The following is a 71,650-nucleotide window of genomic DNA, read 5'->3' as shown; positions in this document are numbered from 1 at the left end:
TATTCTACGATTAGGTGGTAAGCTATTTTCGGGACATTTTGTACAATTATTGTCTGCGCAGATCAATGCTTTGACCAAAAACAAACGTGGAAGGAGATATGATTCCGATTTCAAGCAATTTGCATTATCATTATTTTTTTCAAGTCCGCGTACTTATAGAGAATTGCTGAAAAGTTTCGCTTTGCCTTCTGTTCGTTCTCTTCAATTATTTACACAATCTTGGAATATAGTACCTGGAATAAATGATAAAATTTTTGAAGTATTAAGTATAATAATGCAATCATTATCACCAATGGAAAGACATTGTGTATTGTGCGTTGATGAGATGAGTTTGAAAGCTCACTTATTTTGTAATATATCGCAGGATGATATAATTGGCTTTCAAGATACAGGTATTGAAAAATCACATCAGCCTGCGAAAGATGCTTTAGTCATAATGGCACGAAGCATTGCTGGAAATTGGAAATTTCCCGTTTGTTTTTGTTTTGTAGAAACATCATGTCAAAGTGTCGTTTTAAAAAATATTATATTTAATATTATTATTAAGTTGCGAAATTGTGGTGCTGTTGTGCATGCATTAATAACAGATATGGGATCTAATTTTATACAGTTATCCCGTGAATTAGGAATTTCGAGAGAAAATTCAACTTTTTTAGTTAATGAGGAGGAAGTAATTTATATTTTTGATACTCCTCATTTAATAAAAGCTACCCGTAATAATTTATTAAAATATAACTTTCAATTTGATAATAAAATTGCTTCATGGAGTCATGTAGTTGATTTTTATAACAAAGATTGTAAACAATGGATAAAAATGGCTCCTAATTTAACTAAATGTCATCTTGAACCGAATTCCTTTCAACGAATGAAAGTTAAATATGCTGTTCAAGTATTTAGTAATCGGGTAGCTGCAGGAATGTGCACGCAAATGTCTTATGGTTTTCTTTCAAATGAAGCACTTGGCACAATAGATTTTATTGAAAAATTAGATAAATTATTTGATATATTAAATTCATCTGCATTAAATAATCCAAAAGAATATGGAAAAGTTTTCACGGGTAGCGAAAAACAAATTAGATTCCTAAAAGAAATGTTAAATTTGTTTAAGCATATAAATATTATTAATACTAACGGTTCACATGCAACTGTAAAAATTAAATGTTTTGAATGCTGGCAGATTACACAATTTCAAGTATAATTCAATTATGGAATACATTAAAACATTTAAATTTTCCTTATCTTCAAACACGAAGAATTAATCAAGATTGTGTCGAAAATTTCTTTGGTACTATTAGGCAACAAGGTGGTAATTCTTTGAATCCAACTCCAATTCAATTTGTACGTGCCTTTAAAAAATTACTTAGTATGAAATTTTTACAGCACTCAGAAAATCAAAATTGTGCTCAAGATAATGACCAAATGTTAACTTTCATTAAAAAAGCAAGTTGTGCTAATCATACTCCAAATTTTACTACATCTTTGCCATGTAAAATTTTAGATATCCCAAGTCATGATTATTACTCCATGGATCTGCCAGAAAAAAATGCATTTACATATGTATGTGGATTTTTAATTAAAAGATGTACAGAAATTCATTCATGTAATGCATGTATGGTATATGTAAATGAAAATAAGACTGTCTTAGGCGATACTGCTCTATATTGTTCTTTTCGAGCTTATTCTAGCGATGAAAATAATTTATACGGAAATTTACACATGCCAAGTAATAATTTCTGTTTTTATATACATCAATTAGAAGAATCATTTGTAAAAAATTTTGAAAATAATTGTTTTAAGAGAAATATTGGCAATTATCTTTTTCAGTTGGCACAGAATATAGTTTTTGAACCGCCATGCCCAGATTTTCCTACAATTTTTTTGATAAAATTATTTTTACGCATGCGTATTTATTTTACACTATCTCAACATAATAAAGCATGCAAAAGTATTAGTAGAAAGAATAGGAAACTTTTAAATGTTTCACATTTATAAATTTGTTATATTTAACTATATTCGAATCTATACAGTCTTATTTTTATGGTTAAAATTTATGTTGCTTGCGTTTTATATATTTATTTTGCTTATTAATTGCGTTTTATTATAATGTTAAGTTTGTTCATTAACATTCATTGTGTGTGATTTTAACTTTCAGCTTTTTTTAACATTGCATTAATATTGCATTTCAGAATTTTACATATTACATGTGCAGTTTCATATATATTTATGTACTTACATTTTTATAACTTCATGCCGTGATTTTTTCTGTCATTCTATCTTCTATTACATTAACTCTGTTATATTCTATTATTATATATATTATATATTATATATTCTATATATTACATATTTTATATATTCTATTATTGTATATATTATATTATATATTTTATTCTATTATTTGCATGAGCGTGATTTGCATGAGCGTGATTTGCATGAGCGTGATTTTATTGCATGTTACTTATTTAATTTATTCTTTATATGAACATGCTATTTGCATGTGTGTGTTTTATATTTTTTTGTATGTTTGCGTTATATTTCATTTGTTTATGTGTTATGTTATATAAAAAAAAGTTTTATAATTAAATAAGTTTGTTTATTTTATATATTATATATTATATTATATTATATATATATATATATATATATATATATATATATAATCTTATATTATTTTATAATAGTATTAAATTATTTACATACTTATAATGTTAAATTTTTTATTTAGGTTGAATATATTAGATTGACATCAAGACATTTATACACATGCGGATCGAAAATAGAAGAAGGCAATAAAATTATTTAAATTTGTATTATTAATATCATTAAGGTTTGATGTTTATATGACATATATGTTATAATGTATTTCACACATTTGTATTTTAATTGAATGTAAAACACTTTCTTGTTTCTATTCTTCTACTCTCTCATTCTCTCTTTCTGATTCATGCTGAGGTGGATCGAGTAGCTGAGGTATGGTCAGATGATTGATTTGAGAGAGAAAAAGTTTAGTTTCAAGATTATTTCTGTTTGTGAAATAAATATTTTTAACGAAATACAACTGTTTATAAATAAATATATATTATTAACAAATATATATTTCTTGTTTTTTTATTCATTTTGCTCATAAATATATATATTTTATATAATAAAATTTAAGTGATTGTAGTCTTAATCTAAATGTTTTTTTTTTTAACTTTAAATTTTTGAATATATATATAGAATATATGTATGTACAATTAATATATAAATATATTAAAAATTATATATATAAGTATTAATATGTAAATATATTATAAATTATATATGAGTATTATGAGTATATATCTTTTCTGCTATCAGTTATATATGACATATAAAATGGTTAATTAATATTCACATCATGTCATAAATACTATTTTTTATATATATTTGCATTATATATTTTGTATTATATTTTTCACAATTTCTTTATGTACATATATTCAAGTTTTATTGAATTTAATTTATATTACATATTATAATGTGTTAGAAAGAGAACGAAAACCAAAGGAGAGAATGAGAGGAAAGTACAGATGGCAGTACTAGTATACTCGCTGACTTCGCGCATGCGCATTTTATTTTATGCTACAAAAACTTCAAAGGTGCCGACAGGGAGTTGCGCTACTGTATATACTGTGCTTATACCCCGCCGAAAGAAAGGCGGAACGGGAATCATCGTACCCGCATTACGCGACAGTGCTGAATCTCCAGAACATTGAGTTTCCAGTGACAATGAACCAAATAAAAAATTTTGAACTTGCCAATGACATTTCTATAAATGTGTACAACATCGAAGACAAGAACAGCATTGTCCCGATGCGTCTTTCGCAGCAGAAGCGGGATAAGCATATCAACTTGCTGTACATTGAAGACGACAACAGCGTCGGACATTTTGCATGGATTAAAAATTTATCCCGGCTCGTGAGCTCACAACTGAGCAAACACAACGGTAAAAGATATATCTGCGATCGGTAAGTTTAATTTATATTATTTGAATAATTATAGGTTATACACTTTGTTATATAAATCTTTAAAACATTTTTCTTTTACAGATGCCTGCATTATTTTAATTCAGACGCCAAGTTGCAGTCGCATACGGTCGACTGCGGAAAGATGAACGATTGCGCTGTCCGATTGCCGAGCGATAAGGACAAGTGGCTATCGTTCAACAATTTTAATCGGAAGGAGCGGCTTCCATTTGTGGTCTACGCCGACCTGGAATGCGTTCTGGCCAAGATGGATGAAGAACAGCGAAATTTGCGTCAACATCACCAAGTATTTAGTATAGCCTATTATGTACATTGATCGTACGACGAATCGTTATCGGCGTACCATTCGCGTCGTAGCGCCGATTGTATAGCATGGTTCGCCGAAGACCTCAAAAATATAGCGTTACGTGTAAAAAATATTTTAAAAACAAATGTCCCCATGATAAATTTGACGTCCGAAGAGTGGGAGAAATTCCATAGCGCCACTCAATGTCATATATGCGAAAAACCGTTCATGCAAGACGATACACGCGTTCGCGATCATTGCCATCTGACCGGGCGGTACAGAGGTCCAGCACACTCAAATTGTAATTTAAATTATAAAGAATCTTTTTGTGTTCCCATAGTTTTTCATAATTTATCCGGTTACGATTCGCACTTTATTATCGAGGAAATAGCCACATCGTTCGAAGGGAAAATCGAGTTACTTCCGATAACTAAAGAGAAATATATTTCGTTTACTAAAAATGTTTGTATGGATATATTCCAGAGAAAGATAGGGATGTATGGGAGGAGGTCGGACGTGTCTTTACGCCCATTTGATCAACGAGCGACAGAATCCATCCGTGGCAACGGCATTGACGCATATCCTGTGGAGAGAGCATTCACACATTTTTCAGCCTAACGAATAGTTGCTAGAAAACAATATTCGCAGACTAGAAAAATATGTGAGGCGCAAGTGGCTGGATCGGGAATCGAACCCGAGTCTTTCGCTTTCCGGGCAACTGCTCTAGACCACTGAGCTATCCAGACCTCACACCTAATGCTGCTTTTTAACACAGTGATATGCGACTCCAGAACGATGTTGGTATCTCACTCGATGGATGCAATGCCGATTGCCACGGAGGATCCCTGAAAGGTCGCTCGCTGACCAAATAAGTGCCGGTGGAGGTATTCGCGTGCATGCTGGCTTCCGACTGGCCTTCCGTATGAAACGACACCGACGAGCACAACGCCGTAGAGTGACCACATCCCCCAAGATCCCTCTAGTATATACTAAAAGCCCCACTGTACCAAATAGCAGTGGCGGATGGACCCTAAGATAGAGCCGGGGCAGGCCTCCAGCCTGAAGAATCAAAAAATCATGTAAAATTACGTTTCATCGATTCATTCAAATTTCTCGCATCGAGTCTCGACAAATTGGCATCATTTTTGGACAAAGACAAACTCAAAATTTTAAAATCAGAATTTCAAAATTTATCAACCGAACATTTCAATTTGTTAACGCGAAAAGGTATATTTCCGTACGAATACATCGATTCCGTCGACAAGTTGCATACATGTTTACCACCGCGCAAATCGTTTTACAGTTCCTTGACCGGCGAAACTGTATCCGAGAGCGATTACGCGCACGCCGAGAACATCTGGACGCAATTCTCCATTCGGACGCTAGGCGAATATAGCGACTTGTACCTCAAAATTGATGTCTTGTTATTAGCCGACATTTTTGAAAACTTTCGAGATAAATGTATCGAAAGTTACGGACTCGACCCCGCGTATTACTATACTCTCCCCGGATACACATGGGACGCCATGTTGAAGCATACAAAGCTTACGTTCGAGTTGCTTACTGACATCGACATGGTTATGTTCATCGAACGTGGTATACGCGGCGGTCTGAGTCAATGTTCGGGTAGATACGCTCGCGCTAATAACAAGTACATGGAGTCGTACGATCCATCGAAACCATCATCGTACTTGATGTACTTTGATGTAAATAATTTGTACGGATGGGCAATGTGTCAACCGTTGCCTTACGCCGATTTTCAATGGGTCGATGACGTGTCCAATTTTAACGTATCATCCATCGCGCTATATTCGCCTACAGGCTATGTCCTCGAAGTGGACCTCGAGTACCCGCAACATCTTCACGATGCGCACACTGACCTACCGTTTTGCCCGACACGCGACAAACCACCTGGCAAGCGGGAATTCAAACTGCTTGCAACGCTATACGATAAGAAGCGTTACGTGATACACTATCGCAACCTGCAGCAGTGTACGCGTCACGGTCTTCGCGTTACAAAAATACATCGAATTTTACAGTTTTCACAATCTCCCTGGCTTCGAAATTACATAGAACTAAATACACATTTTAGAACATTGGCTAAAAATGATTTCGAAAAAAGTTTATATAAATTAATGAATAATGCGGTGTTTGGTAAAACGATGGAAAGTGTGCGCAATCGTGTCGATGTTAAATTATTAACAAAGTGGGATGGTCGGTACGGCGCAGAGGCGATGATCGCGAAACCAAATTTCCACAGCAGAAGCGTTTTTTCAGAAAACTTAATCGCTGTGGAATTGCGTAAACTCGAGGTGAAATTCTACAAACCGATTTACGTGGGTATGTCCATACTCGACATATCCAAGACATGTTTGTACGAGTTTCATCACGAGTATATGACGCCAATGTATTATCGCGACAAATGCCGGGTAATGTACACCGATACGGATAGTCTCATATATCACATTGAGTGCGCGGATGTGTATGAGAATATGAAGTGTGATATCATCAGATTCGATACGAGTGATTATGCGGTGGATAATGTGTACGGTATACCGCTTGTAAAAAGGTACCGGGTCTAAATGAAGGACGAAAACAACGGTGCCATAATGACCGAATTCGTCGGGCTCAGAGCAAAGATGTACGCGTTACGAGTGAATGGGAAAAAGGACACAAAGAAAGTTAAAGGTGTCAAGAGTAACGTTGTCGCGAGAACGATAACGTTTGACGATTACACGCGGTGTTTAAACGAAGAAATTGAAATGACGCGTCAGCAGTCGTGTATACGATCTAAATTACATCAAGTATACACGATCTGCGAGACGAAAATTGCTCTGAGTCTGTACGACGATAAGCGGTATATCGTACCCGAAACCACCGATACGTTACCGTGGGGCATTATAGAATACCATTGTAAATAAATGTATATTTTGTTTATTATTAATTGTATATTTTGTACATAACCATGTATATATTTTTATATATTATACATTTTATATATTTCTATATTTTAATAAATTTTATATTTTTTATACACATATTTTATATATTTTAATAAATATTTATAATACATTATTTTTATGTATCCAAGAGTTGTATGATTTATCCATTCCCAACCATTTCACGTATACGTCATCACCCTTTTCCCGCCAAATTTTTTCCACGAGATATACGTCGGGATTAGCGACGCGTTGTAGTTCGTATTCGTAGAATCCTCCAGCGACGGGATCTCCACGCGAATCTTCGAGTATGAATGTCGCGGGATTAGTTTTCTGCACCTCGACAATTTTAAAAACTTCGGTCGTCCAATTAGGCGTGAAACCTTTTTCAAAGATGGTCTTGTATTTGCTCACGCGTACAGAATCGCCTACTTTAAATTTTGTCGGAGCCGCAATTTTTACGTTGCTATACACCGTATTTAAAAGTTTTTCGGCGATCGCTGGAGTGACGTCGGCAGGTCTCATACCGATGGTGCGATGTTTTCGCGTATTGTACTCTGCAACGAGTCGAGATAGCTCGTCGATCCATTTGTAATTTCCGTTGAGCGTAAACATTTTCCACATATTGTTTTCCAAAGTACGATTGAATCGTTCCACGACCGAGGCTTTCATAACGGAATATGTCGAGTAATGATTAATGTTGTGTTTCTTCATGAGTTTCTGCACACTCGCGTTGTAAAATTCTTTTCCTCTGTCGGTTTGAAAATTTTTCGGACACCTTTTATCATCTCCAATAATCATTGCGATCGTTTCGGACATTTCGTTTCCGCTTTTACTCTTGAGCGGTACGGCCCACGCATACTTGCTCAACACATCGATAACTGTGAGTATATATTTATGACCCTTGTTGAGTCGAGAGTACGAACGCATGTCGACCACGTCCGCCTGCCACAGATCGTCGTATCCGCGTACAATGACGCGTCTTCGTGGAAAATTTCTTCTCACCGGAGCATGTAATTCCTCGACTAGTTGCCGCTTTTCAGAGGTGTTTTTCTTCTTTCGCATGTTTGATCGAGGCATAATTACTATTGCAATATTAGTATGTCTCGTTTACTGTGTCGAGTCAGATGTTGCATATCTCAGCACATTCTTTATCTCGTCCATCATTATTTGTAGCGCCTGCACGTTTGTTTCGAGCGCGATAATTTTTTGCTCAATTTCTCCCTGTCGATCTCTCAAAAGTTTATTCACGTATCGTTTGTTGACGGCGTCAGTATCAGCTTCCGGTTGCGCTACGCGTTGAATCTTGCGGGACCTTGCATCAAAGCCTGTAATAGTCTGCCAGAGAGCGTTATCGCGAACGTAATTTCTCAATAATCCATTCCATTATATTAGATAGTACAAATTATTCGACGTTCCGAGCGATAATCCAAATTTATTAATCGACATTTCGGTACCGAGAACATTGACCGAATGACACGTATCGTCGACGCATAGTTTAATTTATAATAATGTCGGCCTCGCGAAGTTCTTCGATAATTGACAAGATTTCACTGTCGTGAGCATTGTTGCCAGCTCGACGCGAGGCGTCCAGCAATCGCAAACGATCTACCAATTCGTTGGGATCGTTCCAATGCACGTAATCGATCATGTTGTCGCTTAGCGTCATGGTTCGCGATGCGTCTATACCTCTTCCCACCTTTCTATCGGGGAATAATGGTGCAATTATATATTTGTACTTGTATCCTTTATTACTTTTAATAGGATTATTAACTTTGTTGTCACGTTTATGCGCATTTGTTGCTTTTAATATACTTTGATATTTATACAAATCGTCTTGAGTGTATTTTTTATGATTGGGAAATTTTCTAAAAATCAAATCGTAGATACCTTCGGTTCCCGTATATTTTATTCCATGGATAATTATATTATCTTCCATGTCCACATCGAAACGTTTATCACCGAGCATCATTCCTTCGCTGGTAAATTTAACACCGTAGACGTAATCCATACTCTTATTTTTATCAACACTCATGATAGCTCCTATATATTTTTGCGCTAGTGGACCAAAATGATCTCGGAACGTTTTCTGACCTTCGGACGTTTCTAATTCGTGTCGGACCGATGTTACAAACGAATCGGGCGTGGTCTCGTAAATTTCTTCGACGGACGGGGATGGCATTGTTTGACGCGGTTGTACTTTTATCGGAGTAGAAACAGTAGCCATATTAGAAAATTGATTCCTTCGTTTTGATCGATTCGGTGTCGAATATATCGGCGAATCGTTTATCGGCATATTTATCCGTGCTCGCTTTATTCCTTGCTTTGACTCTTTTATTTTTTCCTCGTGCTTCTCTCCGAACGTCAAACTCAATGGCTCTATTTTCGGCGCATCAGATTCCACAGTATTTTCGACAAACTGTTTTAAAGGTTCGGTAATTGGCTTAAAGTGTCTTTCCAATGCAACGTCTTCCTCCATTTTACCAGTTTTCAAAGCACGATATTTTTTGCGAATTGATTCGCTCGTTTTTGCAATCTCTCTCGCAATCTTTTCACGATCACCGTTCATGATGCTCGATCGATGTGTCGATGACGACTGATCGCTTTACGGTATCGCGAAATCATTAAATCCTCTTCTATATCGTCTATTGATCAACATGCTGTCTTTATCAATGACTACGAAGCCATATTTGCGTTGCCAACATTTCTGACACAATGCGCGGAAATCGTCGTAAGACATGTCGGTATTTACATGATCGTTGTACACATGTTTCAAGTTTGTGCCGTCTTGTTTAAATAAAATCAAAAGATTCGCATTGTCGCGTATAAGATGCTTAGGTATCTTGGCGTACGTTTGACAAAGATAGAAACAGTCGACACTCGAGTGTCGACCCATTGCAAAGTACTCTCTTATCGTATCTTGCTTGTCACATGCCACGTCATCAAAGATAAAGATGGAATTCGGAAGCGCCTCGCTCGGTGGAATGACATCGCTGTTATTAGAGAATGTAAAATAACCAATTTCGTCTATAGGTGCTAATAAATTTTCCAAGTATCTATATTTCGGTTGTTGAAGCGATTTCGAGTATACGTACACGTTCTCGAAACGTACACCGTACGGACTTTCTATCAAACTAATCAACACGTTTGTCTTACCGCAGTTTGAAGGGCCGCAAACGATACGGCGTATAGTAGTCGTAGCATGTTTCCATGCTTGCGTACTTTTTTCTCCGATATTAGTCTATCGTCGAAATTTGATACTTTGATTATCCGCGCTTGTCGCACGAACCGCATGTTTTCTCTTTCGAATCAATTTTGCGAATGATCACGAGGGGGGAGACCTATTTATAGAGGTGTCTCAACTCGAAACCGTTCAGTATCAAAATGTTTCTCCTTCTGTCGGATGAAAGAGACATTTTCCGGCTTACCGCCGAACAACTGCAGTATATCCCAAAGATTGTTTTACTGCAAAATTTTGGTGATTACGTGGAACGATTGTGGGACAAGCTTCCAGAATATATAAAGGCTGATTCGGAGGTTCGACAATATCGTTCGTGCATGCGACATTACAATCAGCCGTGAACACATATCGACGATCCGCCACCGTTAATAAAAGATTGCTACGAATGTCAGCGAGAATCGTAAAAGGTAGCGGTCTCTTAAATCGTGCGATAAACGCGCTTCCCATCGAATTACATATTCCCGGTTATCAGTTTTGCGGCCCGGGAACTCGATTAGAGAAACGATTGGCTAGAGGCGATCGAGGCATCAATCCATTGGACGCCGCTTGTCGCGAGCACGACATTGCTTACTCGCGAAGCAACGACCTCGGTCAATGACACGTCGCGGATCGCATACTAGCTGCAAGAGCGCGAGAACGCATTACCGCGAGGGATTCGACTCTTGGCGAAAGAGCAGCCGCTACGACTGTTTGGGCGGCAATGAAGGCAAAGACAAAACTCGGCATGGGGATGAAAAAGCCATCGACGACAAAGAGGAGGAAAAAACGAATACTTCCAGTAGCGAAACGCGGTGGTATTTTACCACTTTTACCGTTGTTGGGAGTTGTCGGTTCTTTGGCCGGCGGTGCGGCGGGAATCGCAAAGGCGGTAAACGATAGCAAGGCGACGCAACGTCAGCTGGAAGAGTTGCAGCGTCACAATCGCGCTATGGAAGGTCGCGGACTTTATCTCGCTTCGTACAAGCGTGGACAGGGATTCTCAACAAAGTCTAAGAGAAAAAAAAAACGTCGAAAAAACATTAAAAATGCCTACGGGTGCGACAACTAACGTGCAATTGGAACAATTGGCGAAACGTATGCACATATCTTTCTTTAGAGGTGTTTTCATGCGCAATAATTTACCGGGTGTACGACGAAACGAGAGCGGTATCGTCAATTTGGATGACGTTGATGGTCCAGGTACTCATTGGGTAGCGTACGCAAAGAGGGGAGATCGTGTCGTATATTTCGACAGTTTTGGAAATCTTCGACCACCCAAGGAACTTGTGCGATATTTCGGACGAGTGAAAATTGAATACAATTACGCATCTTATCAAAGTTACAATCAGAGCATCTGTGGACAGTTGTGTTTAAAATTTCTTCAAACAGTCGACGATCAATTTAAAGCCTAACAATCCATCGTCACGACTCAGTATTCGTTCGACATGTCACTGACACTTACGTTGACTGGTAGAAGCAGCGTTCTCGCTGTAAGCTATTTTCCCGCTATAGATTTGACCGATGCCGATTACGAGCTCGGATTAACTGATTTTGAAAATTATCATACGATTCCGAATGTAAATTTTTCGAATAACAAATTTTACTTTGGCAACGACGACAAGGAAATTACGATTCCCGAAGGATCGTACGAATTGCACGCTATAAATGACTATCTCAAACGCGCAATTTTGCAAGATGAACACCTTTCCAGAGATGTTGAAAACGATTATGATGAGGAATATCCAATAGCGTTCCGCGCCAATCATAGCACGCTAAAGAGCGAAATCAAATGCGCCTACAGAATAAACTTTACCAAACCCGACAATGTAGGATCCTTGCTTGGATTCTCGTCGAATCGTATATTGCAACCTCGCAAGTGGTACGAATCGGACGAACCAGTTAATATTATAAACGTAAATATTATTCGTATAGAATGTAACGTGACTACTGGTGCGTACAGCAATGGCATGCGTGTACACACGATACATGAATTTTCACCGAGCGTACCGCCAGGATATAAGATATCGGAAACGCCGGCACAGATCATTTATCTGCCGATCATCGTACGGAGCATTACGGATTTAACGATACGTATTGTGGATCAAAGAGGCCGATTGCTCGATTTTCGAGGAGAGGAAATTACCGTAAGATTGCATATACGGCGGCGACAAACATAGTATGCTCGTGCTGAACGAAACGGAGCACGCGAGAGACAATACTTTTACGAGGGACAATACTATTGCGGTATCGAGTGACAATAATAAGATAGCCGTTAAGAAGAAGCTGAGCGCGTTGAATCGTGGATTTTTAAAATCATTGGGATTCATCGTGCGAAAAGAATGATTGATATTTTGAATATCGCAGGTGAGCCAGTCTTTGACGATCGCATCGTCAAGATTGAGTCTCATACATAAAATCCGTACGCCAATACGACGCTTGGATACAGCGTCGTATTGGCGCGTCGTATTGGCGACATGAGATACGAATACCTATACAACATCAGGATTTGTACACGTTACCGTGTGAAAGCTTTCTTTACATCGAGGGAAGGTTTAATGTGCGTAAAGCGAATGACGAAATGAAGGTTGTATTGGGAAACAATTGCGCCGCATTCATGTTTGATGAGCTTCGATATGAACTCGATGGAGTAGAGATTGATCGCAACAGAAATGTTGGAATAACTTCAACGCTCAAAAATTATGTCTCTCTAACGCACCAGAAAAGTATAAACTTGAAGAACGCTGCGTACCGCTCAACATGTTGCTGGGATTTTGCGAAGATTATAAACGCGTTGTGATTAACGCTCGTCACGAATTGATTCTGATACGTTCGCGCAACGATAATAATTGTCTATTCGGACATCCATCGTCGGAAGCAGAGATTGAATTACTCAAGATACAGTGGCGTATGCCTCATGTAATATTGAATGAGATTAATAAATTGTCGATGTTGCGAATGTTGGAAAGCGGACGATACTTGAACATGAGTTTCCGATCTTGGGATCTATACGAATTTCCTCTGCTGCATAGCACGACTAAGCATTCGTGGACCGTGAAAGCCGCCTCCCAGCTAGAGAAACCACGATACGTGATCTTTGCACTGCAAACCGGTAAAAAGAATTCAGTGTCACAAGATGTTACATTATTCGATGACTACAAATTGACCAACGTTAAACTCTATTTAAACTCGGAATTTTATCCCTACGATGATTTAAATTTAGATTTTGAGAAAAATAGATTCGCCGTCCTATTCGATATGTACTCTCGTTTTCACAAATCTTATTACGGATGCGATAACAGCACCACGCTATTAACTATTTCAAAGTTTCTATATTGCGGTCCTCTCGCGGTCATTGATTGCTCGCGACAAAACGAGTCTGTCAAAACTGCTACCGTGGACGTGAGAATAGAGTTTGAATGCAGGGAAAATATACCGGCGAATACTACCGCCTATTGTCTCATCTTGCACGATCGGGTTGTCGAATATAATCCATTGACCAATGTAGTCCGCAAAATTACATAAGTCAGCAAATATCCCCTCCATTGCATATGAAAAAATATAAAAGATTGAGATGTGTTAGCAAAAGACGCGAGAATAGACCGAGAAGTGAGCGCGGCACGAAAGAAAGGGAACGATAAGTCCCGATATATATATGTGTCAATGTACAGTCCTTTATTCTAATTCACAAATACACAATTTTAATATATTTACAGTTTTTCAATTAACAACGAAGAAAAGATCGGAAAATTCAAGCTGAATTTTGAATCCGCAAGCAACGGAGAAAGTCGATTTGTTCCACGAGCAACGGAAAGAACGTTTTTGGTAACAGAGAACTAAATGAGCGCGTCGGAGACTTTTCGACAAAAGGCTCAGTGCTCCGTGATCGCGTCAATTTATACTCAAGCCCTTCTCGAAAGATCCCGATTTTTCGTGAACTCGACAGTTACCGAGACAATGTTTAAATTGAGCGATCTAACGGGTTATTTGTTGTTGTTGGATCTTTCGAGAAGGGCGAGCGCTGTTTTCGGATATTCGCTGACAAAGCGATATCTCGCTATCGGCTGCCAGGGGCGCCGAACGAACGGTCGGGCCCTCGACTCTCCTTTTTAGTCGAGTGCCATTGCGAGAGTCTTAATTAATTTTCGATGTTTTTTGAACAAGATGTTTGACGATCGACATCAGTCTGCGATCGGATCTTGTCATCATGGCTGTGCCAACGTTTGTGGATCTACAAGGATTTATCGTTGGGAAAAATTTTGTCGTGAAGGAAGCTGCGGTTCTGAGAAAGGGATCCGTACTTTCTCATTACATTTTTACATGTCCCGAACCATGGCACATGCTCATAAAATCTGAGAGATGTCAGGTTTTATGGCTGATGAAAAATCACCATGGATTATCGTGGAATGATGGACATGTTTCATATTGGAAGTCGAAACGTTTAATTACAATGGCGATGATGGGTGCAACGGGGGAGGATGATGAAGCGTCACCTCTTGTGTACGTTAAAGGGCATGAAAAACGGCAATGGTTAGTCGATATACTGGACAATGATGCGAGAAACGATGTGATTATCGAAACTTTGGATGTAGACTATGAGGATGTAGCTTCTTTAAATAAGTTAGATGTTAAGAATACTATGCGTTGTGAAAATCATGTAAAAAATTGCGCTTTACAAAATGTATTTAAGATTTATAATTGATGGTTGAAACACCATGATTCTTCGAATCTATATTTATAATAAATTGATGCGATATATTTTTATCGTCTTTCTTATTCTCTCCATTCTTTCCTTTTCCTTATCTATGTATGTGCGCAGTATCGTGTTTCCGTACGTGACACAGCTGCCACAGATATTGTATTTCGATACTACATTGTGATACATAATAAAACATTTAAATATTTGTTTAATAATTGAATATAGTTTTGCGTTCAATTACCGTTCAATTCCGTTCTATTACCGTTCAATTCCGTTCGATGACTGTTCATTTCCGTTCGATGACCGTTCAATTACCGTTCGATGACCGTTCAACAGGCGTTCGTTTCCGTTCGACGATCGTCCGTTTCCGTTCGATGGGCGTTCGTTTCCGTTCGACGGGCGTTCAATTACCGTTCGATAGCCGTTCGACAGTCGTTCGTTTCCGTTCGATGACCGTTCAACGGGCGTTCGTTTCCGTTCGACGATCGTTCGTTTCCGTTCGACGATCGTTCGTTTCCGTTCGATGACCGTTCAATTACCGTTCGATGACCGTTCAACGGGCGTTCGTTTCCGTTCGACGATCGTTCGTTTCCGTTCGACGGGCGTTCGTTTCCGTTCGATGACCGTTCAATTACCGTTCGATAACTGTTCAACGGACGTTCGTTTCCGTTCGACGATCGTTCGTTTCCGTTCGACGGGCGTTCGTTTCCGTTCGATGGGCGTTCAATTACCGTTCGATAGCCGTTCGACAGTCGTTCGTTTCCGTTCGATGACCGTTCAACGGGCGTTCGTTTCCGTTCGACGGGCGTTCAATTACCGTTCGATAGCCGTTCGACAGTCGTTCGTTTCCGTTCGATGACCGTTCAACGGGCGTTCGTTTCCGTTCGACGATCGTTCGTTTCCGTTCGACGATCGTTCGTTTCCGTTCGATGACCGTTCAATTACCGTTCGATGACCGTTCAACGGGCGTTCGTTTCCGTTCGACGATCGTTCGTTTCCGTTCGACGGGCGTTCGTTTCCGTTCGATGACCGTTCAATTACCGTTCGATAACTGTTCAACGGACGTTCGTTTCCGTTCGACGATCGTTCGTTTCCGTTCGACGGGCGTTCGTTTCCGTTCGATGGGCGTTCAATTACCGTTTGATAGCCGTTCGCCAGTCGTTCGTTTCCGTTCGATGACCGTTCGACGGTCGTTCATTTCCGTTCGATGACCGTTCAATTACCGTTCGATAGCCGTTCGATGACCGTTCATTTCCGTTCGACGAGTGTTCATTTCCGTTCGACAGTCGTTCGATTATGATATTTTTATTTCCTTATTATATACTTTTTCTTATATTATTATTATACTATTATTAAATATTATTAAATATTATTTTATTAGACACACACACACACACACACACACAATTGTATTACACACATTTTAAAATAAATTTTGATTGAAAAAGAGAATGTGTTATTTACTCGCCTCTCCTTGCGTTCCCATCCCTTGCGTCTCTCTTGTGCTAGTTATAAGTATAGCGATATCGTTCTCTCTCGTACGCGTTGTTCTCGCGCTATTATCGTTCTCTCTTTCGTACGCGCTATCGTTCTCTCTCTTGCGCTAGTTGTAAGTATAGCGATATCGTTCTCTCTTTCGTGCGCGTTGTCTTGCGCTATGATTCTCTCTCGCACGCGTTGTTCTCGCGCTATTATCGTTCTAAGTCTCGCGATATTATAGTTCTCTCTCGCACGCGTTATTCTTGCAATATCGTTCTCTTTCGTACGCGTTGTTCGCGATATTATCGTTCTCTCTCATTCATATGCTCGTCGCTATCACTCACTCACTCACTTACCTTTGCGTCGTCCTTCTCCTACCTATGCAGCATCTTACAATGCGTCGTCCTGGTCTCACGTTGACGCCATCCTTGTCACGCGTTGATGTCATCCTTGTCACATATTGATGCCATCCTTGTCACACTGTCCTCTTCACACACACTTAGCGCTATCCTTTTCCCACACGTAGCGCTATTCTTCTCACACCACCGTCTTCTTTCCGCGGATCCCTCTTCTCCTCGCGGACCCCCTCGTCCATCGGTCGCGCCGCGGATCCCCCCTACCCGCGCGGACCCCCTCGTCCATCGGTCGCGCCGCGGATCCCCCCCTACCCGCACGTGACGTCACCCCCCCGCACGTGATGCCCCCGCGTGACGTCACCCCCCCGCACGTGACGTCATCCCCGCGTGACGCCCCCCCCCGCGTGACGCCCCCCCCCGCGCGACGTCATCCCCCGCGCGACGTCACCCCCCCGCGTGACGTCCCCCCCTGTGACGTCATCCCCCGCGTGACGTCACCCCCCGCGTGACGTCACCCCCCGCCGCGGTTCCCCCTCGCCCCTCACCCCCCCTGGAGCCCCTGGGTTAGAACTCTCCTAGTATCATTACTTATAATATTTGTAGAAAATGGTTTTAAATATTTTTCTTTTAAAAAATTTCGACAGATTTGGAAAAGAAAGTTTCTAGACTTTGGATGTAATAAATGAATCCTTGTTTCTAATGCTTGAAAGAATGCATTAAATGCATTAAAGAAATTTAAAACGTATTTTAAAAACAGGAAATAAGCTTTCATCTCTACGTTGTCCATCATAGACAATAGATATTCTCCAGAATTTGTTTTTACACTTACAACCATTTCAGTAAGAAAGTATTTAATTGTATCCCAAGATTCAAGAAGCCTTTCGATGCATAAATAGTGCGAAAGCCAGCGTGTATCACATAATTTCAATATTTTGCGATTTGTTTCTTGGAAACACTCACAAAATTCCCGAAAAATAGCTGTACGTTTTGGACTGCTATTGAGATAAGTAGCAATTTTTTTTAGAAATTCTCGCAATATGCAGGCATTTTAGAATAAGCAGCATGCGCTGCTAATGCAGAAGAATGGCATGGGCATGAAAATGTTAATAAATGTGGACATATTTCTTCCAATTTTTTTTTAAACGATAAATGTTTTCCTGTCATAACAGATGCATTATCGCATGATAAGGTTACGATATTTAAAAACGGTATCTGTAATTTCCACATTTCACATTTAAATGCCTCAAACAACTTTTCTGCGCTTGAATCTTTGGCATCAATATCGATTAATTTAACTAATTGTGAGTGAATATCTAATGTCTCTGGATCAACGTATCGAACAAGAAAAGTCATCCATTTATTATTTGTTACATCAGATGTTTCGTCAATAAAAATTTTAAATTTTGTATTTTGAAGCTTATTGACGACACGATCTGTTTCGACCGGGCACACAACATTTGTAATAATGTTTTTACATTTTGTTCGGCTCATGCTCATGCTTTTTAACACATTAGGATCTTCTCCTATATGTTGAAAAAAACTGAGGATTTCTTTTGCAGTTTGATGCGAAATATTTTTATCAGCAATTAATGCAGCATACCGAATTTCTGCTATTTTCTTTCGCTCTTCAAACGACAAAAGTGAATCATCTACTACGTTTACATTTTCGTTCGTATTCTTTGTTTCTGTTTTAATTTTACATATTTCTATATGTGCTTTGGATTCTGCGTGACGATAAATTTTCGACAAATCAGCAACCATGGATTTATCACAAAATGAACAAAAAAATAAATTTACGTCATGTGACACTTTGTGTAGCCATGGCTTAAATAATTCAATATCTAGCCATTGTTCTTTAAATTTACATTTTTCTGATGTTTTTTTATCTGAATTGTTATTATCAGTATTTAAAGATGAAGTATTTTCTTTAATATTATTTTTATGACTCACAGAATTCGCATGTCTCAAAACATGTGTATTGCACGAAATATTTTTATTACATATTGTACAATGATACAAGCTCTCATCAAAAGATACTTTGCGTATCCAACATTTAATTCGCTCATCATTGTGCCAATACTCTGAAAAGCTTCGCTTAGATATTTTTTTTAATTCATCGCACATTTTTATGAAATAAAAAATAGGCAGAAACAAAGAATTAAAGAAGAGTGAATAAAAGAAGATAAAGAGTCAAAAGGATAAAGATATATAGAAATTTTAAATAATAACTCACAATCGGGATCGTGATAGTCTCTTGAACACCAAGGTTTCACAAGGCACGTATATAAACAAATGAACAAATGCCGAATGTGCCTCATTCTCAGTACACGAAAGGACGGCGATAAACGGATTTGGACTGAACGTCAACATAATGGCTCGTAAGTAAATCATTATATATTTGTACACGGTAAAAAACATTTTGTATTTCTGTAGATGTTTCTTGTGTAGAAATTTTTGTGTTAAATTTTAACATACTCTTATGTTAATGTAACATATTGTCGTTGTGTTATTTTGACTTTTCTGCATTGAGTTAATATTCACCGTTTCTAAGAGTTAAAACAACACAATAACGTTCAAATGTTACATTTTTGTGTTAATTTTTTACATATTACTTGTGTTATTTATTTACATATTGGCCTTCTGTTAAATTAACATTAAAATTAGAGTGAATAAATTGGGACATGTTAAATTTAACACAAAATGTTTTACTGTATAAAAAAATACTAAGAAACTCATCTTTTTAATTTTTCTAAATTTTAGAGGAAATCAATGCAGAAATGGGCGCGCTCGCTCTCCAAGAGCCAAATATGCAGCAGCTGATGCAACAATTGTTGCATCAGCAACAATTGATGCATCAGCAGCTGCAATTATACATGCAGCAACAGCAGCAGCCGCCGCAGCCATCGCAGCCGCCGCAGCAGCAAAATAGTATATTATTTTTTTATATATTTAAATTATATTTTATCAAATTATATATATATATATATATATGTATATATGTATATGCATTATTATAATTTATTAATTTTTTTCAGAAAATAATCCAAAAAAAAGAGGAGGCGGCCAGTCTCGTGCCCGGTGGTATGCCCGGCGGAACCAGGGCACCAGGGGCGGATGGGGCGTCGCCCGAAATAATGGAGGCAGGGGAGGCGGACGAGGCCGAAGAGGCGGCCGAGGCCGAGAAGGCGGCTGAGACCGAGGAGGCGGCCGAGACCGACGAGGCTCGACCATTATTAAAAATTACTATTATTATTAAATTATAAATTATATTAAATATTTTCATAATTATTAAATAACTAACAAAAAATAATTCAGGGAGTATTTATTTTTACTTTCCCATACTTTATTCCTTTTTTCCTCCTAAAATATATTATAAAACAATGTGGTATAATAGGGCTTCAGGCGAAGGTCCACATAAAAAACCTAACGCGCCATTGGTGATACCTCATGGGTGGTGTGGAAAGTCGGCACTCGTTATTTTTCTTAATTTCATATTTTAAATATATAAAAAAATTAATTATATTTAATATATTACAAAACATGTGTGTGTGTGTGTATATATATGTAATATATACATTATAAATATATTATACGTTTATGTATGTACATATTTATATATATTTATAACAAAAATATAAAACATAAAGAAAAACTGTGAGAGAGAAACATATTGAGATATCGAAGAGCGAGCAGCGTCCCGCGTCGCGCGTCGCCCGTCGCTTTCGTTGCCTGCTTGGTAAGAAAGAGACAGAAAACTGTATTCTGTCCTCTTCTTCTATCCGAAGCTCGCCGAAGCGCCGAGCTCACACGTACGCTTACGCTCACATCTCCGTTACCCTTTCCACTACGCGTGGCATGTTGCTTGCGGAGAAGATCTTGCATCCTTGATCACGTCTTGTAATGCTTTCTCTCTCGCTTTTATGCTGTGCGCGAAGGACGCAACATCGGAACTCCCACTACTTTACCCCCACTATCTCCTTCGCTGCCCGGCCCACGTACATGCGCGCTTCGCTTGTGTGAGTGTGACGTCAGTGAACGTCAACACAAGCATACCAGGACACCATTTCTGCCGGTGCGTGTACATTCAAGAAGAAATATATTTAATAGAATATATATTTGTATGTAACTTTGGTTCGTCTTGCAGAGTACATGCATGGACACCGTGGGTTCCGCCCCCTCTACGGGGAACATTGCAAATTTATCTGGAAAGTTATTTATATTTTTTGTTTACATTTACTCTTTAAGTAAACGCGTAGGCGGAGGAGGGGCGAAGCCCCTGCACCCCCAGAAAAGACTAATCCAATCCACGTCCGACGTATGAAATATATCTCGCTTCACATGATTCATATAGCTTTACGCAAGTTTGCAACTTTTCATACGAAACCAAGTATATCCTACACTTCAGACACAGGTTAGGTTAGGCTATATCTTCTTGTGTCCCTCCCGAAAGGGGGCGGAACCCACGGTCCACATATGTACTTTACAAAACGAAAAAAGTTATATATAAACACTTATTCAAAGTTTAGGTAAAATAAAAAGCGCACAATTTTTATAGCTTGTTAAATTATATTTATCTTATAGATCGTGTAGGAGATATAATTCTGCCATAATGTTAAAGAAATATAAATACATAAATAATGAAAGACAATACAAGTAAGTATGAAATTTCAAAATGCCATCTCAGAAACGAAGAAAGACCGTTGTAAAATTCAAATGGTGTATTACTTAAGAATGTCCTCTACAATATATGTCAAAATGAAAATTTTTCGTGTTATGTAACCTAAAATAAACATTTACCAAGTATAAACGTAAATATTAATTTTTATTATAAGTAGTATGAATATAATTTAAGTATATAACTTTTGCATAATTTTCACAATGTTGATTATTTCACATTATCTTTCTCATAACTATTACGCGTTTAATTATTTAATTATTAATAATTGACAAAATTAATGTGTTACATCTTTGTAAAGTACAATGGCAAATATAGAGTAAGCTTTCAACTTATTTATATTTATTTATAATTTCTTTCATTATGGAATTTTAGCGTCTATAATAACCAACATTATTTTATACTTCATAGATATCTCTGGACAACGATTAAAGTTCTACATTTATAGTGCAAAATTTAACTTAGAAAAAGCCAAGAAACGCTTGGATTTGCATTATACTCTTCGAAATTTGATTCAGGAGGTTTACACCACTCGTGATCCATTGGCCGATTGTGTGATTCAAGCAACTACAATAATGTAAGTCTTTAATAATACTTCAGAATTAATATCGGATTCTTGCATAATATATTTGGTAATTATTTACTTATACGGACCACCTCCCAATTTCAATAATTCTCACATATGTTATCAAGATCATCTGAGTAATGTTATGAAGGTTTTAGTCGGCGGTCATTATTTATTAAAAAGTTATAAACACGAAAAATGTCTAATGAATAATATGTAATTTTATGACACCATATATAAACTATGTTGTCGTTTGACATTGTTTACCTTTTTTATATTGAAATCAGGTAGTCGAACAATGGTAGGCTTCTGTTTTTGATATTTTTTATGACTTTGAAAATATTTAAGAAAAGGTGAGTTAGTACAAGACAGATTGTTGTACAGTTAACATGAAGTTCTACGAATTTCTCGCTTTAACAACAAAATATGATGAGTTATTACACTATTTGTGCGCGAAAAATGTTATATTTGTAACTTTCTATGCAAAGTGAAGTGTATCCCGCATCACAGGTTGGGTTGGGTTCCCTAGTAGCACAAAACATTGGCAAAATATTGATATACCTTGTTTAATATTGGTTATATTGGAAATGTCTTGGCCAATATTTCCCAATGTAAAACTAATATTGGTTGTTAACAAAATGCAAGTGTTCTGCCAATATTGCAGTGCCCATGATGACCAATATTGGCTACTAAATAAATATAAATGTGTTGCCAATATGATTGCATCTATTATAATACCAATATTGGTTATGAAGTAAATGTAAATGTGTGCCAATATTGCACGTTCACACATTATATGTGAGCTTTGCGCGTCGCCACTAGGTGGCGAAAAGGAAAACACTTAACCCAAGAGTGGGACTCCATTTGAAGCAGTATATAAGGCCGCAGCACAGGTCCCACGAGTCACGACTTATCAGTCAAAGAGTGCGGTCTATTATAGCCGCACCTCCTCTAGCTTTTGCGAGGAGCTCCAGAGTTCCATAAATTAACCACAGACGGTTAATTTTTTTTCGATGGCGAATTCCGTCATATATTAGAAACTGATCTATATCCAATGTAAAAATGTTTGGGTATGTATAATTAGCCAATCTTGGTTAAAGATGAAAATAATATATTCGTCCAATATTACAATTCAATATTGGCTCAAAATGAAATCGCGTCTACTTGCAATATTGGACTAACATGGGAAATATTGGATATATATTGTTAGACAATATTGCTGCGATAAAGTGTGCTACTAGGATTATATCTTCTGAAGCAACGTTCACTTAATCTTGACCTCCATTAAGAGTAAATTTTGCTTCATCTTAGGAAGTACATGCGTAGGTACAGTATGTTCCGCCTCCCTGCGGGGGCTCCACTTTCAGAAGATATAACCTAACCCAACCCGTGTTTGTGATGCGGGATACACTTCACTTTGCATAGAAAGTTACAAATCTATGTGAAATTATGCAACAATTGACTTTTCTTTCGATAAATGCATTAATAAATTTATGAAACTTCTTTTGTTTATATCTTTTTAATAAACAATGACCGCCGACTAAAACCTTCACAATATTATTCAGAATGATTATCTTGATAATATATGTGAGATTTATTGAAATCGGGAGGTGGTCCGTATAAGTAAATAATTACCATATATTTTAATGATACTTTAAATATAATACATCTTATATCATTAAAAATTAATGACAATTTGATACAATAGTATAATGATATACATATAAGGTAAAACTGCTGTTCAGGACCCAGCCTGAATGACCTTGACCTTGACATATGTTGTCAAGGTCACTGTCCTGAGTAACGTGCAGGAGGTTTTAACCGTCGCTCGATGTTTATTAAAAAGTTATTAACAAAAGAAGTTTTATAAATGGAACTTAATTTTCGGACACAATGTACAATAACAGACCTCTTGTCGCGTTGAAAGTTATAAACGTGAATAAAAGTAAAGAAAAACGCAAGAAAAAGGCAAATTAAAGGTATTAGGTGCGCAACTAAGTTCTCGCTGTTTTTTTTATGAAAATGCAACTTTATTGTGAAAAAATGGTTACAAATGAATCATTCAAAGTATTGCCCATCGCTAGCTACAACTTTTTCCCATCTTTCTGGCAGAGCTCGAATACCGTTACGGTAAAAGTGTTCATCTTTTGAGGCTATCCACGAATCAAGCCATTTTTTGATGTCTTCATATGAGCGGAACTGCTGATCAGCCAGACCATGTGCCATCGAACGGAACAAGTAATAATCGGACGACGCAATATCTGGGGAATATGGCGGGTGGGGTAGGACTTCCCATTTGAGCGTTTCCAGGTAGGTTTTAACGGGTTTGGCAACGTGAGGCCGAGCGTTGTCATGCTGTAGAATCACTTTTTCGTGCCTCTGCTCGTATTGTGGCCGTTTTTCGCGCAGTGTTCGGCTCAATCGCATCAATTGAAGTCGATACCGTTCCCCAGTGATGGTTTCGTTCGGTTTCAACAGCTCATAATAAATAACACCGACCTGGTTCTACCAAATACACAGCATAACTTTCGCAGCGTGAATATTCGGCCGAGCCGACGACGTAGAAGCATGACCGGGCAGTCCCCATGACTTTCTTTTCTTTGGGTTGCTGTAATGAATCCATTTTTCATCACTCGTCACGATGCGATGAAGAAAACCCTTCCTTTTTTGCCGCTGGAGCAGTTGTTCACAGGCGAAAAAACGACGCTCAACGTCCCTTGGCTTCAAATCATAAGGAACCCAAGTTCCTTGCTTTTGAATCATTCCCAACGCATGCAATCGCTTGGAAATGGCTTGGCGGGTAACTCCTAATGCTGATGAAAGCTCTTGTTGCGTTTGGCATGGATCCTCATCGAGCAATGCCTCCAATTCAGCGTCTTCGAAGGTTTTTGGCCTTCCTTCACGCGGACGGTCGTCAACATCGAAATCACCGTCTTTGAAGCGACGGAACCAATCACGGCACGTTGTTTCACTTAGAGCAGCATCTCTGTAAACTTTGTGGAGCTCTCGATGCGCTTCAGCCGCCGTTTTCTTCGAATGAAAGAAGAAAATCAACACTTCCCGCAAATGACGATTATTTAGCACAAAATCAGACATTTTCACACAACCAAAAGTATATGACGCCAAAACAAAATCACTACTGTGTCAAAACGGTTTGTTTACCATATGTCTAAGCTTGGTTCATGACGTTTTGGATATGTCGAAATCGACCAACACTTATTGGTGGCGCAATCTATTGACAAACAGCGGGAACTTAGTTGCGCACCTAATAAATAAAAAAAAGGCAAACAATTTAAATTTATATAGAATTTAATACAATTAAATACAATTAAAAAATATCACAAATATATGTGCACATACACATACACACGCGCGCGCGCGGGGAGTGCAAGGGGGGCCTTCGGCCCCCTCCCGCAACCACTCCGCCGGTAGGCAAGGTGGACCTCGCTTTACAACTTACAGCATATATCCATTGTGATTCAACTCTTGCGTCCCCTACCGGCGGGGTGGTTGCGGGAGGGGGGCCAAAGGCCCCCCTTGCAACCCCCGCGCGCGCGCGTGTGTGTATGTGTACACATACATTTGTGATATTTTTTAATTGATTAAATTGTATTAAATTCTATATAAATTTAAATTGTATTAAATTGTATTAAATTCTATATAAATTTAAATTGTATTAAATTGTATTAAATTCTATATAAATTTAAATTGTATTAAATGTATTTAAAATAATTATTTCTTTATATAACAACTAAAATAGTAGGTTTATGAAAAAAATGCATATAACTTTTTTTGTAGTTTTTCAGCGACTTTATTTTCTGCTTAAAAATTTTTTTCTCAAATTAATATTTTCGGAGATAAAAAGCATTAAAATTGTAAAATTCTTTTGTTAATAACTTTCTAATAAACAACGAGCGACGGCTAAAACCTTTTGGATGTTATTCAGGACAGTGATCTTGACAATATATGTCAAGGTCAAGGTCATTCGGGCTGGGTCCCTTAAACAGCAGTTTTACCACATAAGTACAAATGTACATACATAATTATACATAGTTAAGTCTTTGTTCAATCATTTAAAATCGATTTTACATGAAGAAAAAAAAATAGAGAGAGAAAAAGAGAACTCATGTGAGAGATATTTTTACAAATATTTATTTATTTATTTCAGGCAACGGTTACCTCTAACAAAATTAACACCGGAAAATTTTAGAATAATTTTTTTCCGGTTAATACATTCTGACAATTCTATTTTTGATGTATATGAATATATAAAGTACGTATATTTACAAGTTAAACATAGTATATGTAAAATGTAAATACAACAGTATTATACATACACAATACAACAAACAGACAAACAACATTAATATAATCAGATAAATTTTAATTTTATAAAGATTTTATATAAATACTTTGTACTTATTATTATACTTATTATACTTAAACTGTTATGATTTATTATGGATAAATAGAAATAGATTTTTAATGAAAATCTTGACATTTTTTTTATAATAATTTCACTAATGTCAAAGGTATCTAATTTATGAAAGCGCCTTTATCACTGACTATTTTGCCACCTCTGAGCCCGCGAAACTCTATGTCATTCGTAATCTTTAAAGTTTCGTAACTCATGTCATTCGTAATCTTTAAAGTTTTCGCATTTGAAAACTATTACAATCTCGGCATTTCCATATTAGAATTTTCGTCTTAAAATGTTACAAAGAATTTGTCATTGTCAAAATATTTATAATCAATTTAGATACACCTTGTATACAGGGTGTCCCTGAATGGTCTGTACAAACTGCGAATAAGTTCCAGGGACCTAAACAAGCAGAAAATGTCCCATAAACATGGGGTCGGAAACGCTTGCTTCTGGAGTTACGACGGTTCGAAGTTTTCCTGCAATAGCTGGAGAAATTATCACGTCAAATCGCATAGGTGTTACAAAACTGTGAATTTATTTATTTCCTCGGTTTTATCACGGACATAACAGGACAGTACACTTGTTATAGCAAATGCTCGAAATAGCCTCCGTTCGCCAGACAATGCGGCGACGTGCGCAGGCTTCCTTGGAATCTAACGGAGGCCATTGAAAAAATGTAATTTGCAATTAACAATTACATTTTTTTTTTCGAAACAATTATGTATTTTCTTTACACCAATTGATTCCTCTCATTATTTTGTACGTAAAAGTATTAAGGTAAGATAATCGAAAAATGAATATTTTACAAGATATTTTACGGTTTATGTAAAATTAAGAAATTATTTCAAGCCTCATAACTCGGAAAGTACTTAATGAAAACTAACTTAATTATAGTGTTTTGGAAAGCTCTCGAGATGAGCTACAAGAATTTGCAAAAATATATAGGGTATTCCATTTAAAAAAATTGAAATGACCTTCACGTGACTTTCAAATGACTTCAAGGTCAAACTAATGACACCACCTTATGTCCCCCTTGAAACCAAACAACTTTTGTCTGAGAAACATCTTTTTCTAAAATTAAAAATAAGAAAGTTATTTGGGGTGGGACATTAAAATGGGACACCCTGTATATGTGTATATACAGGGCGATCCCGAAAAACCTTCCGTCTGTAAAATGACGTATTCCTGACACCATTCTAAGACAATTTTTCCTTTACCAAAATTTGATTTGAAGTGTAGTTTTTGAATTATGAGCAAAAATAGTTAGTAAATCACGCGTCGGGTACGGAAGGCAGGCAGGAGCGGCGTGCCGCGAGCGCGGGCGCAGCTGACCGCCCGACGGGTGATTACCACCGCATGAGTCACTAACTATTTTATCTTATAACATAAAATTATGCTTTAAATAAAATTTTGTTAAAGAAGAAAATGTCTTAGAATTACGTCAGAAATACGTGTTCCTTAAAATAACGTTATTTTAATAATGAAAAGTTGTTCCGGATCGCCGGCCGTCCGACGTTGCAATCAGCTGATTGCTACACGCGATGTGTGTATGGCGGAGTGTGTGCGTAAGAAAGAAAGAGAGAGAGAGAGAGAGAAAGGGAGAGAGAGAAAGAGAGAGAGAGGGAGGGTAGGAGGGACAGACATGCATACACACGCACGCACTTTTTTTCTCGCTCTCTTTCTCTCTTTTACGCAATACTCATACACTCTCTCATTCAGTCTCTCACTCACACTCTCTCGGTCACTCGCTCACTCACTCACCTGCTTACTCACTTGCTCACTCACCTTGTAGCAGCGTAGCGAATCTTCATGCTATGTATTGTTGTTATCTGCTGCACAGTTATGATTGCTAGAGATGCGCGACACATCGAAATTTTTTCGATTATTAGTCTCACACTCGATTGACACAATACAGATTTCGTGATAACAAGTTTACTGTTTATTCACTCACTATCGATTTATCGATACCAAAAATTACTTTCAAAGAAACGCGAATGCAAACAGCACATGACTCGACGCGAAGCGACGGACCGCGGAGACTGCGCGACCACAAGAGTTATGTTGCCAGAAACACGACACGCGACATCTAACAAACGACTTGCCCGTGGCGCGTGATTGACGCGAGATAAGACGAACGATCGGCTAAAACCTTCGCATTGCGAAAGCGGTAGAAAACATGAAACGTATAATGACATACTTAAAAAATTAATTATTTATTATAAATAATAACTATTTCTAATTATAATAAATAATTATAATTTTAAAAAGCATGTGTTATACGTTATTAAGTTTTCGAAATTATTGCATTCACGATGCGAAGATTTAAGTCAATCGCAAGAATAATGTAATTAAAATTACATTTGGAAAAATTTATTTTTATTCTGCTCACAATGAAATGTTCCAACGTGAAAATGTATTGGTCGCTCTGAAAAGAGCGGATTGACTAAAAAAATTTTAAAGCAGATGCTCAAAATGCCCGCCATCCATCCTAATGCAAGCTCTCATGCGTTGATTGCATCATCGATCGTGCGTCTAATTTATACGATCTTTGCTGGGAGTCTATGCCCCTCCTCGCCTCCCGCGACCAATCGCGAATGTCGCGGACGCTAATTAGTGATTGGTCGCGGGAGCCGAGGAGGGGCATAGACTCCCAGCGAAGATCGTATAAATTAGACGCACGATCGATGATGCAATCAACGCATGAGAGCTTGCATTAGGATGGATGGCGGGCATTTTGAGCATCTGCTTTAAAATTTTTTTAGTCAATCCGCTCTTTTCAGAGCGACCAATACATTTTCACGTTGGGATTCATTGTGAGCAGAATAAAAATAAATTTTTCCAAATGTAATTTTAATTAAATTATTCTTGCGATTGACTTAAATCTTCGCATCGTGAATGCAATAATTTCGAAAACGTAATAACGTATAACACATGCTTTTTAAAATAATAATTATTTATTATAATTAGAAATAGTTATTATTTATAATAAATAATTAATTTTTTAAGTATGTCATTATACGTTTCATGTTTTCTACCGCTTTCGCAATGCGAAGGTTTTAGCCGATCGTTCGTCTTATCTCGCGTCAATCACGCGCCACGGGCAAGTCGTTTGTTAGATGTCGCGTATCGCGTTTCTGGCAACATAACTCTTGTGGTCGCGCAGTCTCCGCGGTCCGTCGCTTCGCGTCGAGTCATATGCTGTTTGCATTCGCGTTTCTTTGAAAGTAATTTTTGGTATCGATAAATCGATAGTGAGTGAATAAACAGTAAACTTGTTATCACGAAATCTGTATTGTGTCAATCGAGTGTGAGACTAATAATCGAAAAAATTTCGATGTGTCGCGCATCTCTAGCAATCATAACCGTGCAGCAGATAACAACAATACATAGCATGAAGATTCGCTACGCTGCTACAAGGTGAGTGAGCAAGTGAGTAAGCAGGTGAGTGAGTGAGTGAGTGACCGAGAGAGTGTGAGTGAGAGACTGAATGAGAGAGTGTATGAGTGTTGCGTAAAAGAGAGAAAGAGAGCGAGAAAAAAAGTGCGTGCGTGTGTATGCATGTCTGTCCTTCCTACCCTCCCTCTCTCTCTCTTTCTCTCTCTCCCTTTCTCTCTCTCTCTCTCTTTCTCTCTTACGCACACACTCCGCCATACACACATCGCGTGTAGCAATCAGCTGATTGCAACGTCGGACGGCTGGCGATCCGGAACAACTTTTCATTATTAAAATAACGTTATTTTAAGGAACACGTATTTCTGACGTAATTCTAAGACATTTTCTTCTTTAACAAAATTTTATTTAAAGCATAATTTTATGTTATAAGATAAAATAGTTAGCGACTCATGCGGTGGTAATCACCCGTCGGGCGGTCAGCTGCGCCCACGCTCGCGGCACGCCGCGCCGCTCCTGCCTGTCTTCCGTACCCGACGCGTGATTTACTAACTATTTTTGCTCATAATTCAAAAACGACGCTTCAAATCAAATTTTGGTAAAGGAAAAATTGTCTTAGAATGGTGACAGGAATACGTCATTTTACAGACGGAAGGTTTTTCGGGATCGCCCTGTATATACACATATACAGGGTGTCCCATTTTAATGTCCCACCCCAAATAACTTTCTTATTTTTAATTTTAGAAAAAGATGTTTCAGACAAAAATTGTATGGTTTCAAGGGGGACATAAGGTGGTGTTATTAGTTTGACCTTGAAGTCATTTGAAGCTCACGTGAAGGTCATTTCAATTTTTTTAAATGGAATACCCTATATATTTTTGCAAATTCTTGTAGCTCATCTCGAGAGCTTTCCAAAACACTATAATTAAGTTAGTTTTCATTAAGTACTTTCCGAGTTATGAGGCTTGAAATAATTTCTTAATTTTACATAAACCGTAAAATATCTTGTAAAATATTCATTTTTCGATTATCTTACCTTAATACTTTTACGTACAAAATAATGAGAGGAATCAATTGGTGTAAAGAAAATACATAATTGTTTCGAAAAAAAAATGTAATTGTTAATTGCAAATTACATTTTTTCAATGGCCTCCGTTAGATTCCAAGGAAGCCTGCGCACGTCGCCGCATTGTCTGGCGAACGGAGGCTATTTCGAGCATTTGCTATAACAAGTGTACTGTCCTGTTATGTCCGTGATAAAATCGAGGAAATAAATAAATTCACAGTTTTGTAACACCTATGCGATTTGACGTGATAATTTCTCCAGCTATTGCAGGAAAACTTCGAACCGTCGTAACTCCAGAAGCAAGCGTTTCCGACCCCATGTTTATGGGACATTTTCTGCTTGTTTAGGTCCCTGGAACTTATTCGCAGTTTGTACAGACCATTCAGGGACACCCTGTATACAAGGTGTATCTAAATTGATTATAAATATTTTGACAATGACAAATTCTTTGTAACATTTTAAGACGAAAATTCTAATATGGAAATGCCGAGATTGTAATAGTTTTCAAATGCGAAAACTTTAAAGATTACGAATGACATGAGTTACGAAACTTTAAAGATTACGAATGACATAGAGTTTCGCGGGCTCAGAGGTGGCAAAATAGTCAGTGATAAAGGCGCTTTCATAAATTAGATACCTTTGACATTAGTGAAATTATTATAAAAAAAATGTCAAGATTTTCATTAAAAATCTATTTCTATTTATCCATAATAAATCATAACAGTTTAAGTATAATAAGTATAATAATAAGTACAAAGTATTTATATAAAATCTTTATAAAATTAAAATTTATCTGATTATATTAATGTTGTTTGTCTGTTTGTTGTATTGTGTATGTATAATACTGTTGTATTTACATTTTACATATACTATCAATGAAAATTATAAATGACTGTTTTTTCTTTTGGAAATGGTCATGGACCTGTATGTGGGTTTTCCTTCCGGTTTTTTTGGAGAGGATCATCTCGTTTTTAACGGTATACTGGTGGTATGCGGTACGAGCTTTCGGGTTTTCTGTGGCGATACGTTAATGCGATGCGTTCTTTCCTTTTTTGTGATTGACGGTTTAAATTTTCCGTTATTGTACATATATTTGCTTCCGATTTTTTGACTTTGCGTTGTTCCGAAACTTATTTACATTTCTCCTATGACCGTTAATTTTAATTTTATCTTAATGTTTATTATTCACTTTGTTAGTCGACATTGAAAAGGATCCGAATTGGATTGAAACGCGGCGTTTGTCATGTTCAAATTAAATAAACATTTTCATATGGTTATTTTATTGTAATAACCGTTTTATTATTTTTTGCATATTTCCACCATTGCGTTGGTCCTTGTAGCCTTTTAACTAATTTTTATTGATTTTATCTAACGGACCTTTATTTCATTATAATAATTTTTACATATACTATGTTTAACTTGTAAATATACGTACTTTATATATTCATATACATCAAAAATAGAATTGTCAGAATGTATTAACCGGAAAAAAATTATTCTAAAATTTTCCGGTGTTAATTTTGTTAGAGGTAACCGTTGCCTGAAATAAATAAATAAATATTTGTAAAAATATCTCTCACATGAGTTCTCTTTTTCTCTCTCTATTTTTTTTTCTTCATGTAAAATCGATTTTAAATGATTGAACAAAGACTTAACTATGTATAATTATGTATGTACATTTGTACTTATGTGGTAAAACTGCTGTTTAAGGGACCCAGCCCGAATGACCTTGACCTTGACATATATTGTCAAGATCACTGTCCTGAATAACATCCAAAAGGTTTTAGCCGTCGCTCGTTGTTTATTAGAAAGTTATTAACAAAAGAATTTTACAATTTTAATGCTTTTTATCTCCGAAAATATTAATTTGAGAAAAAAATTTTTAAGCAGAAAATAAAGTCGCTGAAAAACTACAAAAAAAGTTATATGCATTTTTTTCATAAACCTACTATTTTAGTTGTTATATAAAGAAATAATTATTTTAAATACATTTAATACAATTTAAATTTATATAGAATTTAATACAATTTAATACAATTTAAATTTATATAGAATTTAATACAATTTAATACAATTTAAATTTATATAGAATTTAATACAATTTAATACAATTTAAATTTATATAGAATTTAATACAATTTAATCAATTAAAAAATATCACAAATGTATGTGTACACATACACACACGCGCGCGCGCGGGGGTTGCAAGGGGGGCCTTTGGCCCCCCTCCCGCAACCACCCCGCCGGTAGGGGACGCAAGAGTTGAATCACAATGGATATATGCTGTAAGTTGTAAAGCGAGGTCCACCTTGCCTACCGGCGGGCTGAGCGCTTCTCTCTCTCTCTCTCTCTCTCTCTCTCTCTCTCTCTCTCACAAACACACAAACACACACGTAGCTACACATTCGTTCGATTTTATTTAATATTATTATATAATTTATTTATTTTATAATTTTTATTATTGCGAAAATCATACAATGCTATGGGACTTGTTTCTTCAATTTACTGCGTTCCTCACAAGCGCTTATATGTATAGTACTCTGCGACATTCTGTATATACAATAAAAAAGATATTTGCTAAGATAAAAGATATAACTTTCTACAAATTACAATTTATGCACGACGTTTGTTAAATCGATATAATCAAAAGCTAACAATATAAAATGTTTTATGCAAATTGATGTAATGTCGTAAAATTTATAAATAATATAAATATTTTCATAATACATTCTTTGTCTCAAAAGCATCGAAATGATAGACTTATATCGATAATATAATAGGTTTCATCATCCATTTTCACACGCAACCATAATATATATTTTTTTCGTCTCTCCGATATATGCAAATGAGATATTTGTGTACTGAGGCGTCTTTTTCTAACGATATTCATTGGAATATCGTGATCAGATATGATAAATGTAAGATATATGAATAATTTATCACTTTGGAAAAGGCAATTTACTTTCTATAATTTAAAAAAATGTTGCTTTGTACATTTCACATTATTGAAATATTTTTCCTTACAAGAATTTCCTTCTAAGGCTATAGTTTATAGTAGTATAGTGAAAGCCGCAGCATAAATTTCACAGCATATGCTATCAAGTCGAAGCTTTTCAAATATTACATTATTTGTAGGCAACGGCAATGAAAGTAATTTTTTTTTAGGCACCAATAGACACCACACAGCCGGGCTATCGTACATTCGAAGCTTGGTGCCATCAAAAAAAATCGTCAGCGATCAGTATAATTTGCTCCAATAATTTGTTAGCTTTTGTCGCTATATAACATGCTACAATTATATAAGAATTATCGCAATATATAGCACGCTTTCAAAATAAGAATCCTCTTATAACGTGTAAAAATCTGTTTATTGATTCATTTTATCTGGATGTTTATTCTTATCAAATATGCCTTTTAGTTGAGGCAGTGTCTTTATGATCTCTGAATTAAATTTCGTTTAAATTTCGTTTCCAGAATGCACATGCAAATCATATCTGATGTAAAACATTTTTGAAAGTAACCAGCACACCTTGCAGCACACAAATTAAGATCGTTTCTCGAATTTTTTTTGAATAACCAACATACAAATTAGATCGACTCTAGATTTTTTTTGAATAACCAGCACACGAATTAAATCGCCTCTGGAATACTTTTCGAATAGCCAGCATCAGAATTAAATCACCTCTGGGTTTTTCTTAAACCAGCACACGAATTAGATCGCCTCTGGATTTTTTTTAATAATCAGCTCACGAATAGATCGCCTCTGAAATAAATATTTTAATAACCAGAGCGCACATGCAAACCGCATCTAGTATGAAATATTTCTAAGAACCATCAGTCCACGAATAAATCGCCTCTGGGATAAATATTTTTTAAAAAGTATTTTTTAATTAATAACTAGAGCGCACATGCAAACCGCATCTGGTAAAATATATAATCTGTACGTGTATATATATATATATATATATGCGTGTGTGTGCGCGCGCGCGCGCGCGCGTGTGTGTGTGGGTGGGTGGGTGTGAGTGTGGGTGTGTGTATGTATGGACGTATGTATGTATAAAAGTGATACGAGAGTTACATGAGGAAGCGAGGTAATAAGAACGAGCGAAATAACAATAAGAGCGAACGAGATAGAAATAGCACGAGCAACGAGGACTCGAACTCGAGAATCGGATCTTTCTTTCACACTATTATTTTCCTCTCGCTCGCATCTATTACTGTCTCTCTCGCTCTCGATTCTTGGGTCCACTTATCTTTTCGAGCTGTCTATCACGATTGTCAAGTATGACAGAGAAAGCAAAACCATGAGTAGAGAGCGAGCGAGATGACCTATCATCAAAGAGTTCCGAAGTCTCTTATCAATCGGTTTCTTCGCTTCCTCTATCCATTCTGAATTCATGAAAATGTAAACATCTTATAAAATAAAAATTGAAACTTTTATTTTTAATTTCATCGGTTTGAAAATAATTTTAATGAATTAATGAGATTTTTTCGATTAAAATGATATCAAACACGGCGTAAATCGGGTAATTTTTAATTAGTCTGATATAATACAAGTTTTATAATTATATATTTAACTAAATTTATGCGATTTATATCGTGTTTCATATTATTTTAATCGCAACATTTTCATTATTCTATTAAAATTATTTTCAAATGAATAAAAAATGCATTCTATTTTCTGACATATATTCGTGAATATTATAAATAAAGTCTCATGTAAGAGACTTCGCAATGTTCGATATCGGAAACTTTTTCGTTATTTATAATAATTTACGATTTCAAATTTCCATAAAATAAAAAGTAAAACTTTTATATTTTATTTGATCTTTTTTGATAAAAAGAGATTAATGAAATTTTTGCGTTTAAAATGACATCGAACACAATATAATTCGGATAACTTTTACTTATTGTTATATAAGTAAAAGAATGTATGTTCGAAATTCATTATTAGCATTTTGATTTAAAATCCGCATTTTTCACTTTAATAAATTCGAGAATTCGAATTTATCGGGCATCGAGAACTTCTCGAAATTTCTATTCACCAAAAACACGAACGTTCGAGTCATCTTACATCCTTTTTTTTGCCGCATAAGAAACGCTCGTTATAAACATTTGGCTCGTTAAAACAATGCCAACCGTCTCTACAATCAGCGCAACGTACGGGCATGCGCACCCATACGTCACGATCAGCTGAGTGCCAATCAGCTGATCGAAAAAGAGCACGCGCATCAACCGCTAAACATCGATGTCAGACCTCATTGGCGGCCAATAATGCGCGGCGCCCTGAGGTCACCGCTAAGATACAAAATTAATTGAGTTGCAACGGGCCCAATATTCCGCTTGCTATATAATGGGCACCGCGCGGGGACCCGTCGGAGTCTTGCACTTTTCGGAGTCTCGCATTTTTCGCTCTTCGTAGTCAAACCGCTTTGCTAAACCGCTCTGTTAAAACCGCTATTTCGTTATGACCGCTTACTCACACGGACCTTCGCAGATCTCTCTTTTGTTACACCGCTAATCCAACGCTTACAACGACCGCTATTTCTGTTCGACTACGATTATTCGCATACGCTTCCAGTAAACTGCTTCGTGACTCTGTTTGATTTTATATGTTATTCGTGTGACTATTATTTGTTAAGTGCTTTGTCAAAATAAAACTCGTTAAACCAAAAAAAGGGGAATACGTGTCATGCTGTTCTCTTCGTTGCACGTTCAATCTCGTGCCATAGCTCAAGTATCACTGCCGTTTCACCATCTCTCGCGAACATAATTTCTGGTCCTTCGAGCCGGATCGTTTGTTTCCACATCCGCGTCCGCAAGTTCGTGAGTGACGTGCTCAGAAGTACAGTGCAACCTAAAAGGGAAATCAATGTCAATCAAAATGAGCATGGACGTGTGGTCATTAATAGAGGCTCAGCAGGAGATTCATGGGCGAATATCCCGATGCATGGACAACCTCAAGAAGTTGGGTACGAGCCACATCTCTGTCAGTAGCATCGAAGCCAGGATCGGCATCATTGACAGCTTGTGGAAGAAGGCCGAGGCTCAACATGACGCCATTCGAGCAGGCCTCAAGGATAAATTCAACGAAAGTGAGTACGCTCAATCTGATCTTATTGAAGAAATCGAAAGCACTTACGTGTTGCAAAAAAGCTTACTGGGCGAATATGCTGAAGATCTAAGGGCTGCGTCACCTGCAAAGCATGACCAAAGCCGCGAGAACGCGGTCAAAACTTCGCTTCCTCGCATCAAATTGCAAACGTTCTCAGGCGCGTACGAAGACTGGCCGTCCTTCCGTGATCTTTTTTTCTCGGTTATCGGAGAGAATCCGTCAATATCCAATGTCGAGCGTTTCCATTACCTCGTGCGTCAAGGGAGCCGCTGAAAAATTAATTCGGTCGTTAACTGTGACCAGTGAAAACTATCGACGCGCATGGTCAATCCTCTGCGAACATTATGAAAATAAACGGGAATTGATTCGTTCGAACTTCGCGTCTTTCACCGCCGTGCCCAAAATGAAAGGAGAATCCGCCGAGGAACTCAGTCGCATTCATAATGCCGTCATGACCGCGGTCAATGCTCAGGAAAGCATAGGGAGACCCATCAATTCACACGGCATGGACTTGTTTAACTTCCTCGTAGTCGAGCTGTTAGACTCACGCACACGAATGGAGTGGGAATCCTCCACCTCCGACTCAACAGAACCGCCGGATCATGACACACTCCTTCATTTCATTACGAAGCGAATTCTCACACTCAATGCCGCAAAACCGAAGGCGGTTTCGAAAGGTTGCGGCGACACGTCGCGATCAGTAAAGTCACTGCACACTAAACACAGCGTTGATCATTGGAAATGCGCACTGTGCCAAGGAAAGCACTCTGTCATGCAGTGCAGTGAGTTCAAAACGAAGTCCGCCGTCGATCGGAAATCCCTCGTAGAATCACACCGGCTCTGCTATAATTGCCTCGGGAACCACCTGATCTCCAAATGCCAGTCAGTCAAAACGTGCTTGACATGCAAAGCCAAGCACCACACCATGTTGCACGACGCATACGTCTCGTCCAACACCAACGAGGTCACCACGCTCTCCGCCGTGCGTCGACCCTCAGACCGCAAGGCAATTCTCCTTGCGACCGCTCGTGTGAACTTAGCTGATCGTGTCGGGGACCTCCATCAGATAAGAGCTCTGATCGACCAAGGCTCCGAGGTGTCCATAATCTCAGAGGCGCTAGCGCAGCGTCTGCGCCTACCTTGCTCTCGCTCTGCAATTTCCATCGTCGGCATCGGCGGAACCCGATCCGGCGCAACCCGTGGCAAGGTTACGCTCAACCTATCATCTTCGGTCACGGGAATAAAACTCACTGCCGTTGCCCATGTGCTGCCTCGTCTCTCCGCCTACCAAGGCCCGATTGCCAAGGGGTCTTCGTCGTGGCCGCACATCCACGGCCTCACGCTCGCAGATCCCAAATATTTCGAGCGCGACCCGATTGATTTGCTCCTAGGCGCCGAGGTCTGCTCGACCATATTCGTAGAAGGTCTCCGCAAGGGTGGCTCTCAAGATCCCATTGCCCAGAAGACCACTCTAGGCTGGATCCTGTCAGGTGGATCCGACTCTGCATCAGTCCGGGATCAACGAGCGGCCTTCCAATGCACCATCGACTCGGAATTGGAACAGCTAGTGCACAATTTTTGGGAACAGGAAAAGGAACCATCCATTTCCGTCTCTCTCAAGCCAGAGGATGAGAAGTGCGAAAGCTTCTTCTCGCGAACGCACACGCGAACCGCAGGCGGAAGATATGTTGTTCGCTTACCGTTCGCATCTTTGCCGCCTTCACTCCTTGGAACTCGAACGTCTGCCGAGCGCCTTCTGGCTGCCATGGAGAAGCGGTGCCATCAAGATCCAAAGCTCGGTTCTCTCTACCAAGACTTCATGCACGAATACGAAAATCTGAAACACATGAGTCCAGTGAGAATCAGCAATTCCTCCATGTGTTACCTACCCCATCATGGAGTTCTCCGCGAAACCGGTTCCAGCACAAAACTCCGTGTCGTATTCAATGGATCTCAACGCATCAAATCAGGGGAATCGCTGAACTCTCATCTTCTTGTCGGCGCAAATCTGTTGCCAACTCTGGCCGACATTCTTCTCCGTTGGCGTCGACACCGCTTTGTCTTCATCACCGACATCGAGAAAATGTACAGGCAAATTCTCGTCCATCCAGAGGATCGTCGCTTCCAACGAATTTTGTGGCGTCCGTCTGCAAATGACAAAGTCACCGAGTACGAATTGAATACAGTAACTTACGATCTCGCTTGTGCTCCATTCCTCGCGGTCCGAACACTGAGACAGCTGGCACTCGACGAGGAATCACGTGGCCCACAGGGAGCAACAGCTTTGCAACGCGACTGCTACGTGGACGACATCATCACCGGAGCCAACACCATACATCAAGCACTCTCACTTCAATCGCAACTACGAAGGATCTGCACGGCGGGCGGATTCCCATTGCGAAAGTGGGCAGCGAACAATGCCGCCCTTTTATCAGGCATTCCCCAGGATCATCAACTTCTTCAGGCTCATCATTCCTGGGAAAGGAGGCACTCTACTCTGGGGCTGCGCCGGCAAGTGATGACTTCTCCTTCGCCATTCAGCCTCGCATCTCAACGTCGCTCACCAAGAGGCGAGTCCTCGCTGAAACTGCGCGGCTATTTGATCCACTAGAATGGCTCTCTCCTGTGATCTCCAGGGCCAAGATCCTGATCCAGTCAACTTGACTAAAGCGGCTGGAGTGGGACACACCTCTTCCAGCAGAGGATGCTAAACAATGGCAGCTTCTTTTGACAGAGCTTCCTTCTCTCAGACAACTTCGCATCAAGCGCTGGCTACGGACGGGAAGCGACGAGACACATATCGAACTCCACGGCTTCGCTGACGCTTCAGAAAGAGGCTTTGCTGCTGTCGTCTACCTCCGCACCACGTCCGTCAACCACCCCTCTTCGCACCTCTTGGCAGCCAAGAGCAAGGTTGCTCCCATCAAGCCCGTGACTCTTCCTCGTCTCGAACTCTGTGCCGCCGCCTTGTTGGTCAACCTCATGAGTCACATTCGATCATCGCTGGATTTGTCGGCAGCATCCGTGTATCTCTGGACCGACTCCAAGGTCACCCTTCACTGGATCAAGGGGCACGCTTTTCGATGGAAAATGTATGTTGCCAATCGAGTATCTTCGATCCAGCAGAAGTTACCCAACGCTCACTGGAGACACGTCCCGGGAAGAGAAAATCCCGCTGATTGCGCCTCGAGAGGGATCTCACCGAAAGACCTCCTGGATCATCCCATCTGGTGGACGCGACCCAACTGGCTGCGCCAGGACTCATCGCAATGGCCAAATGGAGGCGGCGAGGACCCAATCGAAGATATCCCTGAAATAAGATCAACTCTATCAGTAACCACATATCAAACCACCACCGAGCCAGAAATTTTACTCCGGTTCTCACTCTTACACAAGCTCTTACGAGTTTCAGCCTGGTGTCATCGCTGGCGTCGGACCAACATCCACGCCCATGATGTCACACTACATCCTGGCGAGATCGATGCGGCTCTTCTCCGGTGGCTTCGAGTAGTTCAGGAGATCCACTTCGCCCCCGAACTCGCTGCCGCTCGCAAATCCCGTCCGATGCTTCATCGAAGCCGCCTGTCTAAACTGGTTCCCTTCATCGACGACCATAGTATACTGCGAGTCGGAGGCCGACTGAAGCACGCAATGCTGCCCTATGACGAACGTCATCCCATGATAACGCCTCCCGACTCGTGGCTAACCAAACTCCTAGTAGAATCCTGTCACCGTCGGACATTGCATGGCGGTGCGCAGCTAACACTAGGACTCCTTCGCTTGCGATGGTGGATACCTCAAGGACGAGCCGTTGTAAAACGAGTGCTCCACAGATGTGTGACGTGCACCCGCTGGCGAGCTCTCTCACCCCAACCTCTCATGGGCGATCTTCCTCGAGGTCGAGTCACACCGGCACGACCGTTCCTCAGGACTGGAGTCGACTACGCCGGTCCAATATTCATCCGCACAAGCAAGGGTCGAGGTCATCGAGCACACAAAGCATTCGTAGCAGTTTTCATTTGTCTTTTTTCCAGGGCTGTCCACTTGGACGTTGTTTCAGATTATTTATCTGAAGCATTCCTCGCCGCATTCCGCCGGTTCATCTCACGCCGAGGCCTGTGCAAGGAAATGTACTCGGACTGTGGCACGAACTTCATCGGCGCCGACAAGGAACTGCGAAGAATGTTTAGCGCTTCTTCTGCCGACAGTCACCGCATAGCACAGGCCATCTCCCTGGAGGGAGTGTCCTGGAGGGAGTGTCCTGGCGTTTCAACCCTCCCGCCGCACCTCACTTCGGCGGACTCTGGGAGGCGGCGGTGAAGTCAACAAAACATCACCTGCGACGGGTGATAGGAGACTCAACGCTGACCTTCGAAGAGATGAGCACCCTGCTGGCTCAGATAGAAGCGTGCCTCAATTCACGCCCATTGCAGGCCCTAACCGACGACCCTGACGACATATCCGCACTAACACCCGGACATTTCCTCATAGGAGCTCCGCTGCTGGCACTTCCTGAGTCATCCTTGCCGAAGAGGCGCCAAGCAGACTCTCACGGTGGCAGCTACTACAACAGATGCGTGACCACTTTTAGTAACGGTGGTCCTGGGAATACATCCACTCACTGACGTCTCGACCTTAGTGGATCAAAGATCACCGCCCTCCAGAAGTCGGCACGTTGTGCCTCATTCGCTCAGACATCACTCCACCCACTCGATGGCCACTCGCCCGGATCATCAAGACGCATCCCGGAGAGGATGGCGTCATCCGCGTGGTCACGTTACGCACCGCTTCCTCAGAACTTGTCCGACCACTTACCAAAATTATTGTACTACCGGCCAACGACAATTTACCGCACTCGGATGCGTGAGATCACATTCAATTCCTAAAACCTTATATTTACCTACGAAACTTGTTAACTCTTACTACACCGCTGTATTATACGATCTCGTTCTCACACGACAATCTTCACTCATGAACCGCGTTATCAATCTCTCTGTTTTTATTTTTTTTTCTCTTTTCTCTCTTCGAGCACTTTATCACCGTAGAACAGGGGTGTCGAACTAGTTTTTTCAAGAGGCCAAATTTCAAATTTGATTATTGTCCGCGGGCCAAATTAATATCAAATTATTGCCCTCTTTGCGTTAGCCAGGGATTACCACGTGGAGGTGGGTCAATAATAATCCCCATTTTTGTTTTTGTTTTTTTTGTTTCTTTTTAATTTTTTTAGTTTTTTGTTTTTTTAGTTTTTTTTAGTTTAGTTTTTTTTGTTATGTTTTTTTAGTTGTTTTTTTAGTTTTTTTGTTATATTATCATTATATTATCAATTTAGTTATGTTATATATATGTATTTCTAAATACGAATTAATGTGAGAATTGCGATTTGCTATCTTTGATTATCTTGGTAAACTCAGGGTTGTAACTAGTAGTAGCAGCAATCAAACAATCTTCAAGATGACGGTCAGTTAGACGACTTCGAAACTTATTTTTCACATAATTCATTTTTGAGAATGTAGCTTCGCAAACATAAGTTGATCCAAACATTGTTAATACAAATAAACCTATCTTTCGCAAATTAGGATAAGTTTCATCGGGCAAATCAGTCCAAAATTTGGTTATCTGTGTTGCTTGATAGCTTTCCTTCAATACACTGCTTTCCTGTAATTCGATAGTTTCCAGTTGAAGTCTTGCTTTATCAATATAACTATCGAAAAGATGCATAGCTTGTGTAACCCAGTTACCATTAGGTTTCATAGAAAACGGATTTTTCAAAGCAGTAAGCAAATCAGAAATTTGGTTAAATTCTGAAAACCGCGAAGAAAATTCGATCTGTACATCTTGTAAAAACTTAACAAAAATGTCCATGTCAATGTCTTCATCAGGATTTCTTTCAATATGAGTTTTCAATGAAGGAAAGTGAAGCAGTTCCTTCGAATTTAGATCGTTTTCGAACAATTGCAATTTCCGCTGAAATGATTTTATTATTTCGTATACATCACAAAGAACCTTATTCTTGCCTTGCAAATGTTTGTTCAGTTCATTAAAATGGAAGAATACATCGCCCATAAAACAAATTTTGCTAATGTTCTCTATGTTACTCAAAAACTGGAAGTATTCATTAGCAATTTTAGTATTTCTGGACTCAAGAAAATTTCGAATTTCTGGTAGTAAGCATATCAATCTATTCAATACATTGCCTTTACTTAGCCAGTGAACATCATTGTGAATAAGCAAATCTATGTATTCGCTATCACATTCTTGTAAAAATGATCTTAATAAACGATGTTGTAGAGCCGAATGCGAACGCAAATAATTAACTATTTTCATAACTATTGTCATGACATTCTTAAGATTGTTAGAAAGTTTTGCGCAAAGAACAGATTGATGAATTATGCAGTGAAAAGGTATAATTTTGGAATTTAGATTTCTCATGAATGCAATGAAGCCATTAACTTTGCCAGTCATAGCCGGTGCACCATCAGTTGTTATCGAAAGAATATTGTCAAATAAAAGATTGTTAGACTCCATGAACTTTTGTAAATTTTTAAATAGTATTTCACCGGTTGTGTGATCGTGAAGCGGCAATAATGTTAAAAGTTCTTCTTTGAATTCACTCTTCCAAAGATATCGAACATAAACTGCCATTTGTGAAATATCAGAAATATCAGTTGACTCATCAAGTGCAAGTGAAAAGAATTTTGCTTTCAGCAGATCATGCAAAATATTTTCTTGGACTGATCTCGAGCAAGACTCGATTTTTGCAGCTACCGTGTTGCGTGACAAAGGAATTTTCTTGAAAGTTTCGGAAACTTCTTTTTTATTTTCGAAAAGCGTATTCGCGGCTTCAAGTAAGCATAACTTAATTACTTCAGAGTGAGAAAAAGGAATCATATTTTTTGCTATAATCCAAGAGATTCGTAAAGAGGTTTCGGCGCATTTTTCCTGCTCAGTCAGAGCACGTTTCATTATTAAATTTGATTGTTCACGTGAGTTTTGAAGCGATACTATTTTTTCATTACGCAGAGGTCCTTTTGGATATTCTCTGTCATATTTAGCGGCATGTTTTGAATTGTAATGTCGCTTCAAGTTTGCGACCTTGTTAACCGCCACGGTTTCATTGCAAATTAAGCACGTTGGCTTGGCATCTTTGCTATCAGGGAGAATGAAGAAATACTCTTCAGTCCAATATAATTGAAAAGCTCGATTCTCCGAATCAACTTTTCGACGCTTAGGCCCGAACATTTCGATTATCAGAGAAGCAAGAAACGCAGATAGTTTTGAGCGAAATTGAGTAAAAACAAGTGATAGCGGCAAGTTTGCAAGTTTATACGAGCAAGCAAAGAAATGTGAAAAATCGTATTCCTATTTGATTAGAATCTCGCACGGGACTCTGAATATAACTGAGATTGCCTCAACTTTACTCCCGAACAAAGAAATTCAGGATCGTCGCATGAGAGCTGCACGAAACAATCGACGAAACACGTCCTTATTGTATCGATATCACTCACGCTACTCACGTGCGTTTAGCCGCGCTCAGAGCCTAGGCACGTCCACAAGCCGACTCGCGAACCAAAGCGCTCCAGCGATAGTGCGAAACAGAATAAACAAAAAAGGAGAGTTTATTCTTTTTTGTTTAATCTCCGCTTCATTCCACCGAGGTGACGGAGAGATCGAAGACAGAGCTGCCAGATCCGAGACGCAAGCAACCGGCAACCGTGAGTGGAGGGGGTAACGGGCATGTGAGCGTGAGCGTACGTGTGAGCTCGGCGCTTCGGCGAGCTCACACGTACGCTCACGCTCACATGCCCGTTACCCCCTCCACTCACGGTTGCCGATTGCTTGCGTCTCGGATCTGGCAGCTCTGATCGAAGGACTCCAGCTCGCGAGCCGGGGCTTGGACGGGTCTGATTTAATACTTATAAAAAAAATTGTATGCATCATTATAAGGTTTTCTAATAATATTTCTAAATTTTAATATTTTGGAATACGCTTGCGGGCCGGATCGATAGGCTATGCGGGCCGGATCAGGCCCGCGGGCCGGACGTTCGACACTCCTGCCGTAGAATTTCGCGCTCACCGTCGTTTATCACTTGCACCTCATCTTTGATTCTCACTACACTCATAAAATCACTGTACACATTCATATTATCCACCACTATAAATCATTTATCATATTCACTCTCCACTTATTCTCTCGAAAGATTCGTATGAACTGAGCAACGCGTGTCATCATACTACGTCACGATCGCATCCCATTCATTGATTGCGATCTACAGCTCATCAATCGAATCGTTTGCGACACCTGTCCGTACCAGCATACATTCGAAAATTTCGTCATGTTCTGACAAGGCGGGCGGGATGTCCGAAATTCATTATTAGCATTTTGATTTAAAATCCGCATTTTTCACTTTAATAAATTCGAGAATTCGAATTTATCTGGCATCGAGAACTTCTCGAAATTTCTATTCACCAAAAACACGAACGTTCGAGTCATCTTACATCCTTTTTTTTGCCGCATAAGAAACGCTCGTTATAAACATTTGGCAAAACAATGCCAACCGTCTCTACAATCAGCGCAACGTACGGGCATGCGCACCCATACGTCACGATCAGCTGAGTGCCAATCAGCTGATCGAAAAAGATCACGCGCATGTCAACCGCTAAACATCGATGTCAGACCTCATTGGCGGCCAATAATGCGCGGCGCCCTGAGGTCACCGCTAAGATATAAAATTAATTGAGTTGCAACGGGCCCAATATTCCGCTTGCTATATAATGGGCACCGCGCGGGGACCCGTCGGAGTCTTGCACTTTTCGGAGTCTCGCATTTTTCGCTCTTCGTAGTCAAACCGCTTTGCTAAACCGCTCTGTTAAAACCGCTATTTCGTTACGACCGCTTACTCACACGGACCTTCGCAGATCTCTCTTTTGTTACACCGCTAATCCACCGCTTACAACGACCGCTATTTCTGTTCGACTACGATTATTCGCATACGCTTCCAGTAAACTGCTTCGTGACTCTGTTTGATTTTATATGTTATTCGTGTGACTATTATTTGTTATGTGCTTTGTTAAAATAAAACTCGTTAAACCAAAAAAAGGGGAATACGTGTCATGCTGTTCTCTTCGTTCCACGTTCAATCTCGTGCCATAGCTCAAGTATCACTGCCGTTTCACCATCTCTCGCGAACAATGTATCTAATTGAAAATTATTCGAATAAAATGTTGGGTTATTTAATGTGATTTTAGTCGTAAAAACCATATTAATTCTAAAATTATGTTCAGTAAGATAAATTAAGTAATGTAAAAATTGTAGTTTCTAATACATTTTCAATATTATCAATTGTGGTGTTCACATGACATCTTCTGGTACATTTAAATATGTGAAAGAAAGAAAGAAATTATTTTAATATGTATAATAAATTAGGATAATTTGTTTCACTGTACAATATATAGATCATTTAATATTAATTATATCGATCATATTTAGATCTTAAAACAAAGCAATTCGTTTTTCTCTTTTAAATTCAAAATTGGAGATTAATACAGTCGATGTATGATGTGATTATTGCAGTAAGTGTTAAATAGTTTCATGACTTACTATTTGTAATTTAATATAAAATCCGCAATATATTAGTGCTATTTCATATTCTGTACAAATATTTATTTGGACAACACATAATAATGTATTTTTATATATCATACAAAGTATTGAACTTATTTTGAAAATCATTTTCATTTTGTCGAGAATCTATAATATATAAATGCAAGATAGAATTTGTGATAAATTTATTTTAAATTACAAATCCTATCAATTGCTTCAACGTATTTGGCTAGTTTATTATTGATTTCATATTTAGTTTTGAATTTCTTTTTAGGAAAATTATATATATTTTTTGAGGGAAAATTTTTATAAATTATTTTTAGCGATATTTTTTAATTAAACGTTTTGTTGCATACAAGGTGGAATATTTTTTATGTACTTGGCGTACTTTTTTTACCTTTGTATTAAATTTTCTGTGTGCGTGCGTGCGTGTATGGGCGAGCATGACTTTTATATGCTCACAAATTTACTTAATATTTCACACATTACTGCATATTTTTAAATTTTCATAATAATTAAACGATACTAACAATTGAATATTAAAACAGCCTTAAAGAAATAAAAAAAGATTTAAATATTATTATATATTGATGATGATATCTTTATTCGTCCCCTTGAGGATTGAAGGCGCTTTTTCGAAAAGCGTACCCGAACCTCTTACAAACCTTTCACATAAAAAGAATACAGAATCCGCAAACCAAAATAAACAAGGAAAATAACAAGAAAATATAAAATAAAAATAAAAATAAAAATAAAAATAAATACAGTATAATACAATAAACCACAGTGAAAATAAAGATAAAGGAAAGCGGAGAAAAATAAAATAAAACAAAAAATAAACTAAAAATAAAAATAAACCATAAGCATACTGCATCAAACATAGCACCTATGTTGTGATTCGCCGCGCAGGGAAGACACCGCCTGTCCAACAACCGCTCGCTTTGCTTAACACTAACTTATGACTATCCTCGGCTTATGACTGCCTTACATTCTACCTTACAAACTACCCTATCTAACCTAACTCAGAGAGAGATCTACCCCTAACTTTTCGATTTCCGGTTCCACATACTCCACATATTCTCCTTCACTCCACACACCCCCCTCCATTCACCATACCCTCTCCTTCCACCTCTCCTCCATACTCCCCCTTTTCCTTCTCTCTTTCACTCTCTATCTCCCTCATCCACCATTCCCCTTCCCCTTCCTGACTCAAGATCTCTTCCATTCTTTCCCACCAATTCCCCTCTTTTCCTCCTCCTCTGCATTCTCCCAGTACATGCTCCCATGTCTCCTCTCCCCCCCCACACCGCCTACACTTCCTTCTTTCTTCTGATTCCCAATATCTCGCTCCTCTCATCTCGTTATTCAACCTAAATCTTATCACCCTCCTCCATCTACTCTCCCCCCATCCCTTTTCCAGATATGCCGGTATTCCCTCCTCCTTCACCTCCCCATACCATCTATTGTACCTTGAATCTCTAATCCTTTCCCATCTTTCCTCCTTTTGCATCTCTCTATCCCTCTGCTCCCACCCATCATATACTTCTTCTCCCCTTCCTCTTTTCTCCTCCATCTCTTTCACTTCTTTTCCCCTGTCCTCAAAAAATTTCCTCCTCTCCTCTTCCCACGCTGTCATTTCCCCTCCCTCTCGTATCTTCCTCTTCATTTCCTCAAAGCATCTCCTCGCTAAGCCTCCGCCTCTCCCTTCTTCCAGTTTCTTTTCAAATCCTACTGCCCTTTTCCCTGTCCCTATCCTAAACTTCTCCTTCCCAGTCTCCATCCTTACCATATACCCCGGTGTGCACCAATCCACCTCTAGCGTCCACCTAATCCATCTTTCCTGCATTGCCTCCACCTCTTTCCATTCCCTCCACCCCCATATTTCTGCACTGAACTCCATTACCGTTCCTACCAACCTCTCACACAGCCAAATTCTTCTTTTCCAATCTCCCGTAAACCTCCTTTTACCTATCCCCACACCTGTCTTATCACCGCCCCTGCCTTCCTTACCCTGTCTTTCACATGCGCCTCCTGTCCTCCGTTCCTTTGCATTTTATATCCTAAATATGTGAATTCCTTCACCTCCTCTATCTCTTTCCCTTTCCATCTCCACTTTGCCGTCTTCCTCCTCCCTCCTCCTTTCCTAAACCTCATAACTTTCGTTTTCCCCACATTCACCTCTAACCTTTTCCTATCCATATACCCCTCTAATTTCCCTAACATGTGTGCCATCCCCTCTTCATTTTCTGACAACAGCACCATGTCATCCGCATATGCCAAGCAATATATTTTTTCCTCTCCTAGTTTCACACCACCCCATCCTCCCCTTCTCAACACCTCCTCCACATCCGCTAGAACTAGGTTGAACAAATATGGACTCATTGGACATCCCTGCCTCACTCCTCTTGCCGTCCAAAAATTCTCTCCTATATTCTCTCCTATCTTCACTCTACTCCTTGTCTCCCTATATACCTCTTCTATCCTACTCCTTAATCCTTCCCTAACCCCTCTCCCCTTCATTGCTTCCATTAACACCTCCCTGTCCACCGAGTCAAACGCCGCCTTTAGATCCACAAACGTCGCAACCACCATTCCACCCTTCCGCTTTAGCTGCCTATTCACCAAAAAATTTAGAACATAAATATTGTCTATTACTCCTATCCCCTTTCTAAAACCTGTCTGATTCTGTGGCACCATGTCTTTTTCCTCCATCTCTTCCTTCAACCTCTCTGTTAACACTCCCACATACACTTTGTATAGCGTTGGCATCAACGTTACCCCTCTATAGTCCTCTACCTTCATTCCTGCCCCCTTTTTCACTAAAGGAACAATTATTCCATCCTTCCACTGCTCCGGCCACCCTTCTCCCCTCCAGACCCTGTTACAGAAGCCCCAGATCCACTCCTCTATCCTTTCTCCCCCCACACTTCCATACCTCGTTTGGCACCCCATCCGCCACCGCCGCCTTCCCCTTTTTCAACTTCTCCAAAACATACCTTACCTCTCCTCTCCTCAGATCCTCTTCTCCATCCTCTGCCCTCCTTCCCTTCCCTCCTCTTAACACTCTACCTTCTACCCCTCCTAACAACTTCATAAAGTACCCTCTCCATTCTTTCCCTTCTATCCCCTCGTTGATCCCCTTTCTCCTTTTCCTCTCCTTATTAACTATCCCCCATACCTCCCCTTCCGTCCTTACTTCCTGCGCCTCCTTAATCCATCTCTCGTTTTCCTCCCCTCTTTTCCTTTTACAACTTGTATTCCGCTCTCTCCTTCCTATACCTTTCCCCCTCCCCTCCCCTTTTCCTCCACTCTCTTAATGTTCTCCTCACTTCTCTCCTTTTACCCTCACATTCTTCATCCCACCATCCCACTCTTTTCCTCCTCCCATTTTCTCTTTCCTCCTTCAATTTCTCTCTTATCTTCCCTATTTTCCTTTCCAACTCTTCATCAACGCCCTTGTCTCCCATTAATTCCCAGTCTACCTCCCCTCTTATTTTTCCCCTCCTCTTATTGTCCATCTCCCACCACTTCTTTCTTTACTTCCCCACCCTCTTTCCTTTGCCTTTCCTCCTTTCCCTTCTAAAAATACTACCAATGGATGGTGATCCGACTCCACGCTATCCCCTACTTCCATCCTCACCACCCTTTTCCTTACCTTTTCCTCCCCTACCACATAATCAATCACTGATTCTCCTCTTCCCCCCGTATATGTAAATTCCCCCTCTTCGTCTCCTTCCACCGTTCCGTTCAGAATTCCCCATCCCCTTTTTTCTAGTGCCCCTATCAATTTCCTTCCTTCTTCATTAACCTTTCCATCTTTTGATTTTCTTACTATTCCTTCCTCCTCTCCCTCCTCTATACCTCCTCCGAACTTCCCCGTCCTCGCGTTAAAGTCACCCCCTATTAATGTCCATTTGCTTTCCTCCTGCTCCTCCAGCCATCCCTCCATCGCTTCTAGCTTTTCCTTCATATCTCCCTTCACATACACTCCTACTATCCTCCATCTTTCTTCGCCCACCCATACCTCTACTGCCAACACCCCCTCCTCTTTTTCCTCTACTTCAATAACCGAGGCTACTCCCCCCTCCTCTTTTACTCCAATAATTATCCCCCCCATCGGTCTACCTTTTTTACTCCTTTTCTTCGCTAATTGTCTCTCCCACCTATAACCTTTTGGTAACATCCGCTTTACCCTGTCCCAACTTTTCCCATCAACCCAAGTTTCCACCATCACAACTACCTCCCATCTCTTAATTTCTTTCCAAAACTTTTCCTCCTTATTCTTTACCCCCGCTACATTCCAGAAGCCTACTTTCCACTCCTCTTTTCCTCTATCCACTTTCCTCCCTCCCTCTCCTTTTTTTCACCCTCTCTCCTATCCTTTTCCCTCTCTTTTCTCCTTCCCCCTCCATCTCTATTCTCCCTCTCATATTCTATTCTTACATCTTCAGCTCCCCATTCACTACCTCTCCTTTCCCCTTATCCATTTCTTCTCCTCTTAACTACCCCTTCCAGTTTCTAAGCCTCCCCTCCTCTTCGTCCCATCTCCACCAACAATCATTGATTCTGACTTTTCCGTACCCTGTCCATACTCTATTGCCTTTTTTCCTTTCTTCCTCCGCTATTTCCCCAATTCTCCATTTCATCCTTTTCTCCCCCCACGTTAGATCATCTTCTATTCTGATCTTTTTCCCCTTTAGTTCCTTCTTTTTCTCCATCACCTGCCTCTTCTGCTCCCTGCTCCCTAGTCTTACCACTACCATTTCTCTCTCCCCGCCCTCTTTCCCCCTAATCCTCCTAATCCACTCAATCCCTACCTCCGCCCCTATTGCCTCAAACACTTTCATCACTCTCACTTCCAGATCTCCTGTTCCCCCCTCCAATCTACGAATCACTATGTTGTTCCTCCTTTCCTCTCTTTCCTTTAGTTCCATCTTCCTACCGATTCCCTTCATCTTATCTACTGTCTCTTCATCCAGGCCTACGCTTCCTCTTATCCTCCCCACCCCCACTCCCTCTGCTACTTTCTCCCTTTCCCCCAATCTGGTTTCTAATTCTTTTATTTTTCTTTCCATGGTCTCAATTTTTTGCCCTATCTCCTTCTTTTCCTCTCTCCACTCCTTATCCCTTTGTAATATCTCTAACCTCAAATTCCTAAACTCCTCACAAAATCTCTCCATCATTTTTTCTCCCATTTCATTTATCATTTTACCTATTTCCTCCTCCAACCACATCCCCTCTTCCCGCAATCTCTCCGACTTTCTATTCCTCCTAAACGTCCACTCATCTTCCTCCTTTTCCTCATCTCCTGATCCCTCCCTTTTCCTCTTCAAGAAGGCCTCAATACATCCTGTACTACCTTTCCTTGCCCAGCTCCTCTATCTTCTTTGGCCTTCCTACTTTTTTCTTTCCCTCTTCCCCTCCCGACCTTCTCTCCTCACCCTCTTTTAACTTTCCTTCCCTACTGTCAACCTCCATCTCTTTTCCGTTCCTCACTACTCAAATCCTATCACTACCTAGAACTATCTTCCGCTATCCTACCTTGCTTCTTACAGACTCTATGGCCTGAGCGAGCTGTCCCCGCCGACAGCACCTTCCCTAGTGTCTTTCCTAGTGACTCTACACCTGCCTTCTACTCTCTGCACCCGTGTTCTACACTCCCGTCGCCACGTGCCACCCTACCTCCTAACCTCACTGCCTCTTTCCCTCTGTATTTTCTCTTCAGCTTCCACTCCCCTTCCCTCCACTTTCTCCTTCGCCACCCCTCTCTTTCTCCCTCGCAGCCCACGCCACACTCTCAAATTCTCCTCTCACTCTGACCGCTACTTTCTCACAATTCACTGACCGCACACTCTCATACCTGCCACTCACACACTCTCCGGAACCGGAAGCCAAATATTATTATATATTATTATAAGCATAATTATATTTTGTGAAATTTAAATTTCAATTTTCAATAAAAGAGCGGCAATAAGATTATTTTCAATCATATTTTGACAACATTGAAGAAAGCTGTTCAAAATAATAAAAATTTTAATCCTCATCTCAATGAGTTATAAAGACACACTTACCGTATCGAAAACTACGTCGCGATTGACTTTGCTGTTCGGCCAAATCCAATTAATCAAAGATATTCCCTCTATGAATGCATTTGACCCGAGTTGATTGACATCTACCAGTGTAGAAAGATAACCGCAAAACGACACCAAACACATGATCCCAATCAACTTCACACTATCCATGAATGGTTCAAAAAATAAGAAAAAATGAACAATGTGAAATGTATAGGAATAGATATTATATTATATTATGTATGTATTATATAGAGGAAATAAGTAGATTGTGCGAGAATGAGATGTACGCAACTGCGCGTAAAAGTTGATTATATACTATTTATTGATGCATCGTTATTTTATATCTCTGTATATATATATATATATATATATATATATCAGAGCTAGGCAAGAACTGCACATTTCGGCCGATTTTCAGCTGGCTCCGCCTAGCGCGTCCCCCCTTACCTCGCCGTCCCGCGCAAAACCTACGAGCCGCTCGGCGCTCAGGAGCGGGCGTATGGCAATAGCTTTCCACGTCACCCATGAGGTACTATTGTTGACACGTTTTTTTTTAAGTGGAATCCCCAGTAGGCCTAATCCACTGATGACTAAAACGACCTTTTAACTAATTGCGCGGAATTATAAATAATAATTGATATGATGAAAATTTATGACATAAATATGGAATTGTTAATTGCAAATTACATATTTTTTCTTAAAAACAACTATGTTTTTTCTTTACACCAATTGATACCTCTCATTATTTAGTACATAAAAGTATTAAGGTAAGATAATCGAAAAATGAATATTTTACTAGATATTTTATGGTTTATATAAAATTAAGAAATTATTTCAAGCCTCATAACTCGAAAAGTACTGAATGAAGAAATACTTTATTATAGTGTTTTGGAAAGCTCTCGAGATAAGCTACAAGAATAAGTAATAAAAAATAGGGGTTCCCATTTAAAAAACTGAAGTTGACATTCAAATGACCTTTAATGTCAAATCCAAGGTCACTATTAGATAGCCCTCTTTGTTCCCTACAACTTTTATCCGAATTGTTTTCCTTCAAACGTTGATCCTGAAAAGTTATGACGGTGGAACTTTTAAAATGGGACACCCTGTATAATATACAGGGTGGACCATTTTAACCTTTAATGGAGAATAACTCGAAAACCAAGCCCGGGAGAGAAAAATGTTTCAGACAAAAGTTGTTTGGTTTCGAGGGGGTCATAAGATGGTATCATTGGTTTGACCTAGAAGAGTCATTTGAAGGTCACATGAAGGTCACCTTCAATTTCTTAAATGGAACCTACTATTTGTCATTGCATATTCTTGTAGCTTATCTCGAGAGCTTTCCAAAACACCATAATTAAGTACCTTTCCGTTAAGTACTTTTTGAGTTATAAGGCTTGAAATAATTTCTTAATTTTACATAAACCGTAAAATATCTTGTAAAATATTCATTTTTCGATTATCTTACCTTAATACTTTTATGTACAAAATAATGAGAGGAATCAATTAGTGTAAAGAAAACACATAGTTGTTTTTAAGAAAAAATATGGAATTGTTAATTGCAAATTACATATTTTTTCTTCAAAACAACTATGTGTTTTCTTTACACCAGTTGATTCCTCTCATTATTTTGTACGTAAAAGTATTAAGGTAAGATAATCGAAAAATGAATATTTTACAAGATATTTTACGGTTTATGTAAAATTAAGAAATTATTTCAAGCTTCATAACTCAAAAAGTACTTAACGAAAAGGTACTTAATTATAGTGTTTTGGAAAGCTCTCGAGATAAGCTACAAGAATATGTAATGATAAATAGTAGGTTCCATTTAAGAAATTGAAGGTGACCTTCATGTGACCTTCAAATAACTCTTCAAGGTCAAACCAATGATACCATCTTATGGCCCCCTCGAAACCAAACAACTTTTGTCTGAAACATTTTTCTCTCCCGGGCTTGGTTTTCGAGTTATTCTCCATTAAATGTTAAAATTGTCCACCCTGTATATATATATATATATATATATATATATATATATATACACAGGGTGAGCCATTTTAAGTTACCCACCCCAATAACTTTTTTATTTTTGAATGTACAACAAAATGTTTCAAATAAAAGTTGCTTGACTTCGAGGGGGACAGAAGATGGTGGCAAAAATTTGATCTTGGATAGTCATTTGAAGGTCACATAGAGGTCACCTTCAATTTCTTAAATGGAACCTACTATTTTTCATTGCATATTCTTGTAGCTTATCTCGAGAGCTTTTCAAAACACTATAATTAAGTACCTTTTCGTTAAGTACTTTTTGAGTTATGAGGCTTGAAATAATTTCTTAATTTTACATAAACCGTAAAATATCTTGTAAAATATTCATTTTTCGATTATCTTACCTTAATACTTTTATGTACAAAATAATGAGAGGAATCAATTGGTGTAAAGAAAACACATAATTGTTTCGAAAAAAAAATGTAATTGTTAATTGCACTTTTTTATGTAAAAGTCGCGTTCTGAATTTTGTACCAATATGTATAGTGTCTTGGCAGACCAACGCATTTGAATTAGGAGGTTTCATACAATGGAACCAAGACCACTATTTTCGGCAGAAGCTGGAAGTTTATATGCAGTTTTCATGGCTTTCATAAGTCTAGTATCACCATCAGATGAGTGACCCAAAATTGTAATACCAAATTCTTTAGCCATAGATTGCATGGTAAATCTTTACTTTAACTTACCCACCTCCAATGACTTTGACTTTGACATATGTTGTCAAGGTCACTACCCTGAGTGACCTCCAAAAAGTTTTAGCCGTCGGTCATTGTTTATTAAAAAGTTATAAACAAATAAAGTTTCATGAATTTCACGTAATTTTCGAACATATTACGTACTTAATAAAATGTATTTATAAGAAATATACGTTTATTTAATTATTTTTTATTTTTAATAACAAATATTTAATAAATTATTTAGGCAAAATAAAAAAAAAGATCAAAACAACAGTATCTCTATCATAAGTGAAATAAGTAAGCTAAATCAGAAATATATAAACGTGTTATTACACAGTGCTTCGCAGTATATCAAACATTCAGTATATTCAAAGTTGTCAAATAGTGAACATGTTGCTTACGAAAAAATTACAAACTCATGAGAGGTCCATCAGGAACGTATGTGTACACACACAAGACGCACACACACGCGGGGGGTGCAAGGGGGCCTTCGGTCCCCCTTCCCGCACCACCCCGCCGGTAGGCAAGGTGGACCTCGTTTTACAACTTACAACATCTGTCCATTGTAGCAAAGCAACGTCCACCTTGCACCCCCCCGCGTGTGTGTATGTGTACACATACATTTCTGATGGACCTCTCATGGGTTTGTAATTTTCTATGCTAAGCGATGTATCCATTGTATCCATATAATTCGTCAAACTTTATTTGTTTATATCTTTGTAATAAACAATGACCGACGGCTAAAACCTTTTGGAGGTCACTCAGGATAGTGACCTTGACAACATATGTCAAGGTCAACATATGTCAAGGTCAACATATGTCAAGGTCAACATATGTCAAGGTCAAAGTCATTGGAGGTAGGTAAGTTAAAGTAAAGATTTACCACGAAACCTACATTACAATTTTCATGTAATGAATATTCGATTCTGCCGGTAATTCCAGTTGCATTTTCACTAAGCTAAACTATTTTAGGCAAATTTCTTTGCGTTAAAAAGTCACTTAGTTCCATAAAACGGAATTCTCCTTCCCGAAGTGAACAATGATTGGAATTTATTATTCTGCTGACAGTGGATACAGATGGAATAATGCCATTCAAATTAGCATGTAAAGTTTCGTAAGTCAGGCGTCCACCTATTATTCAAAACAAAATTCAAAAAAAGCCAAACATAACTAAAAATACAAATATATAAAAATTACGAAATGCATCCTTACCTATAATGAAAAGGTATGTGTGTGTGCAAAATCTCTTAAAAGATTCTTCATATTGATTATTCTTCGGATTCTTTTTAGCATTGTTGAGAATTGCCGTTTCAAAAAGTCGTTTCAAAAACCCACCAATATTATTTGGGATCGAAGCAATATTTTTTTTAAGACATCGAAGTTCCTCGGCTTGCTCAAAAAACGCTTTCTTTAAAATGTCAGTTTCTTGTACTATTTTCGAAATTTTATCAATATAGGAAAAATATTGAGTAATGAACATTTGATTTGGAGATATTATCTGTAATTTTCTTTTTAATCGATTTTGTCGACTGTATTTTTCACTAGATGATGATTTTTTTGAAGCTGTAATTTTAGTACTGCACACCATCTTATTTTTTCCAGTACTATCTATTAAAAATTTGACGACCCAGTATCCGAATCCGGGTTGGAATTATTTTCTTCTACAACGGTTTCCGAGATTGTTTTCTCCTCGGTCTCTTCGGTGTCTTCGACTGGAATTATTTCTGAAGATGACCCTCGTTCCGATTCTTTATTTTGAGCAGTATCCAAATCTTTACGCAAATTTTTATTAGCATCAGTTTTTAAAAAATAAGACGTTAGTACGGATGATTTTTTAAAAGAAATCCGAAGTGCTGTCGAGGTATCGTTTTGAGTATTGCTTAAATGTTTAAAACAATGTTTGTAAAAATTGCTCACCATCCATCTTGCACTCGTATTATTTTCATTTTTACCGCATTTGATTATTTTTATGGATGTATTGCAAAGAAAACAACTAACAGTAGCAAAGTATGATGGGCATAATTTGATACTAGACTTGCGCTAAGGATACAAGATCGACTGTTCTCCACATGCGTTTGTTTGTTTCGCGCATACGTATACCCGATACATCTAGCCGCCGAGAAACAAACACATATCGGAAACGCAGTCCTTCATATGTTTCCGAGTCTGTGCATGTAAGTTTCAAGACGCTGCTCGCTCTGTGCTTAATACAGTTTTTGTTATTATTTTGTGGTTTTATTATCGAAATCGATCAAAATGGACAATTCTGGACAATCATCGAGGAAACTATCAGCTGAAATCAACACGGAAGATACAACATTGATGAATTTTAACAGTAAATTAAAAATTTTGCCAAGTTATTTGATCGAACTGTTTAAAGAAACAAGATATTACAGGGGAAGTTCTTTTCTTTCGATTCACGAAAAAGACATTGAAGAAATAGAAACCTTTGCAAGAGAGCAACTTCATTTGTTAGTGGATAAAAAAGATTATGTCAAGTATTATGGTCCATTGTTTTTCAAAAGACCTGAAATGTTTAAAATAATAGGAGGATTCAAAAAGCAAATTTTTGCATTGTCCCAACAGTTACAAAAAGAAACCCAAGCAAGTAATAAAAATGTAAATAAAAATAAAATTTGTCATAAAAGAAAACGAGACGATTTATCGGACAATGAGAAAAACTCTGATTCAATTACACATAACTTCCACTCCTCTATAGGGAGAGTCACGGGGACTGTGCTAAAGCCGGTCGCGCTGGGTCTTATCTAGATAGGCTTGGAGATCTTTTAGTTTAATGAGACCGGATCCCATAAAATAATCCCCGGAATAGATAGGTTGGTCGTATATTTGCGGGTGAGATACGTATGGATGAGCGGGTGCGACAGATAGATTCCAAAATGTTCCGGAGAAGGGAGTCCGGAAGCGTATAAGAAGGTTTCTATGTCCGGAAGTGGATCAGGGAATGGTTCAGAGAGAGAAAGTTTTGAGTCGCATTCATATACAGGGAAGGAACTTGGAAATGGTAAATATGGAGGGAAATGTGGTGTGCAATTATAATTGTCGTCGGTGCTCGCAATCGTAGTCAGTCGCATAGGATTAATTTGCGTAGGATCTGAATTTGTCGAAGGATCAGACGCTGCCTGAATCAGGAACCTTCGGTTTCGACCATTCTGGCGGTAGCGGATCCTTCTTGTTCGACGCTTTTCCTTTTTAATATTATTTTAGTTTATTCTTAGTAGAAGAAGTTTCTACTAAGAATTAAGTCGGAATTATAATATGGGTTGCATAAAGGAAAAACATAAAAATAAAAAATATGAATTGCTTATTATTTTAATGAAGAATAGTATTCTCTCGGATTATTCTCAAGATTGTTGAGAAACTGGTTCGCAAATCATACAAACTGATTTATACTGTTTAATATTAATATTAATATTAATACTGACTGATGAAACTGGTACTGACGTGGTACTCCACGTGGTGCACCTTGGGTAATGCTAATGCCAGCGGTACTATGACTTTCAGATCCTATAACTCGAAAACTTAATGAAAAAATATTTTATTATAGTGTTTTGGAAAGCCCTCGAGATAAGCTACAAGAATATGTAATAAAAAATAGGGGGTTCCGTTTAAAAAATTGAAGGTGACCTTCATGTGACCTCCAACGACTTTTCAAGGTCAAACCAATGACATCATCTTATGGCCCCCTTCAAGCCATACAACTTTTGTCTGAAACATTTTTTTTTAACTAAGTAATATCGAGATATTTGACTGACAAAAATAAAATGGTACACCCTGTATAATTATACATGTAGCAAATATTTCTGCGTAACTATATTTATGTCTACGCAGGCAAATGTAACGAATCTCTACGTAACTATAATTATGGTTGCGCAGTCAAATATATATATTTCTATACACACACACACACACACATGTTATAATAATATATTATTGGTATATAATTATACATGTAGGGAATATTTCTGCGTAACTATATTTATGTCTATGCAGACAAATGTAACAAATGTCTATGTAACTATAATTATGGTTGCGCAGTCAAATATATACACACACACACACACACACACACACACACACACATATATACAGGGTGTTAGAAAAGTCTGAAAACGGTCAAATATCTCGAAAACGAAACGTTTCTGAGAAAAATGTTTCCAACCAAAGTTGTAGGATTTCAAAAGATCTATTTACTGGCGCCATGAGTTTAACCTTGGGTGGCGTCGCCAAGGTCAGAGCAAGTTACCTAGAATTTTTTAAATGGGACCCCCTATTTTTTATTACTCATTCTTGTAGCTTATCTCGAGAGCTTTCCAAAACGCTATAATAAAGTATTTCTTTATTGAGTATTTTTCGAGTTATGAGGCTTGAAATAATTTCTTAATTTTATATAAACCATAAAATATCTAGTAAAATATTCATTTTTCGATTATCTTACCTTAATACTTTTATGTACAAAATAATGAGAGTAATCAATTGGTGTAAAGAAAAAACAGTTGTTTTTAAGAAAAAATATGTAATTTGCAATTAACAATTCCATATTTTTTCTTAAAAACAACTGTACGTTTTCTTTACACCAATTGATTACTCTCATTATTTTGTACATAAAAGTATTAAGGTAAGATAATCGAAAAATGAATATTTTATTAGATATTTTATGATTTATATAAAATTAAGGAATTATTTCAAGCCTCATAACTTGAAAAGTACTCAATGAAGAAATACTTTATTATAGTGTTTTGGAAAGGTCTCGATATAAGCTACAAGAATAAGTAATAAAAAATAGGGGGTCCCATTTAAAAAATTCTAGGTGACCTTGCTCTGACCTTGGCGACGCCACCCAAGGTTAAACTCAGCGCCAGTAAATAGATCTTTTGAAATCCTACAACTTTGGTTCGAAACATTTTTCTCAGAAACGTTTCGTTTTCGAGATATTTGATTGTTTCCAGACTTTTCTAACGCCCTATATACAGGGTTTGTCAAAAGTGTGGAAACCCCTAAATATCTCACAAACGGTGCATTTTAGAAAAAAATGTTTCAGGCAAAAGTTGTTTGGTTTCAAAGGAGCCATAAGACGGTACCATTGGTTTGACCTTGAAGAGTCATTTGAAGGTCACGTGAAGGTCACTTCAATTTTTTTAAATGGAACACCCTATATATTTTTGCACACTCTTGTAGCTTATCTCGAGAGCTTTCCAAAACACTATAATTAAATACCTTTTCGTTAAGTACTTTTTGAGTTATGAGGCTTGAAATAATTTCTTAATTTTACATAAACCGTAAAATATCGTGTAAAATATTTATTTTTCGATTATCTTACCTTAATACTTTTACGTACAAAATAATGAGAGGAATCAATTGGTATAAAGAAAACACATAGTTGTTTTGAAGAAAAAATATGTAATTTGCAATTAACAATTCCATATTTTTTCTTAAAAACAACTATGTGTTTTCTTTACACCAATTGATTCCTCTCATTATTTTCTAGTGCGTGCGAACATATGTATGTGAGTCTGAACCTGGAGAAAAACGAAAAATATCACAATTCTGATATTCGATCATCATTTCTCAGGATTGACTGCACCGATTTTATTCAAACTGGTCGCAATCGAAAGCTTATATTCACATTATATAATAAAAGTGTCGTTAGATTTTTTATTACAGCTTTAGTTTATTAAATATCTTAAACGAAAGTTTACTTGACGTGAAATTCCGGATAAGGTACTTGGTAGCGCCGCGTCGAGAATAGTGACTCTCAACTCAATGCTTGGACCTGTTTTTTATGTACTTGGCGTCGCGACGCTACCGCGTCGCTTGATGTCCCACTTATTATAATTCGTAGTATATGTTATGAATATCCCGCAGTATATTCATAGGATATCGTCAGCAGACGTGTAGTATGTTGTCGGTATATCTATAGAATGTCGTTCAGTATGTTATTAGTACATTATTATCAGTATGTTATTAGTATATTGATTAGGACAGGTTATATTAATTTGTACTCTGTGTTCAGTAAATAAATAAATATATTTATTTATTTGTTAATTATAACAAATTTATATATATACTTTAATATATACTTTATATATATTATAAAGTAGCAAAACAAATTAATAATAAAATTTACTTAATTTTACTTTAACATATAATATTGCATACGGATTCCGGTACGGAATCCTATACACCAAAGTATCAAAATAAATTAATAAAATTTACTTAATTTTACTTTAACATATAATATTGCATACGTATTCCGTACCGGAATTCTATATAATAAAATTTACTTAATTTTACTTTAACATATCCCACACAGCACATATAGATTCTGAGAATATTCTAAGAATAACAGAAAAGTATATTGCATATATTCTAGGAATATTCGAAATACGTACTACGATATACTAATTGTAAGATAAACTATACAAAGAAATCGCAAACAAAAAATAAATGTACTGAAGAAAAAGGAACAGATGATTCTTGTATGATGTCATCAATTTATTCAACTATATTGTAATAGTATAATAATAAAATAGTATAATAATAAAAATATTTTATTTTAGATTATCTACATTGTGATGAAGCAGACGCAGAATCATTTGATGTTAATAACACTATCGAATTAAAAAATGTGACATCAAATCCAATATTGATTTATGAGCAAGGTATGCAAGTTTTATCATTTCATTTTAGTTATGACTATTTATGATGTATTTTGGAATTATATATATATATATATATATTTTTTTTTTTTATTTTTAAAGATTTTTTAATTTAAAATTCTGATTTTTAATATTAAAATTATATTGAAATAGTACGACAGAAACATATGACAGAAACATTATTTTTAGATCTGAATTGCAATGAAAATTTATCTAATACGGAACAATCATTAGTTAAGGAAATTAATGGAAATGTGCCAATATTCAACTAGACAAAAACCCATTAAATCCGGTCTCGCGAAGTTCTTCGATAATTGACAAGATTTCATTGTCGTGAGCATTGTTGCCGGCTCGACGCGAGGCGTCCAGCAATCGCAAACGATCTACCAATTCGTTGGGATCGTTCCAATGCACGTAATCGATCATGTTGTCGCTTAGCGTCATGGTGCGCGGTGCGTCTATACCTCTTCCCACCTTTCTATCGGGGAATAATGGTGCAATTATATATTTGTACTTGTATCCTTTATTACTTTTAATAGGATTATTAACTTTGTTGTCACGTTTATGCGCATTTGTTGCTTTTAATATACTTTGATATTTATACAAATCGTCTTGAGTGTATTTTTTATGATTGGGAATATTTTTAAAAATCAAATCGTAGATACCTTCGGTTCCCGTATATTTTATTCCATCGATAATTATATTATCTTCCATGTCCACATCGAAACGTTTATCACCGAGCATCATTCCTTCGCTGGTAAATTTAACACCGTAGACGTAATCCATACTCTTATTTTTATCAACACTCATGATAGCTCCTATATATTTTTGCGCTAGTGGACCAAAATGATCTCGGAACGTTTTCTGACCTTCGGACGTTTCTAATTCGTGTCGGACCGATGTTACAAACGAATCGGGTGTGGTCTCGTAAATTTGTTCAACAGACGGGGATGGCATTGTTTGACGTGGTTGTACTTTTATCGGAGTAGAAACAGTAGCCATATTAGAAAATTGTTTCCTTCATTTTGATCGATTCGGTGTCGAATATATCGGCGAATCGTTTATCGGCATATTTATCCGTGCTCGCTTTATTCCTTGCTTTGACTCTTTTATTTTTTCCTCGTGCTTCTCTCCAAACGTCAAACTCAATGGCTCGATTTTCGGCACATCAGATTCCACAGTATTTTCGATAAGCTGTTTTAAAGGTTCGGTAATTGACTTAAATTGCCTTTCCAATGCAACGTCTTCCTCCATTTTACCAGTTTTCAAAGCGCGATATTTTTTGCGAATTGATTCGCTCGTTTTTGCAATCTCTCTCGCAATCTTTTCACGATCACCGTGCATGATGCTCGATCGATGTGTCGATGACGACTGATCGCTTTACGGTATCGCGAAATCATTAAATCCTCTTCTATATCGTCCATTGATCAACGTGCTGTCTTTATCAATGACTACGAAGCCATATTTGCGTTGCCAACATTTCTGACACAATGCACGGAAATCGTCGTAAGACATGTCGGTATTTACATGATCGTTGTACACATGTTTCAAGTTTGTGCCGTCTTGTTTAAATAAAATCAAAAGATTCGCATTGTCGCGTATAAGATGCTTAGGTATCTTGGCGTACGTTTGACAAAGATAGAAACAGTCGACGCTCGAGTGTCGACCCATTGCAAAGTACTCTCTTATCGTATCTTGCTTGTCGCATGCCACGTCATCAAAGATAAAGATGGAATTCGGAAGCGCCTCGCTCGGTGGAATGACATCGCTGTTATTAGAGAATGTAAAATAACCAATTTCGTCTATAGGTGCTAATAAATTTTCCAAGTATCTATATTTCGGTTGTTGAAGCGATTCCGAGTATATGTACACGTTCTCGAAACGTACACCGTACGGACTTTCTATCAAACTAATCAACACGTTTGTCTTACCGCAGTTTGAAGGGCCGCAAACGATACCGCGTATAGTAGTCGGTAGCATGTTTCCATGCTTGCGTACTTTTTTCTCCGATATTAGTCTATCGTCGAAATTTGATACTTTGATTATCCGCGCTTGTCGCACGAACCGCATGTTTTCTCTTTCGAATCAATTTTGTGAATGATCACGAGGGGGGAGACCTATTTATAGAGGTGTCTCAACTCGAAACCGCTCAGTATCAAAATGTTTCTCCTTCTGTCGGATAACAGAGACATTTTCCGGCTTACCGCCGAACAACTGCAGTATATCCCAAAGATTGTTTTACTGCAAAATTTTGGTGATTACGTGGAACGATTGTGGGACAAGCTTCCAGAATATATAAAGGCTGATTCGGAGGTTCGACAATATCGTTCGTCCATGCGACATTACAATCAGCCGTGGCAGCGAACACACATCGACGGTCCGCCACCGTTAATAAAAGATTGCTACGAATGTCAGCGAGAATCGTAAGAGGTAGCGGTCTCTTAAATCGTGCGATAAACGCGCTTCCCATCGAATTACATATTCCCGGTTATCAGTTTTGCGGCCCGGGAACTCGATTAGAGAAACGATTGGCTAGAGGCGATCGAGGCATCAATCCATTGGACGCTGCTTGTCGCGAGCACGACATTGCTTACTCGCGAAGCAACGACCTCGGTCAACGACACGTAGCGGATCGCATACTAGCTGCAAGAGCGCGAGAACGCATTACCGCGAGGGATTCGACTCTTGGCGAAAGAGCAGCCGCTACGACTGTTTGGGCGGCAATGAAGGCAAAGACAAAACTCGGCATGGGGATGAAAAAGCCATCGACGACAAAGAGGAGGAAAAAACGAATATTTCCAGTAGCGAAACGCGGTTTACCACTTTTACCGTTGTTGGGAGTTGTCGGTTCTTTGGCCGGCGGTGCGGCGGGAATCGCAAAGGCGGTAAACGATAGCAAGGCGGCGCAACGTCAGCTGGAAGAGTTGCAGCGTCACAATCGCGCTATGGAAGATCGCGGACTTTATCTCGCTCCGTACAAGCGTGGACAGGGATTCTCAACAAAGTCTAAGAGAAAAAAGAAAACATCGAAAAAACATTAAAAATGCCTACGGGTGCGACAACTAACGTGCAATTGGAACAATTGGCGAAACGTATGCACATATCTTTCTTTAGAGGTGTTTTCATGCGCAATAATTTACCGATAAACCGGTGTACGACGAAACGAGAGCGGTATCGTCAATTTGGATGACGTTGATGGTTCCGGTACTCATTGGGTAGCGTATGCAAAGAGGGGAGATCGTGTCGTATATTTCGACAGTTTTGGAAATCTTCGACCACCCAAGGAACTTGTGCGATATTTCAGACGAGTGAAAATTGAATACAATTACGCATCTTATCAAAGTTACAATCAGAGCATCTGTGGACAGTTGTGTTTAAAATTTCTTCAAACAGTCGACGATCAATTTGAAGCCTAACAATCCATCGTCACGACTCAGTATTCGTTCGACATGTCACTGACACTTACGTTGACTGGCAGAAGCAGCGTTCTCGCTGTAAGTTATTTTCCCGCTATAGATTTGACCGATGTCGATTACGAGCTCGGATTAACTGATTTTGAAACTTATCATACGATTCCGAATGTAAATTTTTCGAATAATAAATTTTACTTTGGCAACGACGACAAGGAAATTACGATTCCCGAAGGATCGTACGAATTGCACGCTATAAATGACTATCTCAAACGCGCAATTTTGCAAGATGAACACCTTTCCAGAGATGTTGAAAACAATTATGATGAGGAATATCCAATAGCGCTCCGCGCCAATCATAGCACGCTAAAGAGCGAAATCAAATGCACCTACAGAATAAACTACCAAACCCGACAATGTAGGATCCTTGCTTTGATTCTCATCGAATCGTATATTGCAACCTCGCAAGTGGTATGAATCGGACGAACCGGTTAATATTATAAACGTAAATATTATTCGTATAGAATGTAACGTGACTACTGGTGCGTACAGCAATGGCATGCGCGTACACACGATACATGAATTTTCACCGAGCGTACCGCCAGGATATAAGATATCGGAAACGCCTGCACAGATCATTTATCTGCCGATCATCGTACGGAGCATTACGGATTTAACGATACGTATTGTGGATCAAAGAGGTCGATTGCTTGATTTTCGAGGAGAGGAAATTACCGTAAGATTGCATATACGGCGGCGACAAACATAGTATGCTCGTGCTGAACGAAACGGAGCACGCGAGAGACAATACTTTTACGAGGGACAATACTATTGCGGTATCGGGTGACAATAATAAGATAGCCGTTAAGAAGAAGCTGAGCGCGTTGAATTTTTAAAATCATTGGGATTCATCGTACGAAAAGAATGATTGATATTTTGAATATCGGAGGTGAGCCAGTCTTTGACGATCGCATCGTCAAGATTGAAACTCATACGTACAATCCGTACGCCAATACGACGCTTGGATACAGCGATGAGATACGAACAGGGAAGGGAAGTAACGCGTTACTTGTAACGCCGTTACCGTTATAGTTACTTTTTTTTGGTAACGATCCGGTAACGCCGTTACTCTTTTTTTCTGTAACTGTAACGATAACGTAGTTACATTTTTTCGATAACGAATTTACAGTTACTTTTAGCGTTACTTTTTCGCTGATTGATGCATTAGCAAATCGGCATGATACCGCGCTCGTCGTAAGACTCGCCGCACTAGGTTCGCCATTTGGCACGCCCGTTGCGCATGTGCGCCTGCTCTGTCCTCTGTACAGAAGGCTGCGCAGGAAGTAACTAAGAACTAACTTAACCTTAAGCTATACCGCGTGGCAATCGTTCATGTTCCGGTATCGAAGAAGTAACGTCGCAATAATAGTGTGTCGCGTTCGCAGTTCTGCTTTTATTATGGAGTTCGTTATATTTATCATCGTACCAGTCAATGTGTTCACGATTTGTGCAAGCGTTCCCATATACATACCTTTTCCCCGCTTCCTTGACAGTTCTTCGTGCATATTCCCGCATTACTGTATCACGCAGTCGTTCTCCGCCGTACTCTCGTGCGGTCTATCTCGGCTTTTACAGCGGTTCTATATCTTTGTGCTATCATACGGCCGTTATCTCCTCGCGTACACGGTCTGTCTGTCTACGCTACGTTCGTTTTTGATCTCGCGGTTTCCACTTTGCACTGACTACGTCGCAAGTGATATTTTATATCTCACAGTGTAAGTATATTTAATTATTTATTCGTTCATTATTAAAAGACATTACTTATAATTTAGTATTGTGCGGCTTTATTCTGTATCTCATAAAGTCAACGACAAAATCGCTATCGTTACACAGTTTTTTTTTTGTATACTACAGCTGCGCAATAACGTGTCAGCAAGAGTTACGGAATAGACCTGACTCATTCTTACAATATCACACGAAATATTATTTAATAATAAGTCTCTCTGAATAAAAATAATAAAACTTTTGGCCTTGGTTTGTGATTTTTTGTAGCGATCGGATCTGCTCAGAAATGGAAACGATAGCCGAAGAGGCGAGTACGCCAAGTACATCATCTGAATCCTCGAATAAGGCACCATGGCCGACATACAAAGAAATTTTTGTATTCGAACCCGAACTTAGTAATGAGAAGAATTATGCATTTACTTGCAAATTATGTTTAGGCAAAAAAATTATACATGCTAGCAAAAGCTCTACAGCCAATTTAAAGAAGCACATAAGCGTAAGTTTAGTTTTCTTATTATTTTTATTTATGTTAATAAATAAATTTCAATATTTTATTTGTTAATATACATATAAATAAATAAATAAATACCTGAATAAATAAATAAATACATATATACACATATAAAATAATTTCTTAATTTCTTAAAAACTTTGTGCAAGATAAACGCAATAACGATAACTGTATATTTTTATAATAGTTAATAATTAATTCAATTATAATTAATTCAATATTTAAATAAAAAAGAATACAAGAAAATTTGTAAAATTAAAAAATTTTTTTTTAGATTCTAAGGAATGTACACAATTGCACCGTATATTCTAGTTCATTGAATCAAATCTGCAATGTAAAAATAGTAGGTATAAAAAGCATGGCATGTAAAAGTGTGTTTAAATAAATATAAAAATTAATAATTCTTTCATAAATTAATATATATTTTTATTCTTTTATTTTTTTTAACATTAAATTTTTGTTTTTTATTTTTGTAAATGACAAAGAATTATTTGTATTTTATAACAGATGTTTTTAAATATAAAACAATATTAATATAAAAATTTATATCTTAATATCTATTATTTACATATATATCTGTTTCAATATATCTATATATTTGTGGCGGCTACGATCCACCACACAATCAGCACCTACTGAACCGTACACCGTACACGCGCTACGCGTACGGCGGTGCGAGCCCTAAGGCGATTCGGTACGCAGCGAGCCGACAGATGGCCGCAGGGGCAAACCATTTCGCATAAGTGAAATTCGGCAGCCTCGCTATATAAGACCGCGCGAGACGACAGGACACCGAGTCGCGGCTTGAGAATAGTACAGCATCATAGCTCTCTATATCGATAGCCAAGACTTGTTCTTTTTTGCACGAGGAGATAATACCTCCTCGGGAATTAATTGTGGAAGAGCTTCGCGCTCTCGCATCATTACACGGCGGAGGAGTCACATTCCACGGCCACTCTCGACGCCCCGATCACCAGGGCCGGTCAGATCACCGTGGAAAGAGGCGCCCAGGGCACCCTGCACCGACCAGTCAGCAGGAGAGAAAAAGGTCTCGTTCCAGCTTCTGCCCTGGAAACTGGAGAAGATAGACCTGGAACCACCGAGATTTACTCGTCCACCAAGGTACCTGCTCGAAGTCTGGGACATACGCATACGAAGATACACTTCGCCAACTGGACCTTGGAGCGTTCCAGACGTAGTCTCACCGCTGCCGCCGTCGCCGTCGTCGTGTTCACGAACGGACCAGGCCTCACAGACGGTCCCTTTAAGCCGTGTCCACAGGGGGACTCAAGTCGGCGCAGTTCCCACTAACGATCAGAGCACTCAATCGGACTCCGATTGGGAAACGCCCAGTCACAGCACGGCCACGCAAACGGACCAAGTAGACGAGAACAACAACTGTCTAGGGTCCTTAAAAGTCACTAAGGCCTGGCCACACATAACTTATAGAGAGCGGCTATAACTCCGCATACAATAACGGCCCTTGTAAGGGCCACCAAAAACAATCCAAAAATAATTGTATATAGTGTACAGAATAAACCAACTACTGTTACATCGCCTCGATTATTCACGAGAATCTCGGCAACCTCTGCAAATCCTTCCACGAGCGAATTACGAACACGCCTGAACATAAAGCGCTACATTGGTGACCAACCGACGTTGGAGGAAAAACAGACATGCCGAAGAAGGAGAGCACAATAATCGTGGAAGATGACGATACCAGCATCAACCGAGTCGCAATGCGCATCCCCCCTTTCTGGCCGGACGATCCGGAGCTGTGGTTTGCGCAACTCGAAGGGCAGTTCGCTCTAAGCATCATCACCGACGATGACGTCAAGTACGGATACGTTCTGTCCAAATTAGAACCACGACAAGCGAGGGAGATTAAAGACGTAATCACGAACCCACCCTCCAGCAACAAATATTCAGCTATAAAGAGCGCTCTCATACAACGGCTGACAGATTCGCAAGAGCAGCGGATCAGGCAACTTCTGGAGAGAGAAGAGCTCGGAGACAGGAAACCATCACAATTCCTACGGCACCTTTCAACGCTAGCAGGAACAACAGTCTCCGACGACTTGCTGCGGACACTATGGCTAGGGCGCCTTCCACCGCAAACACAGGCCATCCTGGCCACAAGGAAGAGCGACAAACTACAAGACGTAGCAGAGCAGGCAGACCGAATCCACGAGGTCAACGGCCGAGCTCTCGTTCTAGCCACGGAACGTCCACCAGCAGCAGCAGCCAGTAGCCCACAGAACGCATGGACATCACAGATGGAGACACTTACCCAGCAGGTAGCCACCCTCACAGAGCAGATGACCAACATGGCCAAAGAGCTACGGAAAGGACGCAGTCGAGCCCGAAGTCGATCACGAGGTAGACCACGCAGCAAGACACCTATCAAGGAGGGTCTATGTTACTACCATCGACGATTCGGAGCAGACGCCCGCCGTTGTGCACAACCATGCACATTCCAGAAAAACGAGTAGGGCACTCATTGCTGGCGGCCAATGACAACAGCCCGACACCGTGCCGCCTATACGTGACAGACCGCAATACTAAAACGAAGTACCTGGTGGACACAGGTTCAGACGTTAGCGTTTTCCCGCAGACGCTAGCAAGCAGTAGAAGGCGACCAGAGGCATATGAACTCCTCGCGGCAAACGGCTCCCGCATAATCACATACGGCTCCATAACCATCAAGCCGGATTTCAGCCTAAGGAGAGCATTCCCGTGGAGGTTCATCATAGCAGACGTCGGACAGCCCATCATCGGGTCAGACTTCCTCGCATACTATGACTTGTTACCTGATATGAAAAGGGGCAAGCTCATCGACAGGAAGACAGGACTAACAACTACGGGCGCTAGGTGTTACAACCAGGTCTTCTCGGTAAAGACAGTAGTGGAGAAGAGCGAATTCCATGCGCTCTTGGCAGACTTCCCAGACATCACCAAGCCAACAAGGACAAAGGAGGTGATAAAGCACGGAACTCAACACCACATACAGACAACGCCAGGCCAACCAGAAGCCAGCAGGCCACGCAGACTAGCACCAGACAAACTACAAGCAGCAAAGACGGAATTCGACCTACTCCTACAGGAGGGCATTATCCAGCCGTCAAAGAGTCCTTGGTCATCGCCTCTCCACATGGTACCCAAAAAGGACAAAACATGGCGTCCATGCGGAGACTACAGGAGGCTAAACGCAAGAACCATACCAGATCAATATCCGATACCGCACATAGAGGATTTCGCACAAACGCTCTACCAAAGAAAGATCTTTTCAACGATCGATTTGGTCAGGGCATACAACCAGATCCCGGTACGAGAGGAAGACATTCCAAAGACGGCGCTAACCACACCATTTGGCCTCTTTGAATTCAAATACATGCCATTTGGCCTACGCAATGCAGCGCAGACGTTCCAACGCTTCATTAACGAAGTGCTACGCGGATTGGACTTTTGTTACGCGTATATCGATGATATACTCGTAGCATCATCTACTAAGGAACAACACGAAACACACCTTAAGCAGCTGTTCACCCGGCTCAACGAATACGGGGTTAGAATAAATTCAGCCAAGTGTGTCTTCGGAGTCAACAAAGTACAGTTCCTCGGCTATTTAGTCTCAGAAGAAGGGACACAGCCATTA

General features: G+C 38.9%; 3 protein-coding genes, 1 long non-coding RNA gene and 1 pseudogene across 4 annotated transcripts in view; all 5 read left to right on the top strand.

The window, feature by feature from the left end:
* The window catches only part of LOC145974292 (uncharacterized), a 5,916-nt gene extending 2,826 nt beyond the window's left edge, over window positions 1-3,090 (top strand). Inside the window, exons 5-6 of the mRNA XM_083104089.1 lie at window positions 1-17; window positions 2,726-3,090. The exon at window positions 1-17 is cut by the window's left edge and continues 210 nt beyond it. Coding sequence (XP_082960215.1) covers window positions 1-17; window positions 2,726-2,730 — 22 coding nt within the window. The 3' untranslated portion in view covers window positions 2,731-3,090. The remainder of the gene's footprint in view (window positions 18-2,725) is intronic.
* Window positions 3,091-37,620: 34,530 nt separating this feature from the next.
* LOC145974291 (uncharacterized) lies at window positions 37,621-39,828 on the top strand. Its single transcript, XM_083104088.1, has one exon. It carries the CDS (start codon window positions 37,621-37,623, stop codon window positions 39,826-39,828), a length of 2,208 nt encoding a protein of 735 aa, XP_082960214.1.
* A 371-nt stretch (window positions 39,829-40,199) lies between these two features.
* Window positions 40,200-40,728, top strand: LOC145974290 (uncharacterized). Its single transcript, XM_083104087.1, has 2 exons — window positions 40,200-40,550; window positions 40,630-40,728. The coding sequence occupies exons 1-2, from the start codon at window positions 40,200-40,202 to the stop codon at window positions 40,726-40,728; spliced, it is 450 nt and encodes a 149-aa protein (XP_082960213.1).
* Window positions 40,729-40,807: 79 nt separating this feature from the next.
* LOC145974289 (uncharacterized) lies at window positions 40,808-41,537 on the top strand (annotated as a pseudogene).
* Window positions 41,538-67,326: 25,789 nt separating this feature from the next.
* LOC145974436 (uncharacterized) lies at window positions 67,327-68,474 on the top strand. Its single transcript, XR_014439676.1, has 3 exons — window positions 67,327-67,474; window positions 67,752-67,980; window positions 68,270-68,474. It is a non-coding gene; the product is annotated as an uncharacterized LOC145974436 (long non-coding RNA).
* Window positions 68,475-71,650: the final 3,176 nt, after the last annotated feature.

Source organism: Camponotus vicinus, unplaced genomic scaffold (assembly GCF_025532165.1).
Source record: "Camponotus vicinus isolate PSW18456_S1 unplaced genomic scaffold, iyCamVici1.0 SCAF_7, whole genome shotgun sequence".
Classification (NCBI taxonomy): Eukaryota; Metazoa; Arthropoda; class Insecta; order Hymenoptera; family Formicidae; genus Camponotus; species Camponotus vicinus.
Note: the sequence above shows the minus strand (reverse complement) of the source record. Positions and strands in the feature narration are given on the sequence as shown.

Excerpts from the sequence above, each read along its gene's own strand:
- LOC145974291 (XM_083104088.1), top strand. The coding sequence starts at position 37,621 with ATGAAAGGAGAATCCGCCGAGGAACTCAGTCGCATTCATAATGCCGTC.
- LOC145974290 (XM_083104087.1), top strand. The coding sequence starts at position 40,200 with ATGAGTCACATTCGATCATCGCTGGATTTGTCGGCAGCATCCGTGTAT. Across the intron at positions 40,551-40,629 it reads AAATAAGATCAACTCTATCA|CCTGGTGTCATCGCTGGCGT; the intron begins GTAACCACATAT and ends TACGAGTTTCAG.